The sequence below is a fragment of the Mobula hypostoma genome, chromosome 3 (genome assembly GCF_963921235.1).
Source record: "Mobula hypostoma chromosome 3, sMobHyp1.1, whole genome shotgun sequence".
NCBI lineage: Eukaryota > Metazoa > Chordata > Chondrichthyes > Myliobatiformes > Myliobatidae > Mobula > Mobula hypostoma.
This window is the reverse complement of record NC_086099.1, coordinates 130,753,067-130,825,155: the sequence shown is the minus strand read 5'-3', so window position 1 is coordinate 130,825,155 and position 72,089 is coordinate 130,753,067. Positions and strand designations below refer to the sequence as shown.

At 42.7% G+C, this 72,089-nt stretch overlaps 1 long non-coding RNA gene across 2 annotated transcripts; it reads left to right on the top strand.

Moving 5' to 3' along the window:
- The first annotated feature begins 51,933 nt into the window (after positions 1-51,933).
- LOC134343549 (uncharacterized) lies at positions 51,934-55,608 on the top strand. Of its 2 annotated transcripts, none has more exons than XR_010017259.1 (4): positions 51,934-52,106; positions 53,143-53,209; positions 54,376-54,432; positions 55,207-55,608. It is a non-coding gene; the product is annotated as an uncharacterized LOC134343549 (long non-coding RNA). The 2 variants fall into 2 exon arrangements; XR_010017258.1 differs by having other exon boundaries at positions 55,204-55,608.
- Positions 55,609-72,089: the final 16,481 nt, after the last annotated feature.

Genomic DNA, 72,089 nt, shown 5'->3' with positions numbered 1-72,089 from the left:
GGTTTGGGCTTTTTTCTTAAAGATGTGCTGTGTTCCTCCCGGCTACCGCTGGACCCCTGCGTTCTTCGCGGCAATGTATCGCTCAGCGGCCTGGAGGGTGAGGGCCACTGCACCGCCCAAACTCCGACAAGTCTAACACACCATCGTGTGCTTGGCGCTGTCCCAATTCTGGTAAGTGATGCTACACTGTACATACATTATTTCTATTTTATATAGGCTGTGTATTTTTACGTGTTATTTGGTATGATTTGGCAGCTTCATAGCTTAAAGGTTACTGGAGGGAGTGTTCTTGCCAACAGCGCTTGCGTGAGATTTTCGCTTCGGCAAACAGTTCAGTAATGATTGTGGAAAAGTATTTCTACTTTATATAGGCTGTGAATTTATCATATCATTCCTCCTTTTACTATATGTTACTGTAATTTTAGGTTTTATGTGTTATTTGGCATGATTTGGTAGGTTATTTTTGGGTTTCCGAACGCTCACAAAATTTTCCCATATAAATAAATAGTGGTTGCTTCTTCGCTTTATGACATTTCGGCTTACGAACCGTTTCATAGGAACGCTCTACCTTCGGATGGCAAGGGAAACCTGTATACTGTTTCCTCTTCGCTTGTTTTCTGTGTGTCCTGCACATGCTCAGTAGGAGGAGATTCGCCCAAATATCCTTTTTAATGTGGACAGAGGTATTTTTAAAAACGCCTAGTGTGGACGCATGTCATTTTTACGCGGAACCGGCGTTTTCAAAATTATCCAGTCTAGTGTGGACGTAGCCTAAGAGATATGGCTTGTGAAATGGTAACCGTGATACATTTGCAGATGCATCAGCTGAACATTAAGACAATGAGCTTGTGTCAATTGTCCTGCATCAATTCAGGCAACCATGTCCTTAAGTAACTTGCACCATTGTAAACAAGTTCAAGGAAACTTGCGGACCAATAATTTTAAAAAATCTATCAATCCTCAAAATTGACGGACCCCAGATGGCAGACTCAAACCATGAGTGCTGATCCCCTTTAAGAAAACAGAAGTACAGAAGGCATGCTGGGCTACAGGTACATTTGAAATGCAGAGGACTTAGACCCCCATTCCTGTCTATCCTGCTGGGAAATGTACAATTTTTAGAAGATAAAATTGAAGACCTCAGAGCAAGGTTGCAGAACCAGAGCGATATCAGGGACTACTGTGTACTTTGCTTCACGGAAACATGGTTAATCCCCGCCAGAGGGCTTCACCGTTCACCATAAACACAGGTCAGTCAATTTTTTTAAAGGCAGAGGAGGGAGTGTATGCTTCATGATTAACTCATCGTGGTGCATGGAAGTGTCAGTCCTGCTCACCCAACCTGGAACATCCAGCGGTGTACATTCCACCTCAGGACAATATCAGGCAGGCTCTGGAGGAGCTGAGCAATGACGTAACAGTGGACCCGGATGCCTTCCCTATCATTGCAAGGGATTTCAACCAGGCCAGCTTTAAGAAATCTCTGAACAACTACCACCAACATATCAGCTGACAAACCAGAGGACCCAACATACTTGGCCACTCTTATACCACCATGAAGAACACTTACTGTGCCATCCCACACCTGCCCTTTGGAAAGTGTCTGATCGCGTGCCTGTACTAGTGTATAGGCAGAGATTAAAGGCAGCAGCACTAGTGGTGAGGACCAAGAAGGTATGGTCAGGGGAGGTGGAGGGGTGCTCACAGGACTGTTTTGAGTTGGTGGACTGGACAATACTGCCTTCATTGATAGGGATGTTGATTACAAATGTAAGGAAGTCATGCTGCAGCTGTATAAAACTTTAATCAGACCACACTTGAAGTATTGTGTGCAGCTTTGGCCACTCTATTACAAGAACAATGTGGAGATTGTGGGAAAGTTCAGATACGTTTAAGGCCTAGTGTTTAGTGACTGGCACGTCCTGGGATCGATGTTGCGGATTGAGGCCCAGGGTTAAGCCAGAAATCCAAAAGTCAAGGCCTGTTGACTGGAGCCAAGTTTGCAAATTTCTGCGAATCCAGTAGAGTGTTGGCAGCCAAGTGTCTGCAGAGCCAAGTCAAATCTGGAGGGTGGAGGATGGAGACGAGATGTCTGTCCTGTGGTTGAAGCACAGTACATGTGCGAGCATGCGTGGGAGGGAGGAGCTCGTTTAGCTGTTGTGTTGGTGCTCGCTGCGTTCTGTGTTGTTCTGCTGAACATTGTGGGCATGTTATGTCGATGCCAGAATGCGGGGCCACACTTGCAGACGAAATTGGTTTTCATTACAGTTGCACCATAAGTAATAAATAGTAATAGAACCATAAATAGTTAAATAGTAATATGTAAATTATACCAGTATATTATGAAATTAGTCCAGGACCAGCCCATTGGCCTATTAGTAATATGACCAGGATTGCACCATCCATTGTTAACCAGAACAGTAAGCCCCCAACTCCTTTACGCTTACCGCTCTCAGTGCACTTCCAGTCAGCCCGAACGGTCTGGAAGCCATCGATGGAAAAGTTTTGATCGGGTATGTCCTCGTGCAGCCCCAGTAAAACACATAACACTGCACTCCCGAAATGTTCTCTGACACCTGGCTAGCGCCGTCAACTCATCCATTTTATTACCCACCGAACTCCTCTTCTCCATAAGTCTCTGTTGTCTCGACCCGGTCCTCTTTCCTCGCCTTTGTGATCCCCCTTTGCATCCTCTGTGTGTTTTCTTCCAGAATTCAGCAGGGGTGTCCGCCGCTCTGCTTGCTAAACCGGCTGGTATAAGCGCAATCAGCTGGTCCCTGGAATAAACAATGCGACCATACTGCTGCCCCGCTAATGAGACGTGTCAGAATGTAACTATTTCCAGCGCTAAAAACCCAAATAAAACTCTCTCTACCAGCATGTTAGAGAGGGTGCAGCTTCAACGTATTACTGTGAAAAAAAAACAACAAATTACGTAAGTTAAAAAAGTAAGAAGAAAAAAGTAAGAATACTAGTCGGAACGGCTGTAAAAGGCTGCATGCACGACCAGCGCATGCACACTCTGAGAACACTCAGTCCTCTTTTATTGTCATTTAGAAATGCATACATGCATTAAGAAATGATACAATGTTTCTCTGGAGTGACATCACAGAAAACAGGACAGACCAAAGACTGACACTGACAGAACCACATAATTATAACATATAGTTACAGCAGTGCAAAGCAATACCATAATTTGATGAAAAACAGACCATGGGCACAGTAAAAAAAAGTCTCAAAGTCCCGAGTCGATCGACTCCCGAGTCCCCAATAGCAGGCGGCAAAAGGGAGAAACTCCCTGCCATAAACCTCCAGGTGCTGTCAACTTGCCAATACCTTGGAAGTGGCCGACCCCAGCCGATCCTAGCCGACCCTGAGTCTATCCGTCCGAAAACTCCGAGCTTCCGACCAGCCTCTCCGATACAGCCTCCCGAGCGCCTTCGACCTCTTCCCAGCCACTGAAACACACAAAGTCAAGGATTTCGGGGCCTTCAGCTCTGGAGATTCCGGTTACCACACAGTAGTAGCAGCAGCAAAGCAGAAGTTTTCCAGATGTTCCGCTGTGCTGTCACATCCGTCTCCATCAAATCAGGATTGTGCACGGTCCCCTACTTGACAGATAACAGATATTCATCACTGAAGTGGCCGCATGCGTTGTCATCGCACCGCCATCTTCTCCCCCCTCCCGGGGATATCCATTATTATCTCATAATTTTCTCATGATTTATTTTCTAATGATATTCTTGAATAGTCAGGGTATCAAAGGTGACTGAGAAAAGGCAGAAGAATGTGTTTGTGAGGGTAATAAATCAGTTATGCTGGAATGGTGGCGCAGACTCGATAGACCAAATGGGCTAATTCTGCTCCTATGTCTTGTAGTCTTTTGGTCTGAATAAAGTTCCTTTTAAGATGAACATGGTTAAATTTGACAAAATTACATTCTACAAAATTATGGCGGAATACTGTCCTGGAAAGTTTAAAAGATGGTTAGTAGTACAAATAGAAATCCATGTTGTTTCTTGGTCACTAATATTTTGTTCTCTTTCGTGCTTTGCTTGTTGACTTGATATCAATGGCTAACATGCAATTGGATGCTTCTCAAACTCACTATTTCATTGACCATCAAAACTTTGCAATCAGCAACGTGACACACACATACACACACACGTGTGCATATAATATTGAGTCCTTTTTACCGTCTGTGCTCACAACATTTTTATTACCTGTCACAATTATGGCACTAATTTCCAGAAATAATTTTCATTATGATAAACTTAATAGCTTCTGAACTGAGCAGAAGACTAAATAACGACGTGACAATGTGACAATTCTTGGCTTTATGCCAATGCCAGAATTGCAGAGTTCCAGTACACAGCCAGAGTACTGATGTTCTGTATGCGACCAGTTCTCTCAGTTCATATTGGGCATGTGCCCCAGGTGAAGAAATAAGAAAAACAGTGCCAGCCAAGCCCCAGCAGGATTGTTTTTAATTAACTTGCTGCTTTATAAGGAAAGTTGATTTTACTAATAGTTTTGCAGACTATGACCACAACAGAGCTCACATGAGGGCCCAAATACAGTATATCACTGTGTGTATATATATATATTTGGAAGATATATATATATCTTCCGAAGTCATTGTAATGATAGAACATGAATAATATGAATGTGTATACACACACACACACACACACACACACACACACACATACATATATATATATTATATATATATATACATTCATAACATTCATATTCTATCATTATGTAGACTTTGGAAGAGATCTATGATTAAGTCTGAAGAAGCAGCTTAGGTGACAAGAAGTCTTTTACACTATGTGTTTATTTTGTAATTATAGTAATTTTATATCTTTGCATTGCACTGCTGCTACAAAACAACAAATTTCATGCCATATAAGACAGTGATAATGAACCTGATTTTGTTTCTGATTCTGAATCTAAATAGGTCATTTGGCACCCCCTGATTCTTCCACCATTCATTGAAATCACAGTTGATCTTTATGTCAGTGCCACTTCACAACAATAATCACATATCATTCTGTTCACTTTATAGCCAAAAATCATTTGACTTCTGATTGATACATCTGACCTTAGTTCAAATATCCAGGTCACAATTCACAAGAAGGGAAACAAAGACAAGTATAAAAATACAAGGGAAGACAAATAAGGGAAATAAGAGAATATATGAAATTAGACTATAAATAACATCAGAGGGAATCCAGAAACACGCTACAAGTAAAATAGTAATTGAATTGTCGATAGGGCACAACGGAAAATGAACTGAGAATTTTTTGAACATGTCCAGAATACTAGTTTCAGCACGTTGCATATCTTAGCAATGAATAAGAGTATGCAGCTTCTATTACAATTAATATAAAAGGGACAGAGAAACTGACTAGGAGGAAATTAGATAACAAAGAGGTATGAAGACTCTTGGCATTTAGCATATCGAAGGCATCCCGGGTTTCAGGGCAATAATGTTAGAAGTTGAAGAGACATTGGATATAGTCTTCCTAACCTCCTTGAATATGAAAACAGTGTCACAAAGTCAGATCTACTATTCTGTTCAAAACAAAAGGGGAGAGGTAAACCTAGGAACCACAGTCCAGTAACCCCAACATCATAATCAATAGCTTTATATCCATGTTTAGAATCTGGTCATTACCAGCAAGACAATAATGCTGCAAGATTTGGGAAGTCAGATAACCTCACAGCCTCCCTGATGTCTACATCCGTGGGAAGTGCACCCAGCTGCAGCTCCTGACAGACCAGGTCAAGGAACTGGAGTTGGATCTGAAGGTAATCAGGATCATGCAGCAAACCGGGAGCTTTGTAGGTAGAACTTCTACGAATTGGTCACATCAAAATAAAGATAAATGGCTCACCATCAGGTGAGGCAAGGGAAGTAAGCAGATAGTGCAGGGTTCTCCTTTGGCCATTCCTCTCAGTAACAGGGATGCCTCTTTGAATACTGTTGCGGAGGATGTAGTCAAGTTCGCCACATTGACGACTACATTGGTACTGCTTCTTGCACCCAAACTGAGCTCGTCAATTTCATCGACTTTACTTCTAACTTCCACCCAGCCCTCAAATTCACTTGGTCCATCTTGGACACTTCTCTCCCCTTTCTTGATCTCTCGGTCTCCATCTCTGGAGACAGATTGTCCACTGACATCTTCTATTCGCCCACTGACTCTCATAACTACCTCGACTATACCTCTTCCCACCCTGCCACATGCAAAAATGCCATTCCCTATTCCCAGTTCCTCTGTCTTCCAAGATGAGGTTTTCCATTCCAGGACATCTCAAATGTCCTCTTTCTTTAAGGATTGTGGTTTCCCTTCTGCTGTCATCATTGATGCCCTCACCTGCATCTCCTCCATTTCCCGCACCACGGCCCTCACCCCATCCTCCCGTCACCACCGTAGGGTCAGAGTTCCCCTTGTCCTTACCTACCACCCCACCAGCCTCCGGATCCAGCACATTATCCTCCGCAACTTTCGTCACCTTCAACAGGACCCCACCACTAAGCACATCTTTCCCTCTCTACCCCTCTCCGCTTTCCGCAGGGATCGTTCCCTCTGCGACTCCCTGGTCCACAAGTCCCTCCCCACGGCTCTCCCACCTAGTACTTATCCCTGTAAGCGTAAGTGCTACACCTATCCCTACACCTCCTCTCTTGCCACCATTCAGCTGTTCCAGGTTAATTAGGGAGTGACAAACTTGAGGTCTTGCCAGAGATGTTTGATCAGGTTAAGCTCAAGACTCTGAATGGGCCACTCAAGGATATAAATGTTCTTCATTTGAAGCCGCTCTGTGGTTGTTCAGGCAGTGTGCTTTGGGTCTTTGTCCTGCTGAAAGACAAACTTCATCCCAATTTATGCTTTCTGGCTGAGGCTAGCAGATTTTTATCCAGGCTCTCTCTGTATTTAGCAGCATTCATCTTCCCATCATTCCTGACCAGATTTCCAGTCCCTGCTGCTGAAAAGCACCCCATAGCATGATGTTACCTCCACCACACTTTACAGGAGGGGTGATGTTACCTGATGATGCACAATATTAGATTTATGCCACATATACAGCTTAGTGCTGAGGCCATAAAGTTCTACTTTAGTCTCATCTGACAACAAGGCATTCTTCCACATCTTTACAGTATCTTCTAAGTAATAGTTTGCAAAGATATGCAAGGATCTTTATGGGCAAGGATATGCTTTTTAAGCTGGCTGTCTTTGCCACTGTTCCATAAATATTCTTTTTGTCAAGGCCTTCGGGATTATGTAGCCATAAACATAATCTCCATTTGCTGCCACTGACTGCTGCAGATCATGCGAATCTGCACCTCTCTCACAAGTGTCATTCTGCTCTGGCAGCTAAGTTTAAGGGGGTGGCCTGACCTAGGCAGTGTGGCTATGGTTTCATTTTTTTCCACTTTTTCACAATGGACTGCACTGAGCTCCGAGGTATGTTCAGTAACTTTGAGATGGTCTTGTACCCTTCCCCAGATTTGTGGTTCTCTATTATCGTTTCCCTGACTTGCTTTGAATGCTCTTTTGTCTTCATTTTGGACCATAAGACCTTAAGATATACAAACAGAATTAGACCATTTGGCCCATCAAATCTGCTCCGCCATTTCATCATGGCTGCGTCACTGTCTAGTATGGGGGTAGGGGTGGTGGTTACTGCTTGGGGCCAAAAGAAGCTATAGAAAGTTGTAAAATCAGTCAGCTCCATCTTAGGTACAAGCCTCCGTAGTATCCAAGACATCTTCAAGGAGCAGTGTCTCAGAAAGCCAACATCATCATTAAGGACCCCAGCACCCAGGGCATTCCCTCTTCTCATTGTTACCAACAGGTAGCAGGTACAGAAGCCTGAAGGCACGCACTCAGCAATTTAGGAACAGCTTCTTCCCCTCTGACATATGATTCCTAAATGCACACAGAACCCATGAACACTACCTCACTTTTAAAAATATATATTATTTCTGATTTTTGCACCATTGATCTACTTAATATACATATATATACTTTCTGTAGTTCATTTATTTATTCATTTATTTATTTATTTTCTTTCCATATTATCATGTATTGCATTGAATTGCTGCTGTTAACAAATTTCACCACATATGTCAGTGATTATAAACCTGATTCTGATCATGATCCATTTTCCCTCTCAGCTCCAATATGCTGCCTTCTCCCTGTATCCCTTCATCCCCTGATTAATCAAGGATCTGTCAATCTCTGCCTTAAATATACCCAATGACATGGCCTCCACAGCCATTCGTGGCAATGAATTCACCACTCTCTGGCTAAAGAAATCCCTCCTCATCTCCATTCTAAATGGATACCCCTTTCTTCTGAGGCTGTGTCCTCTGGTCATAGACTCTCCCACCATAGGAAACATCCTCCCCACATCCACTCTATCTGGGCCTTTCAACATTTGATAGATTTCAATGAAATCCCCCTTCATGTCAAGTAAGTAAGTAAAGTAAGAAAAAAAAGGAGGACATGAGGAAATCTGCAGATGCTGCAGAATAAAAGGAGGACATGGTCACTTTGGCAGGGTTGTATTATTGACATCCTAACAGTCAGCAGGAACTTGAGGGGTAGAGGTAGATACCTCAAGAAATTGCATGTAATTGGGCATCACCTGGGTAGGGTGCAATTTTGTGCAGGCATCCAAGATTTTCTTCATGAAATATATAGAGGAACCTACTCGGGAAGGAGAAATCTTGGACCTCCTCTTCGAGGATGAGGCAGACCAAATAACGGAAATAGCGGTTGGGTCCAATGACCATGATTCTAACAACTTTAAAATAGTTACAGAAAGAGATAGAACAGGTCCACAGGTTAGAGTCCTAAAGTGAAGCATGGCCAACTTTAAAGGCATTAGGAAGGATCTAGTGACTGTCAACTGGGTGAGTCTACTTAAAGAAAACGGAGCAGTTGACGATTCGCTTGCCTTTTAAAAGGTCATATGAAGTTTCCTGTTAGTGTGAAGGGTAGACATACTAAGTTCAGGGAACCCAGGGTGAAGAGAGTTATTGAAGCTCTAGCAAGGAAAATAAGAGGAAGTGTACATCTTTCAACAGCTGGGTGTGAATGATTCCCTTGATGAATATAAATAGTTTAAGACGGGGCTTAAGAAGAAAATCAGGAGGGCAAGAGAAGGCTATGAAATGTATTTGTCAGGCTGGATTAATAATAATCTCAACAGATCCAGTTGTATTAACAATAAAAGCGCAACAGGGAGACTAATTCATCTTAAAGATGAACAGGGCCACCTATGTGTGCAGTCGCAGGAGGAAGGAGGTGTTTGCATCCTTGAAGTGCATTAAGGTCAACAAATTCCTAGCACCAGGCCAAGTGTACCCCCTAGACTTTATGCGAGGGCAGGCCCTTGTAGAAATATATGCTTTGTTGTTAGCGACTGGTGAAGTTCCAGAAGACACAAGGGTGGAAAACCTTGTTCCATTGTTCAAGAAAGGTAGCAAGGACAGGCTAGGGAATGAAAGGCTGGTGAACCTAACTTCACTGTAGGGACGTTACTGCAGAGGATTTTGAGGGACAGGATCTGCCATCTGCCATGAATAACCAAAACCTGCTTAGGGATTTATTTACTTATTTATTGAGATACAGTGCAGAATAGGACCTCCCAGCCCTTCAGGCTGCATGGTCCAGCCACCCCCGCTTTAACCATAGCCTAATCATGGGACAATTTACAACAACTAATTAACATACCGACTGGTATGTCTTTAAACTATGGGAAGACGCCAGAGTACCTTGCAAAAACCCACACAGTCAAGGGAGAATACAAACTCCTTACAGCCAGCGGCAGGAATTGAACCTGGATCATTGGCATTACACTACCATGCGGTCCTTTGTTGAGTTTTATCAGGAAATTGGTGTGGAAGGTCATGTCTGATGCATCTTTTGTATTTTTTCAAAGAGGTGTCTAAGGCCATACATGAAGGTAGGACATTGACTTTGCTTATATGGACTTTAGTAAGTCCTTTGAGAAGGTCTCATATAACAGGCTGATCTGGAAGGTTAGGTCACAGGAGATTCAGGAGCAATTAGCGAGATTGATTCAGAATTGCTCAGTGTTAGGAAGGATACGGTGAGGGTTGAAGGTTGTCAGGCTGCTATTTATTGGTGATAAAGCAGCATTCAGCACGATGGAATTGAATTAAATTGACTTTATTTCTTGCAGCCTTCACATACATGAGGAGTAAAAATCTTTATATCTCCATCTACATGTGTGTAACCCTCGCTTAGTCCAGCTGTATGATCGAAGGGTGATATCCCCTGCCCAGCCAAACCTTAGAACTCTCGTTTGGGTGATTGCTGTGTGATGTGTCCCCTGTTTCAAATCAGTACCCCATAATGACAAGCCATACACAGGATATGGTTAAATAATTAAGATTTTATAACTCTACTGGAACTATGGGGTTAGTAGAGAACCAAAATCTAAAATAAAAAGGCGCCACTATATCTTTGTTCAGTCTCTGCACAAATAATTCATTGGATCTCACGCAATATCCACTTTCCACCATTTGATCTCCTCCGAACTCCGCCAGGACCCGAGCCCCCACTCGGGGTCCACCCCGCTAGCCAGCTCACAGCATCTCTCCATGTGCGTCTTCTCTCTTCATCCCCATGGCACGTTCTGCCCAAATCCCACGCAAACAACAGCTTTCAGATACACAAGAAAGAATAGCATCTGTCCCAATTGGTTAGCAAATGAATACAAGTCCCACTATCAATAATTATAACCCAAACATGCTGCTTACCTCAGCAGTTAACATTACAGAGAAGCCATTTTATTAGCCTTAGCAAGTAACATGAAAGAAGAACCCCTTACATGTGCAATGTGCAATTTATAGTAATTTGTAATAAATAGTATGTACAACAGTCAATATAGCATAGAAATACAATTGTATCAGTGTGAATTAATCAGTCTGATGGCCTGGTGGAAGAAACTGGCTTGGACCCTGTTAGTCCTGCCTTTAATTGTGTGGTACCATTTCCCAGATGGTAGCATCTGGAACAGTTTGTGGTTGAGGTGACTCAGGTCCCCAATGATCCTTCAGGCCCTTTTCCGTACTCTCAGGTCCATAGTCTCAGTACTAATCAGCAAGATTCAAAACCTTCCTCTGAAATTGGATCCTCACCTTCCTTATCAGAAGACCACAGTCAGTGTGGATCAATAACAACATCTCTTACTTGTTGTCAACCAAAAGATGTACTCCTCAAGGATGTGTGCTTAGCCCATTGTCCTTCTGTCTCTGCAGCATTGACTGTCACTAGGCACAGTGCAAACACTATCTATAAATTTACTTGTGATACCCCTGTATTGGCAGAATGTCAGATGGTGACGAGGAGACATACAAGAGTGAGATAGGTCAGTTGGTTCAGTGGTGTTACAACCACGGCATCTTATTCAAGGTAGTCAAGACCAAGGAATTGATTGTGGAATTCAGGAAGGGGAAGTTGGGAGAACATTGACTAGTCCTCGTTGAGGTGTCAGTGGTAGAAAGAGTGAGCAGCTTCAAGTTCTCGGGCTTCAACATTTCTTGGGCCCAATACATTGATGCAATCAAGAAGGCATGCTAGTGGCTCTCATTTCAGGAAATTTGGTGTGTCATCAAAAACTCTTCCAAATTTCTACAGCTATTCAGTGGAGAGCATTTGGTCTGGCTGTACCCCTGCCTGCATGGATGCTCAAATGTGCAGAATTGAGAGGATATGGAGGATTGTAGACACAGCCGGCTTCATTGAGGGCACAACAGTCCCTGCCATTGAGGACATCATCAAGAAGCGGCACCTCAAGAAGGTGGTATCCTTCATTAAGGACCCTCACTATCTGGGAAATGCACTCTACTCTTTGTGTTACTACTCCGCAAGGAGGGAAAAGAGCCTGAACACCCACACTCAACGTTTAAGGAACAGCTTCCTCCCCTCTGTCCTCAGATTTCTGAACAATCCTGGAACAGAATTCCCCTCATTATTCCATATTATTCCCCTTTTCTAATACTTACTTGTTTTTGTAACTTAATAGTAATTCTATGTCTTACGTTGACCTGCTTCCACAAAATAACAAACATCACCACATGCAACCATACTAATAAAACTGGGTCTGATTTGGATTCTCCAGCTAGAGGCCTGTGACTAATGGAGTGCCCAAGGGTTAGTATTCAGCCCTCTGTTATTCATTACTTATGCAAATAATTTGGATATGAATGTACATATCATGATTAGTAAATTGGCTGATTATACTGAATTAGGTCTTGTTGATAAGGAAGCAGATTACAATGATTTGCAAAGAAATCTTGATTAGTTAAGGTGATGGGCAGAAGAATGGAAAATGAAATTCAGCTTAAATAAGTGTGAGATGTTGCAATTGGACAGTAAACCAGAGAAGGGCTTATTCCATGTATGTCAAGACACTGACAAGTGCAGTGGAACAGAGGGATCTGGGAGTACAAGAGCACAGTTCATTGAATGTGGTTGCGCAAGTAGGCAGCGTTGTGAAGAAAGCCACGGGCCTCACTGACTGCAGGAGTAGTAACAGATGATTGGAGGGTGGAAAATGTTATTCCTTTGTTCAAGAAAGGGAGTAGGGATAACCCTGGAAATTATAGCCCAGTGAGTCTTACGTCAGTGGCGGGTAAATTATTGGAGAAGATTCTTCGGGACAGGATTTACAAGCATTTGGGGATGCATCGCCTGGTTAGGAATAGTCAGCATGGCTTTGTGATGGGTAGGTCATGCTTCATGTGCCTGACTGAATTCTTTGAAGATGTGACAAAGCACAGTGCTGAAGGCAGAGCAGTGGGTGTGGTGTATATGAATTTTAGTAAGGCATTTGATAAGGTTCCCTGTGGTAGGCTCATTCAAACTGTCAGGAGGCATGGGATCCAAAGAAACTCGGCTGTGTTGGATTCAGAATTGACTTGTCTATAGGAAGGCAGAGAGTTATTGTTGATGGAACGTATTCTACCTGGAGCTCGGTGACCAGTAGTGTTCTACAGGGATCTGTTTTGGGAGCCAAGCTCTTGTTGAGTTTTATAAATGATTTGGATGAGAAAGGGGAAGGGTGGTTTAGTAAGTTTGCAGATGACCCAAAGGCTGGTGGAGTTGTGGATTGTATAGAAGTATGACATAGTTTACAGTGGAATATTGATAGCATGTGTGAGGAGGTTCACTTTGGAAGGTAGAAATTGGAAGTAGAGTAAGGGGTTAATGGCAGGATTCTTACCAGTGTGGAGGAACAGAGGGACCTTGGGGACCTTGGGGTCCATGCATATAGATCCCTCTACTTGCCATGCAAGTTGAGAAGTTGTTAAAAATGTGTATGCTGTGTTGATTCCATTCGTCAGAAGCGATTGAGTTCAGGAGCCACAAGGTAATGTTGCAGCTCCATTAAAAACCTGAATCTTGCCTTCAGTTCTGGTCACCTCAGTATAAGAAAGGATGTGGAAGCTTTAGAGAGGGTGCAGAGGAGATTTACCAGAATTTTACGCAAATTAGAGAACATGTCTTAAGAGGATAAGCCGAGTGAGAAAAAGGCTTTTCCCTTCAGAGCAAAGGGAGATAGGAGGTGACTTCATAGAGGTGGATAGCCAGAGACAAGGGGCATAATTTTAAGGTAATTGGAGGTGAGCATAAGGAGGATGTGATTATGCGGGCTGAGGGAAAATCATTCCTCTTGTGCTTCTTAATGTCATCACTTGAGATTCAATGTTATGCATTCCTGCGACTTTGATCTGGCCCATGCCTTCGTCAACCAGGTCCAACTTACTGGATCTTCCTCCTCCTTACACAAGTTACCACATTTGTGGTGGTGGGGCCAGGGTTAATCGGGGTTAATTGAGGTGTGTGGGCCCTTGGATGTTAGGATTAGGGTTAAGGGTAGGGTTGGGGGATGTATATGTGGGGCTGGGGAAGATTGGGCTGTGGGGTTTAGTGTCAGGAAGTATGTGGAGTTGTGGTGGATAGGGTGGCGGAGCCACTTTAATCTGACCCATGCCTTTCATAGTTCAACATCACTAGGCTTAGTTAACTAGTTGTGCACTGGGACATATCATCAGTAATGTAATCTGCGGTCTTCGGGTGTTTCGGGTCTTTAATCACTAGACAATTCGCCTGGGCATCCCAGCCAGGGTTGATCAGGCCCGGCTTGTGTTTATCCCATGGACCAAGATAATGAGAGGCATGCAATTCTGAGGGTTAAGGTATTTTAGACCTCAGTATTTGGTTTTATTTTGACCATTTGGGGAGTAGAATATTTTGAGGCCTAGTTATAAGGCTTCATCTCAAAATAAGATTCAACAGCCCTGCTTTAAATTTACACTGGTCTTTATTTAGAGCAAAGGAGGATGAGGGGTGACTTGATAAAAGAGGATAGCCAGAGACAAGTAGCATAATTTTAAGGTGATTGGAGGAGAGCATAGGGGGATGTTAGAGTTAAGTCCTTTACACGGGGTGTGGTGGATGAAAGGTGGTAGTAGAGGCAGATACATTAGATGCATTTAAGAAACTTATAGACAGACACATCAACGATAGAAGAATGGAGGCTCAAGTAAGAGGGAAGGGTTAGATTGATCTTAGAGTAGGTCAGTACAACATCATGAGAGGAAAGGCTTGTACTGTGCTGTACTGTTCTATGTCCTATGTTTTATTCTGGCGTTCATAATTTAGGCCATTGAGTTTATCAATAGAGATATTATGCTGCAATTAAGTAAGCCATTGATGAAGTCACACTTGCGGAATTGTGTACAGTTTTGGTCACCCTGTTATGGAAAAGATTGTCAAGCTGGATAGGGTTTTAAAGATTTTTATGAAGATGCTGCCTGGACCAAAGGGCCTGAGATATAAGGAGATGTTGGCCACAGTGGTTCTTTAATCCTTGAAGCACTGGAAAAATAAAGGGTGATCTCATAGAAGTTTACAAAATCATGAGTGGTCTGCAGAAGGTGAACAGACATAGCCTTTACCCCAGGACTGTGGAGTCCAAAACTAGAGGACACAGATACAAGATAAGAGGGGAGGAATTTAAAAGAAAGTTGTGAGGGAACTTCTTTACGCAGAGTGTAGTGAGGGCCTGGAATGAGCTGCCAAAGGAAGTGGTTGAAGTGGACATAATTAAAACAACTAAGAGGCATTTGGATTGGTACAGGGAGGTGAGAAGCTCTTTAGATAATGGGCTGAACACAAGCAACTTGGGAGGATGCTGTGGTCAGCATGGTTAATTAGGCCGAAGGGCTTGTTTTGGTGTTGTATTACTCTTTGACTCCGTAAGTAATAATTATAGCAAGTGGCATTCTTCTTCTCCTTTTCTTGGCTCTTCTCTCTGGATCTATCTTGATACTTGCTCCTCTCCTTGTCGTGGGTTCTTTTTTCTTCTAGGATATGTATCTTGCTATTGGGAAGGTGCATTTAGTTCGCTGGTGTTTTCTCTTGTTAATCCTTCTATTGCTCCCTTTATAATCTCATCTTTCCTCTTGGTTTTCTTAACCAAAACATCATCTGATGAATCCTCTGTTTTTGTATCTCCTCTGATGCCTTTCTTTTTGGCCTTCCATTCATCCAGCTGAGTTTTGAACTTTGCATCTACTTTCAAATATGAAGGCAGAATATAGTATCAATACTAGCACCAGTCCATGGGATGCTCAAAGCAGTTGCGCAGGTTGACTCTGTGGTTAAGAAGGCATATGGTGTATTGGCCTTCATCAATCATGGAATTGAACTTAGGAGCCGAGAGGTAATGTTGCAGCTATATAGGACCCAGGTCAGACCCCACCTGGAGTACAGTGCTCAGTTCTGGTCACCTCACTACAGGAAGGATGTGGAAACCATAGAAAGGGTGCAGAGGAGATTTGCAAGGATGTTGCCTGGATTGGGGAGCATGCCTTATGAGAATAGGTTGAGTAAACTCGGCCATTTCTCCTTGGAGCAACAGAGGATGAGAGGTGAATTGATAGAGGTGTATAAGATAATGAGAGGCATTGATCATGTGGATAGTCAGAGGCTTTTTCCCAGAGCTGAAATGGCTGCCACAAGAGGGCACAGGTTTAAGGTGCTTGGGAGTAGGTACAGAGGAGATGTCAGGGGTAAGTTTTTTACGCAGAAAATGATGAGTGTGTGAAATGGGCTTCCGGCAACAGTGGTGGAGGCGGATACAATAGGGTCTTTTAAGAAACTTTTGGATAGGTACATGGAGCTTAGAAAAATAGAGAGCTATGGATAACCCTAGTAATTTCTAAGGTAGGGACATGTTCGGCACAACTTTGTTGGCCGAAGGGCCTGTATTGTGCTGTAAGTTTTCTATGTTTACAAGCAGCTTTTTGTCTCCCATTTGAAGATCATGCAACAACCTTAATGCACACAGAGCAGATTCTGCTTCTTTATTATCACAAAAGCCAAATACTTGTAATTTTCCTGAAACTCCTTGAACTGTCTTCCAGCTTAAAACCAAGGCACATTTTGCAAGAAACTGCCTCATCAACATGTTGGAAGTTTTTGCAGACATGTTACCTACAAAAACTGTTGTAGTCAGACCACTGCTTTTGTCATGTTTATGATTCCTGTAAGCAACATGGTCCTTCCATGCTCCCATATGCTTTCCAACCAGTGGCACAGTGGCTGGCACCAACACCTGTTTACCCTCTGTTGGGCAATAGTTCATGGTGACACCAGTACCTTTCTTAATTCACTTTCAGTTGACTCTATTACAGGGGATGTGGTATGCAAATTACAGGTCACTCCCCAATCAAGTTGTAATTATCTCAGCCACTTATGGCTCCACAATTCTGGCCCTCCTGCTTTTACCACATACAAGCTCACTCTGGCTTGTCAGCTGTTGTATTTAACTTTTACGAATATCATTCCCACAGGAATGATCTTTTCTCCAGTATAATTTCTTAGTGGATATCTGCAGGCTTCAGTTTAGCATCTTTGGAATGCCATTTAAACTCATTTCATGGAAGGACTGAAACAGCTGAACCAGTGCCCAATTTCATTTAAATTAATTTACTTCTGGCTGGTGTAAGCAGGATTGTTGTCTATTGTTAGTTTTCACATTGTAAATCTCAAGGCTACTAACTCCTGTGCCACTTCATCATTATCAGATTTTTCATCAACAACATGCAAATTAGTGCTTTTCTTGAAATTGCAACTTGGTTTCTTATTTATCTTCTCACTTTTTATCAGTTATTTCATTTTTCTCTAAATACTGTTTAATTAGCACAGCATATATGAGGCAGTTATCCATTGTGCAATCAAACGCAGATACCTTTCCAATATACCCAGCCGTTTCCGCTGTTTTTTTATTTCTGATTATTATAACCCAGTACTCACTGTTTATGAATCTGTGAATTAATTCAGTTTTCTTCATTTAAAAAGAACTCAACTATTTCTCTCTCTTCCTTCCAAAAAGATGTGCTGTGCTGCTTGGTTTTTTTTAACTCAAACATCTCATTGCACTTCAACAGGTAGGCAGGTGTCTGAGGTTCATTTTAAACTTCCTCATTGCTACTGCTTTTTTTGCAACTCCAAAAAAATGAAAAGAAAACTAAATAGTTATATATTATAATTTAAAGGAAAACAAAGGAGCTGGGAATGTAAGCCTAACTTAATTTTTACTTTATGTGAAGAATGCGCATACATATATATACAAATTGATTAAATTAATTACAAATATAAAACACAAAATAATTGATTGCATAAGTATTCACCCCCTTTAATAAGACACATCAAAACATCACTGGTGCAGCCAATTGGTTTCAGAGGTCACATAATTATTTAAATGGAGATATGTTTTTGGAGACCTGTGTGCAGTCAAGGTGTTTCAATTGATTATAGTGAAAATAGTAAAGGTCCGACTGCTGGTGAGTCAGTATCCTGGCAAAAACTACACCATGAAGACAAAAGAACACTACAAGCAACTCTGCAAAAAGGTTATTGCCAAGCACAAGTCAAGAGATGGATACAGAAAAAAATCCAATTACTTAAATATCCCTTGGAGTACAGTGAAGTTAATCATTAAGAAATGATGATAATATGGCACAACTGTAAATCTGCCTAGAGCAGGCAGTTCCCAAAAAATGAGTGACGTGCAAGAAAGGGACTAGTGAGGGAGACCAGCAAGAGATCTTTGACGACTCTGGAGGAGTTACAAGCTTCAGTGGCTGAGATTGGAGAGACTATGCATACACCTGTTGCCTGGGTTCTCCACTAGTCACAGTTTTATGCGAGAGTGACAAAGAGAAAGCCATGTTGAAAAAAACTCACATGAAATCTTGGCTAGAGTTTGCCAGAAGGCATGTGGGAGACTCTGAAGTCAGCTGGAAGAAGGTTCTATGCCCTTCAGACTAAAGCGAGCTTTTTGGCCATCAGACTAAATGTATATTTGGAGTGCAACAAACACTGCACATCATCAAAAACACACCATCCCTACCGTAGAGCATGGTGGTGGCTGCAACATGCTGTGGGGATGCTTCACTGCAGCAGGCCCTGGAAGGCTTGTGAAGGTACAGTGTAAAATGAATGCAGGGAAATCCAGGAAGGAAACCTAATGCAGTCCGCAAGTGAATTGCGACTTGGCCGAAGATTTGTTTCCCAGCAAGACTATGACCCCAAACATAAAGCCAAAGCTACACAGGAATGTCTTAAAAACAACAAAGCTAATGTCCTGGAGTGGCCAAGTCAGAGTCCAGACCTCAATCCAATTGAAACTTTGTGGCTGGACTTGAAAAACGTTGTTCACTCATGATTCCCATGCAATCTGACAGACTTGAGAGTTTTGTAAAGAAGAATGGAGAAAAGTTGCAGTATCCAGATGTGTAAAGTTGATCTATCTACGCAGACTCAAGGCTGTAATTGCTACTGAAGGTGCATTTACTAAAAACTGACTTGAAGGGGGTGAATACTTATGCAATTAATTATTATGTGTTTTATATTTGTATTAATTTAGATGACTTTGTAGAGATCTGTTTTCACTGTGACATGAAAGAGTCCTTTCTGTTCATTAGTGTCAGAAAAGCTAAATTAAATCTATTGTGATTCAATGTTGTAAAACAATAAAATGTGAAAACTTCCAAGGGGGGGAGAGTGAATACTTTTTATGGGCACTATGTGCGTGTATATATATATATATATATATATATATATATATATGACTCGGATTTACAAGATATATGGTTGTGATATTAAATCTGATTCTGTTATATAACTACATAACATGGTGGTGGCATGATGATGTGTGCCATTTACATGCTGTACTTTTACATCAATGAAGTGTTTAAACAAAGAATGCTTAATCAAACAATATATTTATAATATTGAAAACACAACAACCTCTGATAAGGGAAAATTTCTTGCTGTCTACCCTGTCTATATTCTTCAGAATAATATGTCTTTCTTTCAATAAACACTGCTCAAGTGTCGAAGTTTTGCGAGACGAGCCAAATGAGCCCAGACAGGTTTCTGAGCTTCAGAACTTCAAATCTCCAGTAGCAAAAAGCATGGCAAGATGAGTGTTTATTGAAGTAGTTTGTTAAACAGTGCATAGTATTCACTCAAACAACTGATAGCTGTTAGGAAGGCCACCAGCTAGCAAAGTGCTGTGCAGCATCATTAATGTTTGCTAGCTGGTATTTTAAGTGGCTACCGCCTGGTTAACGAGTTTTTGGTGAATGTTCACAGCCCTCACTTCAACTTTTTCTCCATCTGTCAACTTACAATAAACCTGGACTAAACTTGGCATTAGTTCTCATTTAAAATGAGAGCAAACATATATGTAGTAAGTCTTCATACCATGAAATGATCAAAAAATAGAACAAGCAAAACAACAGAGCAAACTTATGGTAAAATCTTCTCAAAACTACAAAGGGTTGATGACTGAAAGCGTAGCATAAGGAATATGAATTATTCAACAACACATTGGTGTTATATTTTTCTGCCTGTTTCGTTCCATTAGCATGGTCGTATGTTAATAGACTGTGGAGTGATGGGTCATAAGTAGCTTTTCAGGTTCAATGGCCTCGTTGTAACTTTTATGAGATTTGATATATGCTGCCTTGTATCAGCTTGCACAACTTCTTTATAAGTAATCTGCACAAACACTGAGATGAACATAGTGCAAATTATATTTTAAAATTAATGAATATGTAAAGCAATAGCACACAATGAGTACAACTTGCCAAAATATGGGTGAATATGGATGATAAACAGGAGGAGTATAACTTATTTAATATAAATTACTTAATAGTTAGATTATACTGATATTTAGTATAAATTGGTATCAAGATCATCACAACATTGAAACTCAATTGCCCTGTCTGTTGTACTGTTCTGTTCTAAAATAGTATATTACACTCTTGAGTTCCTCACATCAAAAAGTTATTTGATTTGTCATAAACAAAAATCATATAACTACATTTCCTGACAATCCATTGCTATCACAGCCTTTGCCATGTCACAGTATTCCATTTCAAAAATTCATATTTACAGTATATTTTATCTCCTATTCATTGCCAAAAAAGGTCATCTTAACACCTGCCAAGCACCCATAACCAGAGACCTCTTAAAATGATGGTTGTGAGTGTTGATCCACTTTTAATACAGATTAATGATTTGTTCATCCTTAGCGTTGAAGAAGGAAATGTTGGATCATTTTAAACACCAATTGTCTCAAAACCATTTATTTTAATTTGAACAGATATATATTACTTTAAAATTTTACAGCAGCTCTTTTTACAATAAAGTGCAAAGAAAGAATCAAGCGTGATAGTGGCCAACAGGTGTGCAGTTACCATTAATCATCCTTTTCTTCCCTTCTAAGTATCTGGTGCATCACAACAGACAGGATGAAAGCTTAAGCAATCATCATGGCAATAACCAAATTTAAAGTTTTTCCACTGTTTGTGGGCTCTTTCAAAAATCAGAAAAGAACTAACAATCATTGTTTGCATAGCTAAGAATGGTAGTGTGCATTTCACTGAAACAATGAAGTTAGCAGAATTTAAAGTTGTTTATTAGATGCACAGAAGAAATATATTTACGCGTGTATATACTTACAACATGCTTATATACTTGATACACTTGAAACAGGTGAATTTGCTCCTTTAAACTTTAGACAGATAGACATTTAAGGATATGATTGGGATGCCTGTTTATGCTACTTCATACCATGGAATTGAAATGCATATACTAGTTTCATATTGCCCACGAGAAAGAGTAAATTTAGTGACGTTTTGGACATGCACCTATTTGAACTATGTAAAACATGTAGTACAATGAAGAGATTACAGTTATTTCAATAAGAACGTCTAAGTAGTCCAGAGTGAGTGACAAAATTTTGATGCTTGAAAATGCCTGTCCTGACCAATCAAAAGAAAGGGATATAACTTTTAAATTATCCACTTAGCCTCTAATGTTTCCTATAAATGGCGTTTTCATCTTTTTTTCTTGTCTGAAGTACAGCAAAACAACAAGGCAATGATTGACGTATATCTCCTGAGGGGTGAGTCAAAACCTGTACTGGTGTCATCTTAACTGAACATGCTCTTCTTTTCTTCCCCCAAGTCCAAAGATCAAAAGGGCAACAAGCCACTTTTAGTTTAAGCCATATTTAACAAGCAGTATCAGCTTAAGGAAGGTTTTCTTCAGTTTCTTATCATGGAATTTCATTGGCTAGGTGTGTTGAGCTGCAGTTCCTTAAGTGAAGTAAGGGCAATTCTGGTCAATTTTATGATACAGCACAACGGTCCAATCTCACAGATGGCTCTGTGTTTATTATTCCATATTTTATGTTGTAATTATTGCATTTTCTTGGACCTACAACAGAGGTAATTGCAATTTAACATGTGGATTTATGGACTCATAAAGTATGATCAGATCTCTGACAGAATATGTCCACTTATTATTAAATCACATTCACTATGCCATTATTACTTCATTCACAGTGTACCAAACTATCTTGTAATTACCGTTTAAAATATTGTTTAATAAATTATGCACAGTCCCTATTTTAAAAATAGGTCCATATTACTTGAACGTTAATGGTGCAATGATCTTTAATTTTCAGTCTCAAAGTAGAGAATTGCTTAGAGCACCATAGAAACAGAACACCAGCATGCAAATAACCAACTACAACCTATGTAAGTGGCTCTGTTTGTAAATGTGTTGTTCATTGTGGAGCTGAGCCAAATCAGTCCCCCATGCTTTGTGTTGAGATACTGATCTCAGCAGGAGCTATAATTCCTTTGGAGGTAAAAATCAGTCTAGATTTCTCATCCATTGAATTTGGCTAGAAGGGGTTTGTATATTGATAGGTCTGTCAAAGAAAGTCTTGAGCAAAATATTACAGAGGTGGAAGGACTGGAATGTACAAAAAGATTAAGATCTGCACAGTCCCCAAGGAGACATTGGATTGCACAGAGAGAGAGAAAGAAAGAGAGAGAGAGAGAGAGAGTTTAAAAGAAGCGAGCAGAGGCAGTCGGCATATTTTGAACGCCACAGTTCCTGAAGAGATTGCCCACGCTCGAGCCTTATAAACTCTCCGTCCCTCTCCGCAGTCCAATGTCACCTTGGGAACTGTGGCATGCAAAAATGTGCAGATGTGATTGTCTGCAGATCTTAATCTTTTTGTATATTCCAGTCCTGGGACTGGATTGAATAGAGGGAGAGAGAGTTTAAAAGAAGTGAGCAGGGGCAGCCGGCACATATTGCGTGCCACAATTCACAAGGAGTCGTTGACTTGCGTAAATAGCGAGAGAGATTAAGAAAAGCAAGTGGGAGTAGTTGGCACATTTTGTACACCATAGTACCCAAGGAGACATTAGAATGCATTGTGGGAGAGAGATTTTAAAATAAGCGAGCAGTGGGGGAGTGGCCATTGTGTGAGTGGGCCAGTGTTAGAGGGGGAAGTTGAGTTTTTGGTGAGGAGGGGCATAGGCTGTAGGTAGATTTTTATTTCAATTTTTATTCTTTCTTTCCTTCTTATAGAAACATAGAAACATAGAAAATAGGTACAGGAGTAGGCCATTCGGCCCTTCGAGCCTGCACCACCATTTATTATGATCATGGCTGATCATCCAACTCAGAACCCCGCCCCAGCCTTCCCTCCATACCCCCTGACCCCCGTAGCCACAAGGGCCATATCTAACTCCCTCTTAAATATAGCCAATGAACTGGCCTCAACAGTTTCCTGTGGCAGAGAATTCCACAGATTCACCACTCTCTGTGTGAAGAAGTTTTTCCTAATCTCGGTCCTAAAAGGCTCCCCCTCTATCCTCAAACTGTGACCCCTCGGTCTGGACTTCCCCAACATCGGGTACAATCTTCCTGCATCTAGCCTGTCCAATCCCTTTAGGATCTTATACGTTTCAATCAGCTCTCCCCTCAATCTTCTAAATTCCAACGAGTACAAGCCCAGTTCATCCAGTCTTTCTTCATATGAAAGTCCTGCCATCCCAGGAATCAATCTGGTGAACCTTCTTTGTACTCCCTCTATGGCAAAGATGTCTTTCCTCAGATTAGGGGACCAAAACTGCACACAATACTCCAGGTGTGGTCTCACCAAGGCCCTGTACAACTGCAGTAGTACCTCCCTGCTCCTGTACTTGAATCCTCTTGCTATAAATGCCAGCATACCATTCGCCTTTTTCACCACCTGCTGTACCTGCATGCCCACTTTCAATGACTGGTGTATAATGACACCCAGGTCTCGTTGCACCTCCCCTTTTCCTAATCGGCCACCATTCAGATAATAATCTGTTTTCCTATTTTTGCCACCAAAGTGGATAACTTCACATTTATCCACATTAAATTGCATCTGCCATGAATTTGCCCACTCACCCAACCTATCCAAGTCACCCTGCATCCTCTTAGCATCCTCCTCACAGCTAACACTGCCACCCAGCTTCGTGTCATCCGCAAACTTGGAGATGCTGCATTTAAATCCCTCATCCAAGTCATTAATATATATTGTAAACAACTGGGGTCCCAGCACTGAGCCTTGCGGTACCCCACTAGTCACCGCCTGCCATTCTGAAAAGGTCCCGTTTATTCCCACTCTTTGCTTCCTGTCTGCTAACCAATTCTCCACCCACACCAATACCTTACCCCCAATACCGTGTGCTTTAAGTTTCCACACTAATCTCCTGTGTGGGACCTTGTCAAAAGCCTTTTGAAAATCCAAATATACCACATCCACTGGTTCTCCCCTATCCACTCTACTAGTTACATCCTCAAAAAATTCTATGAGATTCGTCAGACATGATTTTCCTTTCACAAATCCATGCTGACTTTGTCCGATCATTTCACTGCTTTCCAAATGTGCTGTTATCACATCTTTGATAACTGACTCCAGCAGTTTCCCCACCACCGATGTCAGGCTAACCGGTCTATAATTCCCCGGTTTCTCTCTCCCTCCTTTTTTTAAAAAGTGGAGTTACATTAGCCACCCTCCAATCCTCAGGAACTAGTCCAGAATCTAACGAGTTTTGAAAAATTATCACTAATACATCCACTGTTTCTTGGGCTACTTCCTTAAGCACTCTAGCACATTATTGCACATTTAGAGCAGTAGGGATGCCAGGCAGGATAATGGAATGCTCTTCTTGCAGGATGTGAAAAGGCAGGGAGACCTCCAGTGTCCCTGATGACTACACCTACAAGAAGTGCACCCGACTGCAGCATCTAACAGACCATGGTAAGGAGTTGGAGCTGGAACTGAATGAAATTCAGATCATTCAGGAGGCTGAGGGGTTGATCAACAGGGCATACCGGGAGGTAGTTACACTCAAGATGCAGGACACAGGTAACTGGGTGAGCATCAGGAAGAAGAAAGGGGATTGGCAGCCAGTGCAGAGTAATGCTGTGGCCATTCCCCTCAACAATAGGTATACTACTTTGAATACTGTTGGTGGAGATGACCTAGCACAGCCGTCACGTCTCTGGCACTGAATCTGACTCTGCAACTCAAAAGAGAAGGGGGCGAGAAGACGTGAGCTGTAGAGATAGGATTCATTGGTTAGGGAAACAGAAAGGAGGTTCTGTAGATCAGAATGAGGTTCCAGGATGGTATGTTGCCTCCCAGGTGCCAGGGTCAGGGACATCCCCAATCGAGACCACAGCATTCTTAAGTGGGAGAGTGAGCAACCAGAGGTCATGGTACATATTGGTACAAACTGACATAGGCAGGAGGGGTGATGAGGTTCTCCTGCAAAGTGAGTTCAGGGAGGTAGGAGCTAAGTTAAAGGACAGGACCCTCCAGCCTTGTGATCTCTGGATTGCTACCTGTGCCATGTGCTGGTGAAGCCAGAAATAGGAAGATCATACAGTTTTACATTGGGCTTTGGATATAGCATAAGAAGGAGGGCTTCAGATTTTTGGATTGTTGGGCACTCTTCTAGGGAAGGTGGGACCTATACAGAAGGGACAGTTTGCACCTGAAATGGAGGCGGGCTAACATCCCAACAGGAGGTTGCTAGTGCTGTATGGGAACGGGATATAACTAGAGTTGCAGGGGAATGAGAACCAGAGCACCAGAGCAGATAGTGGAGAGGTTGGGGAGAAAGATGCTGTTAAGAAAGATATGACCACATTATTGGGATTACATAGCACAATACCCAACAATCTGCTAATTTACATATTACTATTTAACTATTTATGGTTCTATTACTATTTATTACTTATGGTGCAACTGTAACGAAAACCAATTTCCCCCGGGATCAATAAAGTATGACTATGACTATGACTATGATTTAGAGGAGCAATTTGTAGAGAAATAACAAGCTGTTGTAAGAAACATAAGGGTGTGACAGTAAGTGATTTTGATTGGGACTCAAGTTTCCTTAATCAGTACATTGAAATCCCAATGAGAGAAAGAGGAATACTAGATCTCCTATTGAAGAATGAGACAAGAAACATGACAGGAGTTTGTGTAGGGGAACACTTTGCATCTAATGATCATAATGCCATTAGTTTCAAGGTAATTATGGAAAAGAATAGGTCTGGCCATTGGGTTGAGATTCTAAACTGGACAATTTTGTTGTATCAGAAAGGACCTGGAAAATGTGGATTAGGAGAGGATGTTTTCTGGCAAAGGTGTATATGGTAAGTTGGAAGCATTCAAAAATGAAATTTTGAGAGTATAGAGTTTGTATGTTTCTGTCAGAATAAAAGGTAAAGGTAACAAGTTTAGCAAACCTTGGTTTTCAAGAGATATTGAGGCCCTAGTTAAGAAATAGGAGGTGCATAGCAGGCATTGTCAGGTAGGAACAAATGAGGTACTTGAGGAGTATAAAAAATGCAAGAGAACACTTAAGAAAGAAATAAGGAAGCTAAAAGAAAGCATGAGGTTGCTCCAGCAGAAAAGGCGAAGGAGAATCCTAATGGCTTCGACAGATATATTAAGAGCGAAAGGAGAACAAGGGACAAAATTGGTCCTCTGGAAGATCAGCATGGTCATCTATGTGTGGAGCTGAAAGAGATGGAAAAGATATTAAATGGATTTTTGGCATCTATATTTACTCAGGAGACGGACACAGAATCTGTAGAAGTGAGGCAAAGCAACAGCAAGGTCATGGACACTATACAGATTACAGAAGAGGAGTGTTTGCTGCCTTGAGGTAAATTAGGATGATAAATCCCCGGGGACTGACAACATCTTCCGTCAGACCCTGTAGTAGGCTAGTGTAGAAATTGTGGGACATTAACAGAGATAATTAAAACATCCTTTGCTACAGGTGAGGTGCTGGAGGATTGGAGGATAGCTGTTGTCGTTCCAGTGATTAAGAAAGACTGTAAGAATAAGCCAGGAAATTATAGGCTATTGAGCATGACATCTGTAGTGGGAAAGTTATTGGAAGATATTCTTAGAGACAAGATATACAAGAATACGTGTAGACAGGAACTGATTAGGGATAGTCAACATGGTTTTGTGATTGGTAGGTCGTGTCTAACCAATCTTATAGAGTTTTTCAAGGAGGTGAATGGGAAAGTTGATGAAGGCAAGGCACTGGATAGTGTATACGTGGATTTTAGTAAGGCCTTTGACAAGTTCCTGCATGGGAGTTTGGTCAAGAAGCTTCTATCACTTGGTATTCAAGAGGAGGTAGTAAATTAGATTAGGCATTGGCTTCGCAGGAGAAGACAGGGAGTGGTAGTAACTGGTTGGCTCTCTGACTGGAGGCCTGTGACTAGCGGCTTTCTGCAGGGATTGGTGTTGGGTCCATTGTTGTTTATCAACTGTATCAATAATCTGGATGGCAATGATAAGCTTTTCAGAAAATCTTTGGATGATGCATAGATTTGGGGTGCAGTAGACAGTGAGAAAGACTATCAAAGTTTGCATTGGTACCTGGACCAGATGGAAAATTAGCTGAAAAATGGCAGATGGAATTTAATGCAGATGAATGTGTGTTATTGGATTTTGGGAGGACTAACCACAGTAGGTCTTACATGGTGCAAGGTGGGGCACTGAGGAGTGCAATAGAAAAGAAGCATCTGTGAATATAGATCCATAATTCCTTGAAATTGACGGCACAGTTAGGTCATACATAATTTCTTTAGCACATTAGCCTTCATAATTCAATGTATTGAGTACAGGAATTGGGATGCTCTGTTTCAGTAGGTTTCAATAGGTACATTTATTGTCGGAGGTATGTACACAATATACATCCTGAGATTATTTTCTTCACAAGCATCCACAAAAACAGAGGAATGCCCCAAAGAATGAATAAGAGTTAAACATTAGAACCCCAAAGCACGCCCAAACTCCCCCCACACACAAGCAGCAGGAAAGCAACTATCCTCCCTGCCCCACCAGCAAAAAAACATCGGCGACCCCCACCAAGCACTCAAGCATGAAGCAAAGCATCAATAAAGACACAGACTTGCAGTATCCCAAAGACTACTCGTTCACCCAGTACTTCGACATACCCCAGGCTCTCCCTCTCTCCCTAATAAGGGAAAAAGCGGTGTCCCCATTTCACAGTGAGAGGGGAGAAACAACTCACTGAATTATGATGTTAAAATTCTGTTGAGATGCTGTTTCCCAGCTCTGCTCCCAGAGAGCTCAGTTCTCTGGACACACAGCCCATGGCAACTAACCCGCTGCTCTCGATGTTCTGTATTCTCCCACGATGCCTCAGTCAGGGGTATCGGCCTTGAGTCAGCCTGTCTCCAGAACCACGAAAATCCAGCACCCTGAAGGCGTGCTAGTCTTTCAGGCCGCGTCCTTGAGATATCAAGAAGCAGCCGGTCGTCAGACCCTGAGAGCGGTCCCATTCCCGCAAAGAACTGAAGTCAGAGTGTTACTTCAGGTCAGGGTCTTCAAAAGAACCTTGAATAGGTAAAAAAAGAGATATGAAAGATAGAAATAGAGCTGTTTCTAAAGATGTAAGCAAAGGAGTCGCTGTTTAGCGCCATCATTGAAATTATATAAGACGTTTGTGAGGCCTAATTTGGAGTATTTTGCCCAGTTTTTATCACGTACCTGCAGGAAAGATGTAAATAAGTGAGACTGCAGAGAAAATTTACAAGCATGTTGATGGGACATGAGGAGCTGAGTTATAGGGAAAGGCTGAGTAGATTCGGACTTTATTCCCCAGAGCATAGAAGTTCATGTAAGGCATCATCACCATCATCATTATCAGTCATGTCGTATGCATGGTGATCATGGCCTTCCATTTGCCTTAAACCTGCCTGTGGGGAAGACTCCCTTCATGCTGTTGTTCTTACTCTTTTCTCTGTCCATGTCCATGATTGTCCTTGCCAAAGTTTTCTACCGAAGTGATTTGCCATTGCTTTCTTCTGGGCGGTGCCTTTACAATGTGCATGACCCCAGCCATTATCAATACTCTTCAGAGACTGTCTGCCTGGCATCAGTGGTCACATAACCAGGACTTGTGATCTGCACCAGCTGCTCATACGACCCTCCACCACCTGCTCCCATGGTCACGTGACCCTGATCGGGGGGCTAAGCAGGTGCTGCACCTTGCCCAAGGGTGACCCGCAGGCTAGAGAGGGAAGGAGCACCTTACACCTCCTTTGGTAGGGACATCTCTCCACATCAACACCCAATGAGATATATAGATAAGGTAAATGCAAGCAGGCTTTTTTCCACAACATGGGGTCATGTGTGAAAGTTGAAATGTTTAAGGGGGACATGAGGGGCAGCTTCTTCACTCAGATGGTGGTGAGAGTGTGAAATGAATTGCCAGTGCAAGTTGTACATACAGGATCGATTTCAACATTTCAGGGAAATTTGGGTATGCATGGATGAGAAGGGTATGGAAGTCTATGGTCCGGGAGCACTTTGATGGGACTAGGCTGATTAAAGGTTCGCCCCAGACTAGATGGACCAAACAGTCTGTGTCTGCACAGTAGTGTTCTATGACTCCGCAACTCTATTACAAGCAAGGACTGTGTGGGAGTTTCAGTAAGAATATAACAGGTAACTGTAGTGCTGAAAGAGTGACGGTACATTTGGAGGTTTAAAGGAGGGAGCCTAGTGGTAGAAGCTGATGGTGGATCAAAGATATTAACCAAGTCATAAATAATAGAAAATACTCAAAATACTTAGCAGGTCAGGCAGCATTTTGCTTAGTTTTTTTTTTAATAATTAATTTATTATTGTTATCTGGAATGTAAATATTGCTAGCCTGCCCAATACTTCTTGATCATCTTAGTTACCCTGAACAAGGGGAGCCAGCCTTCTTCAAAGTTCAGAGTAAATAAATTATTGAAGTAAAAATATATCCAACTACAGAAGCTTTGTGACTGGTATCAAACATAATCATGCTATCCTTTGGCCTTAACAGTCACATACTTAGAGATACGGACTGCAACGTTTCAATGGTAAACCCGACTGTCTTCTTCAGGCACAAGTTAGTCAAATGACAAGTCCCCAGAGACACCTCATATACGGTCTTGAATGAGCAGGGCATGGGTGGGGCTTAATGTACATATATCATCATATACAACCCTGAGATTTATTTTCTTGTGGGCACACTCAATAAATCCAATAAGCATAATACAATCAATGAAAGACTGCACCAACAGGGCAGACAACAAATGTGCAAAAGACAACAAGCAGCATATACAAAAATAAAGAAAAAAAAGTAATATTAATAAAATACATAATAGACCAACAACCTCAAGATAATAAATGTAGAAAATGTCAAGGAAAAAACAGAAATCAAGTGGCAAACATCATTCACCAAAATTTTGTTTTAAATTCAAACTCATAAAGGACACCACACTTTAGTATAAACACAAGCCTGGTCCAGTTTTAGAGTCAGAGTAACACAAATTATATAACGACCAATCAGTTATTACAGATAGGACAATCCATAATAACCATTCGGATATAACAATACAGGATAAACAAGCAAGAACAGCTTATGTAATATATATAGCCATTCCAAACACACATAACTTACAGAATCAATAAATGAAGGACATCAGAAATATGCTGAATTAAAAAAAGGAAATTGAAAGACTATGGAACATGAACAGGTTCAGAGGTTCAATGTTCAGAGGTTCAAGGTTCAAAGGTTCAAATGCCAAATTTAATGACAGAGAAATACAATATACATCCTGAAATGCTTTTTCTTCATAAACATCCACAAAACAGAGAAGTGCCCTGAAGAATGAATGACAGTTAAACATGAGAACCCCAAAGTCCCCCCCCCAGTTCCCCCCCGACACATAAGCGGCAGCAAGCATCAATTCCTCCTCTCCCCACCAGCAAAAAAAAAGCATCACTGAGCCCAAGCGTATGCTAAGCAATAGCAAAGACACAAACCAAAGTTACCACAAAGGCTTCACATTTCATCCAACATTCGACAAACCATAGGTTCTCTCTCTCCCTGGCAAAGGAGATGGAGGTATCCCCCATTTTCACAGCGGGCAGGAGACACAACAACAATCCTCTGGTTTACGATGTTAAAAGTCCATTTTGTCTCTTTTTTCGAGCTCTGTGTCCGAAGATCACAAAGACCACGGGTCTTTGGGCCCACAGCGAAAGATTTTCCAGCCTCCCCGACGATATATGAGTCTCCTGCTGTGACGCAGACCCTCGATCCACCCGTCTCCAGAGCCCTGCGAGCTTAGGCTTCCGAACACAATCGAGACTCTAAGGCCAAACCCTTGACATGTCGAAGAACAGCCAGTCGTGGAACCCCAAGAACGGGTCCTATTCCCGCAAAGAACTTAAGCCTACGTGTAACTCCAAGTCAAAAGAACCCTGAAAGGGAAAAATAAAGATATTAAAGGTGGAAATAGAGCTGTTTCCAAAGTTGCAGACAAAGAAGTCGCCATTAGGCGCCATTATCCCACCTAAGCGCTGCTTCTGTAACAGGGTATTCATTATCCCAATAGTAATATCTACAACTGTCATCCCAAAATCATTACGCAATAGCATTAAACCATTAGGACTCCACAGCAAATCTACATAAATCTTTAGAAAAGCCACAATATTAAACACCACGAGAATAATCCGAAAGTTCCTAGCAATTGACAAATGGGCCTGCTTGGCTTTGCTGAACCTCAGGTTTTACCAGCTTGGGCAGACAGAAAAATAAATAACAATAACAAATGCCAAGAAGAACCAGACATAATACAACATATTACATGGCGCTGCAGCAGTTTAACTTAATCTGATTACTTACACAGACACAATCAAGTGGCAGAATCATTCACCAAAACCTTGCCTTAAAATGCTAACTCATAAAAGAAACCATGCCTTACTATAAATACAAACCTGATCCAGTTTTAGATTCAGAGTCCCACAAATTATATAATGACCAATCAGTTATTACAGATAGAACAATCCATAATAACCACCTGTATATAATAATACAGGATAAATAATCAAGAACAACTTATTTAATATATATAGTCATTCCAAACACACATAACTTCCAGAAATCAAAATGTGAAGACACCAGAAATATGCTGAGTTAAAAGAGGAAATTGAAAGACTATGGAACATTGAAAGGGTATACATTGTCCGAAAAGTAACATCTACCATTGGCATCATCCCAAAGCCCTTACACAATAGCATTAAACAATTAGACCTACACAGCAATATTTATGTAAATCTCCAGAAAACCACAATACTAAACACCACTAGAATAGTCCTAAAGATCCCAGCAATTGAGATATGAGTGTGCTCGTATTTCAGTTATTACCAGCTTGACCTGAGAAAAAACAAAAGTACAACAATAATAATTTTAAATAAATAAATAAGCAATAAGTATCGCGAGCCTGAGATGAAGAACCCTTGAAAGTGAGTCCATAGGTTGAGGGAACAGACCAGTGATGGGCAAATGAAGTTCAGTGAAATTATTCCACCTGGTTCAGGAGCCTGATGGTTAAGGGGTAATAATTGTTCCTCAACCTGGTGGTATGAGTCCTGAGGCTCCTGTGCTTTATTCCTGATGGCAGCAGTGCAAAGAGAGCATGACCTGGCTGGTGGAGGTCTCTGATGATGGATGCTGCTTTCCTGCAACAACACTTCATGTAGATGCACTCAATAGTGGGGACGGCTTTGCCCATGATGGACTGGGCCATATCCACTACATTTTGTTGCATTTTTCCATTCAAGGGCATTTCCATACCAGGCTGTGATGCAACCAGTCAATATACTCTCCACCACACATCTATGGTAGTTTGTCTAAGTTTCAGAGGTCATGCCAAATCTTCACAAACTTTGAAGGAACTAACATCGCTGAGCTTTCTTCACTTACATGCTGGGACCAGAACAAGTCCTCTGAAGTGTTACCGGTAAGAATCTTAAAGTTGCTGACCCTCTCCACTTCTGATCCCTAGATGAGGACTGACTCACGGACCAATGGTTTCCTCCTCCTGAAATCAATAATCAGCTCCTTGTTCTTGCTGACATTGAGTACAAGGTGGTTGTTGTTGTTGTAGCACCACTCACCCAGGTTTTCAATCTCCTTCCTACATGAGGATATGTCTCCACCTTTGATTCGGCCTACAACAGTGGTGCCGCCAGCAACCATGAATATGGCATTGGAGCTATTCTTAGCCGCACGAAGTGTGAATCGAGTAGAGCAAGGGGCTAAGCACAGAGCCTTGTGGTGCACCTGTGCTGATGGAGATTGTAGAGGAGATGTTGTTGCCAATCGAAACTGAGTGGTGTCTGTAAGTGAGGAAATCATGGATCCAATTGTTCAAGGAGGTATTGAGGCCAAGGTCTTGAAGCTTCTTGATTCTTAATCCAAGCCAAGTTTAATAATCTGCAATCTAAGTGGGGATTCCAACAGCCTCCTTCTGCACTCAGAATGATAGAAAATTAGAGGTTTGTGACATTGTAGGAAAACAATCATCCCATTTTACCCATGCTGGGGTGAAAATAAAAGTTACCTATACTAACTTGACTTCTCAGCTCTAATTCCACAATTGGACAATTGTTCATCCCTGCAGGTTCAAGATTCCACCACTCTTTCAGAGAACACCTCCTGAAACCATCTCTCACCCTTCCAACAATAATCTTATCTCCATGTTTCCTAGTTGTTGATTTTATATGAAGAGAAATGGATTCATTTTGTTTATCATCTCTAGTTCTTTCATAATATTTTTCACTTTGACTTCCTATTTTCTAAAGAAACCAAACCAAGACTACCCAGCCTCTATTCACAGCTATTATTTGTCATCCTTATGAATCTCCCTGTCATGCCTTTTCATTCTCCATGGGCTGCACACAATACTCCATCTGTGGCCCACCTTTTGCTTTACAGTTTTAACCGTTGATCATGACACTAAGAGCCTAGAAAAAGTATTGGATACAGCCCTGTCCATCATGGGTAAAGTCCACCACATTACTGAGCACATCTACAAGCAGTAGTGTCGCAGGAAAGCAGCGTCTGTCATCAAGGGCCTCCACCATCTAGGCTATGCATTTTACTCACTGCTGCCATCAGGAAGGGTGTACAGGAGCCTCAGGATCCACACCACCAGGTTCAGGAACTGTTATCATCCCTCAACCATCAGCCTTTTGAATCAGAGAGGATAATTTCACTCAGCTTCACTCACCCCAACAATGAACCCACAACCTATGGACTCACTTTCAAAGACTCTTCATCTCATGTCCTCAATATTTATTGTTTATTTCTTATTATTCTTTTTTTTTCTTTTTGCAGAGTTTGTTGTCTTTTGAACACTGGTCTGTCTTGTTGTGTGCAGTTTTTCATTGATTCTGTGGTGTTTCTTCGTATTTACTGCAAATGCCCACAAGAAAATTAATCTTAAATTTGCATATGATGACATATATCTACTTTGATTGTAAGCTGACTACCGTGGCCTGGTATCCCTATGTGGAATCATTCCTGTCCTTCTGGTTTGTCCAAAATGAAACTTTGAACATATTGGCTGCAGCCAACACTGACTGAGAAAGTCAAGACTATGACATCTAGGCAGTGTTTTCAGGCGCAAATTTTGATCTTCTGGCACTTGAATTTTAATTACAGATTTACATCCAGTGCTCAGACCCCAATTCATTTATTCCAGGTATTTACAGCTTACTTCAAACAGGTATTTGATGTCTCCAGGTCTAGTTCACTCGTTAATGCACTCTCAGTAGAGGTCAGCGTCATAGAAACTGGAGCTTGAGACCTGAATATAGCCTGAAGCTCTTCCTTTACTATTTTACTTGTGCCCCCCAAAATATTAAACAATAATAAATTTCTCCCTGAAAACTCAGAAAAGTTCTCTGTAAGGATAGTGCCATAAGACTCTGGTAACAACTGAGAACAACATGGGCTGACACATGGGGAGAAAGAGAACTGACAATGCTTTGCAAAAACTGCTTTTGTACCAGGGTAGGCCCAAGTTGCACAATTCCAAATTAATGGAAATTCATCTAAGGCAGAGAGTGAAAAAACATCAAGGGGAATTTGATAAGAATAGACCAACATTTTAGCAGTGGAGGGGGGTGTAGGGGAGAGGGGAGAGATAAATAGATTAGTCAAAGGCTCCCCGTTCTTAAGGATCCTATCTGAAATGTTATTTGCATTTCCACACCAACCAATTTTATGCTGCACTGCTTTAGTTTGGAGTTCTGGTGACTTGCACCCTATGACCTATTTCTTATAGTTTACTGTATAAAACCTGCTTAGTTACTCTGGCAGCTTGATAAACTGGATTGAAATGGAGACCCAATTAAATTTTATTGAGAAAATGCCAGGCAACAGCAACTCAAAGTAAAATAGCAATGCCATGAACAAAAGCTAAAGTGCTGAAGATGGATGAAACCTTAAAGAAACTTAAAAAAGCCTGGAGTTAGCGGGTAAAAAAAATGAAGAGGCTAAAGAAAAACTCAAGGAAGATGTTACAGATTTTAAGAAGCAGAGTAAAAAAATGGGAAAGCGAGGGTGGGAAAGGAGTAGAGGTGGAGGGCGAAGTGGTGAGCAGGATCAGTGGGAGGGGAAATGTTTAGGAAATGCACAAAATGTAAAATTGTCGTCAGGTGTTGACTGACTGACCAGCTGCATTATTCCAGCATTTATCAGTTTCAACTTTCCAGTATTCACACGTTTCTTTGTAGTTATAGCTCTTTGTAGTTGAACCCATGGTTCAGTCCATTCTTGGCTGGCTCACTAATTGGAAAGGCACACAATAATGCAGCATTTGGCCACATAGAGGGAGGGAGAAACAGTAATTTTGACCACCGTATTGCAGGTTGCCAGCCAACCAACAAGGAAAATTCTCTTGTTCTGTTGATCTGTTCCCCCCAAGAATACAGAATTAAGGTAAACAACCATTTAAAAAAAACAAAGCATTGAAATTACTAGAAGTTTAACCCTTTGACTGTGAATGGCATTAGCCAACAACAGGTCCTTTAATTTTTTTGCCAACTAGATGGAGATTTACAACGTAACATGACCTATTCCCCTCCCCCACACTTTATGTTTGTGTAATGCAGGATCTAGCAATCGACCTAGGGCAAAATGCAGCTCTACTGTAATTGGAAATCTTTTATATGTGGGAAACAGCGGAGACGTGCTCACAGGTAAGCATTCTTTCACCCTTGCATGATCTTGTTCTACTTTGGTCAAAGAGTTTCATTGTCAGCAGGGGTTTGGGAGTGGAGGGAATCCTATTTTCCTTGACTTTAATTATGTAGTGTTTTAAAATGCATATTCCTGCAGGTGTGACCAAAGTCTTTGTTGTGATTCTTTTGCCATTTCACCTGCATTTATCAATAAAAATCTATTTGTATGCATGACGCTAATGTGCTAGGGGAGAAAAACCGACAACCTGCTTAATAAACTCCTTGCACCTGTATGAAGCAGTTAAATTGCTCTCTCTGCCATTATTCTCAGAGATCAAAGACTCATATTGTGAGGAACTAGGGAAAATGAAGAAAATGCTACACCCATTTGTCCTTCAGGTATAAATGTAGACACCTTGTACAAGCAATATTCTTATTCAGGTAAAACATGCAGATGTCTCTTAACGTGAACTAGCTGACGAAGAAATTTATTTTGCCGCAATAGCTGATGCCTGTTTTAGTATTACTTTGACGGCCATTCATTTTTTAAGCTTAAGTACAAGTTTTATCCTGTCCATAGGTCAGTTTTGTTGCAAAGGCCAATTAGTGGTGCTACCTTAGCCTGCAGCTAAAGCCGACTAATAGTGGGGCAAGCCCCATCGAGAGGTGATGAATAGCCTGTAGAGCCATAATTTGAAGAGGAAGCCTTTGAAGCATTCACCTTACATTGGACCTCATTGTCACTGCTGGCTGTTTGATCTTAAAATAATTCACTTAATGATCTCACCATGGGAGCTATTGGTACTACAAGATTAGGCTGCGAGGCCTAATGGACATGGGAAAAGTTATAGAACATCTGACGAAAGAAAGGTATGTGCATAACAAAGCTATGCCTGTGCTTTCTTTTGCATTGCAAGGAGGGAAATATTTTAACAGCATATGAAGAAAATACCATGAAATGTAGAGCACATAGGAAATAAAATGTCATTTCCTGAGACTGCTGGAGAGTGTTTTAAAGGTTGTTATTTTGAAAAAAAAGATCTCAGTCTTTCTCTTGAAGGATCTAATAGACCCATGTCTTTTCTGCACATTACAATGACATTGACACAAATTGGGGTGCTATTTTATTACCCGGTGATAAAGCTATATCGAGCAATACCAGAGGTCACTCGATTCTGATAATCATCTCTCCACTTTGCTCGCTTGTTTGTTGCTTTTGATTCTCCTTTCTAAACCTGCTTTATGCTATGCCTTTCTCACAGTGACTTCCTTAGATAAGAAAAGCTTTTAAAGAGTTACATTACAGTGGATACCTCCAGACAGTGCATGCAGGCTTTTGAACCTTTTCAGTAAGCTTTAATACTACTTGTAATGCACATAGGCATTCAGTTGGATATTTTACATTTTCAAAAGCTTAGTTTAATTTTGCTTCAAAAGGCATATGTATCCTCTGAATACACCACACACACATTTAGAGGCTTCCTTATGTTTATAAAGCTAAAGTTTTCAATCATTGATTAATAGATGCTTTAAGTATTCTCAATACTTTATGAATTAAAAAGTTCATCAATCACAAAGACAGGCGACTTGTTTCCAGTTTCTTGCTGCTCTTGGTGCACAGACTCTGGATATGATTCAGCTGGGACTGACAAAAACCTTTGCCCCTCCATCCTTTTGCCTTTCAATCCAATGATCTCTCATGACTTAAGTGCTGAGAGAAATGCTGATATCTCTCCAGATTTGCCTCAAGGTCTTTTATAGAAGGAACCAGGATAATACAAATACAAATGTTAGGATGTTGTTTACTGACTACAGCTCAGCATTTAACAGTCATTCCTACAGTCCTGATTGAAAAGCTGGGCCTCTGTACCTCCGTCTGCAACTGGATCCTCAACTTCCTAATCGGTAGACCACAATCCGGGTGGATCAGAAACAACACCTCCACCTCGCTGACTATCAATACTGATGCACTTCAGGGGTGTGTGCTTAGCCCCCTGCTCTACTGTCTCTACACGAAGGACTGTGTGGCTAGGCACAGCTTAAATGCCATCATAAATTTTCTGACGTTACAACCATTGTTGGCAGAATTTCACATGGTGATGAGAGGGTGTACAGGAGTGAGATTTATCAGCTTGTTGACTGGTGCTGTAACAACAACCTTGCACTCATAGTCAGTAAGACCAAAGAACTAATTGTGGACTTCAGAAAGGGTAAGATGAGGGAACCACACCAGTCCTCATTGAGGGATCAGAAGTGGAAAGAGAGAGCAATTTCAAGTTCCAGGGGTGTTGATATCACTGAGGATCTAATCTGGACCCAACATATCGAAGCAGCTACGAAGAAGGCAAAATATCAGCAATATTTCATTAGAGATTTGAAAAGATTTGGTATGCTTCCCAAAACACTTGAAAATTTCTATAGATGTTCTGTAGAGAGCATTCTAACTGGCTGCATCACTGTCTGGTATGGGGTGAGGGTGCTACTGCACAGGACTGAAGTAAGCTGCAGAGAATTGTAAACTTAGATAGCTCCATCATGAGCATTACCCTCTCTAGTATTCAGAACACCTTCAAGGAGGGATGCCTCAAAAAGGCGGTGTCCATCATTAAGGACCCTCATTACCCAGTACCTGCCCTGTTCTCATTGCTACCATCAAGAAGGATGCATAGAAGCCTGAAGGCACACACTCAGTAATTCAGGAAGTGCTTCTTCCCCTCTTCCATCCGATTTCTGACTGGACATTGAACCCATGAACACTACCTGACTACTTCTTCTATTTCTATTTTTGCACCACTTATTTAATTCAACTATTATATATATGTATGTATATATACTTACTGTAATTCACAGTTGTTTTTCTCTATTATTATGTATTGTATTATGCTGTTGCCACAAAGTCAAAAAATTTCACAACATATGCTGGTGATATTAAACCTGATTCTGATTCTGATTCCAGTATATTTGACACGTTCAGGATGCTGCAATTTTAATTTTAATGTAGATATTCCAGCGTGCTGGATATTCACTGTCCTGGTCGGGAGATCTCATGGTTGCTAACCTTGCTTTCTAAACAACAGCAGCAGCCACTTGAAAAATCAAAACAGCTGCAAGTAAATTTCTAATGAATAGTTTGTTTAGTTTCTGGTCGTAAATAGAAGTCAGTCTTCAGTTCTTAAAATGTAGATGACAAGCAGTAATCACTTTGAAGTTAAAACAAATTATTTTCTATAGAATAGCTTTGCAAACAAGCTCTGCTTTTTGCAGACACTTTATGTAGAGGTGAATGCTAGTCACTGCACCTGCTTTATTACCATTCAAGATGATGTATAAGACAATGCATTGTTTAATTTGTGTTTTTCAAAATGACAAACTGTCTCTTAAGTTGCTTAGTTCTAGGAAGCTTGCAGAATAGATGGGTAATATCATTTAGCATTTCAATAACTGATGTGTTTGTAGTTGGAAGGGTTTATGTACTCAAGGAAGTTAGCTTTACAGCAGTAATTGTGAACTGTGGGCATTAATGGTAGTTAGCTGATTTCTATGACTCCATAAATGCTTTTAGACCATTTGTGTAAGGATATCTGAGGAAATATTATATGCATCTGAAATCACTCAAGTGGGAGAAAAGGGTAAAAATGTAAAGAGCAGTCAGGCTTATTAGGAATGGGTTAAGCAACATCAAGATGAAACATGGAAGAAACAAGAGGTAAACTAGAATCTATTCCTCAGGTTTCCGTTTCTGTGACTGACAACTCATGCATACGCAACTCATTGGTATGTCTTTTTAGTTTATAGTAATTGTACCTGCGTTTTAGAAATCCTTTGAATTTAAGAAATTCTTTGCACTTTGTGCTTTGTGTTTTAGAAATGATTTGTGATTTGGAAGGAGGGACCCACTGCTCGAATAGTGGGTATTGGTAGGTAAACTACCAATACAATCAAGTCTTTGAGAATTGGATAGTCACAGTATAAACTCTCTTTAGTGAGGGTACCCATGGCTATTTATATCTGATAGGACTTAAGGTCTTCGTCTGAGTTCAAAACTTCGCAATCAGCAAACCAATCCCATCCCACCAGTCAGTTTTTGTTTGGTTCACTGAAGAACAGGGGGAACAATGACAGCAAGATGCTTGTCTGAATGACAGTTCAGCATGATGTCAGATTGGCTTTTGTGATTGTCAATTACAGGGGTGCCTGCTGCTTTGTGCATTGCTGTATGTTTGGACTTGGGGTATTGGAGAGGTGTTTTTAGGAGACTGAGGAACTGGCGGAAGGTTATTCCCTCTATACAAATGGGCCAGGAATCGGAACAATAAGTTGCAATGCTGTTTATCACTCGTTTTACTTTCAGGAATTCAAAGGCATAGGATTCCAGCAGCTTTCTTTTACATGCCCATGGTTGTAGCAGGCATCACCTGATGAGATATCATACTGTAACAGATCATGCTGGTAGTTCAGGGTTGCCCTGTGATTGAATCACAATGACAGCTAAATTTAAAAGTTCTAAATAGGGCACTGGTAGAGCATCAAACATTGGGTAACCAGTATTGGAGGGAAATATTCCAAAGACTGAGCAACTGGCACCCAGTTATTGGTTCTACACAAATACAAATCTCTGTTTTTCTCACCTATGGATAACTTCACATCAGTTATACAGCAATTGCTTTGAATTAGCCCAACCATTCAATCTAATTTGCATCGAAGCTTCATTCTATCCTCTTCAGATTTTCATAATAATTTGCTTATCATTATCTAATTCATATAACTGTATGAATAGCTGAGCCCAAGCACTGATCGGTGCTCTTCACCACTAGGTGTCAACCGCCACCCAAAAAAAACTGCTTTTTCCATAAGTTCAAACTTCAAAATAAAATTTATTTTCAGAGTACGTACATATCGCCACAAGCAACACTGAAATTCCTTTTTCTGCAGGTGTACTCAGCAAATCTATACAACAGTAACTGTAAACAGGATCAATAAAAAACAAACTGTGCAAATGCAGATATAAATAAATAGCAATAAATAATGAGAGCATGAAATAACAAGGTAAAGAGTCCTTAGAGTGAGAACAGTGCGAATATGGCAACACCAGAAATAGAATGAGTGTAGTTAGCCCTTTTCATTCAAGAGCCTGCTGATTGAGGAAACATAGAAACACAGAAAACCTACAGCACAATACAGGCCCTTCGGCCCACATACCTGTGCCGAACATGTCCCTCCCTTAGAACATGAGAGAAGTGCCTTGTGAAAAAGAAGAATATTTGGAAGGGCACAAGAGTAAGGAAGGAAACAGGATCTATGGCATTCCCTGAAAGGAAGTGAAGAGGGAGGATGCTATGGAAGGAGGCAAGTATATCTGTAAAAGGATGAGAAATTGAACGGTGCAGGAGTTTAGGGAAAGAGTTAATTTTGGTGTAGAAATGGTCAGTTGCAAAAACAACACAATTTGCATTTCCTTTTATAAATTGAAAGCCTACTAATTAAACAATTTTAAAAATGTATATATTTAAGCAGACTTCTTAATTCCTCAGGTTTTGAATTTCTGAATTTTCTTGGATAATACGACCCAGGATATCCTATATGACCTGACTAGTGTCTTTAACATTCATATTCCCCTTTGAGATATCCATATGCTTTAATACCAAACAAAATTGTGCTCACTCATTACATAATGGTACAAGCTCTTGTTTTTTTGTTTAATTTCACATGTTCAGGCTTTTTTTGATTTGTTAGCTGCTTAGGGGCTTCTCAAACTTGAGTCACATTCAGAATACATCAGCTTTTCTGCTGCCATGGTGTAGATTTTGTTAACCTTCTCAGACAGCAACTATACTACGGAGATTTTAATGGGTAATTTGCAACTACAGGATAATGCCTTAGCTATTTTGGTCGAATACCATAAACTTCATGGTAGATTACACTGGGAGGGAAGGATTCTAAGGATTCTGGTTAGGCCAGTTTGGTCAACTTTGCCCATTCATCTAACATTAAAGTAGAGATATTATTTTCTGAGGCAAAAGTGATTGGATCTGGACATAAACACCACCTCTGACAACCTTATTACCACTGAGTCAAAACAAATGTGATATTAAACACAAACAACCAGAGGGATATTTCTGGCAATGATAAACTCCATATATTGCCATTCCTTTTTAAAAATAATGATATAGTGTGCATATTCCCTCCATTGCCAGGCATTTATTTCCAGTAAAATTCTTTAGGACAAGACTTCCAGGCCATTTGAATGGTCTGGTTAAAATATAAACAAGCCAAAAGATAGTTTTAGAGAACAATAGAAACTGGGAAAACCTGAGAATTTGTTTAGGCTTCCATTCTTCTATCACAACATAGCACATCACACGTTGCACACGCACACGTACTGTCAGGTAAAGGAAGGGTATTGGACAGGGGAAGTCATGTACCATGGAACTGAGGTACTGACAGCTGCTCTTTCATTGCTACCACATTAAAATAAAACACAGCCAACTGTCATCTGCAATAAACGAAGTCAACAGCAGCCCAATTTGTTATGGGGCTTGTAACATTTTGGGGGTAAATTTAGAATTTAAGCTCCCAGGATAAATTCTGCACAGAAAGAGGTCCTTCAGCCCACCATGTACAGTCTGCCCTTGCACCTCTCTACACTGATCCCATTTACCCACATCGATTTGTGCTTCACACTGCCACGTTAACATTGTCATTGAGAGGTAATTGTCACCTTTCACTTCTGAATTAGTAAAGTCATGAAGTTACTTCACCATCATGTCCCCTCTGCAGTATCCACTTGGATTTCTGTGAAAATACAGTTTACACTTATTCCAAACGACTTGTACAAAATTTAAAGAACTTCCCCTCTGGTTTGTATTAGCTTTTGCCTTGTGTAATTTATATTTATTATCAATGACAAAATTATCTGATTAATTTCTCCATAAGACCATAAGACATAGGAGCAGAATTAGACCATTGAATGTGCTCCGCCATTTTATCATGTCTGGTCCAATTCCCTTTCAATCCCATTCTCCTGTTTTCTCCCCAAAACCTATCACACCCTGACTAATAGGATATCAGATTCCGAATTATACTGTAATGAATGTAAGGGGGTTTCGATTTTTATGTTACTGCGGAGGCTAATTAAAATGGCGTCTTTGTTATGTTAATCTGGGGAATGCGGCTTTGTTGTGTTAAGCGCTGAGAAAGTTTGCACTAGCAGCTTATTGTGGTTTAGAGGGTGATAAGAAATAAGTTATTAACCAATTGGGATAGTTGTTATGGTTTTGGTGTATTTGAAGATACCGTATGCGCGGGGTTTTGGGGCAGAAGGCGGGAGAACGAGACAGAGGATGGACGAGGTGCTGTGAGTCCACTAACAGGGTCGGATCCCGAGCGGGACGTTCAGTGAGGAGACGGAGATGGACTCGTGTGGAGCGTCTGGTCGACCACCGTTGTTGGTCCCAGGCGGCCGGTTGGGGTGGTCCAAGGGGTCGTAGGGTGAAGAAGAAGGTCCTTGAGCTCCAACGGGTTTTGTACACGAAGAGATTAAACTTTGATAAGTGTGGCACCTTTTATTTTCCTTTTATATTTTATTCTCTTTTAATTATATAGTTCCAGTAATATCTATAAACTGTAAATCATTTAATTGCATCTGGTGTATTGTCTGTTATTTGGGCGGGGTGGGGTACCTCACGCAGCATCCACACAAATGAATTATCCAGTTTGGTGGGGCCGAGGCGGTTTCCCTAGACGACAGCGAGCCGAGTGACCCTGAGGGTGGCCAGGGGGGCTACATGAAGAACAGCAGAATTTAAATCTAGGTTGGATATTTATTTCAAAAAAAAAGCATGAAAATGATAGGATTTGTTTCTATGTGCACTATATGAGCTCATGTACATACATCGTACAATGGAAGCTAAAGCTCTTATTGCATGGTGACTTTCGTCCTCAAGTTATTTAACTCAGTATAAAGTCAATTGGAAGATAATTATAAGCTACCACCAATTTACAGAATTATATATTTACAATGGCAGCATATCCCAAAAGCCAGAAATGTCCCATACCTAATGATTAGTTTCACTAGCCACAAAGGTGGAAGTTAAATTGCATACAGATTTTACTTCCTGGAGGCTGGTTCTCATGTTAGTTAATCCATAATTACTGTATGCTATCCATAATTCTATTACCTCAGATTGACCCCTAACAGCATTATTGGAGGGAAAAACAAAGCTGACACTGCAGATCAATGATTCTTCTTCAGAACTAGAAAAGTGGAAGATTACGAACATGAGAGAATCTGCAGATGCTGGAAATCCAAAGCAACACACACAAAATGCTGGAGGAGCTCAGCAGGTCAGGCAGCATCGGTGGAAACGGATCCTGAAGAAGTGTCTTGGCCTGAAGTGTCGACTGCTTACACTTTTCCAAGTGAAAAATTAAATGTCTTTTATGTTGCAGGAGAAGTGTGGAGAAAACAAAGGGAAAAGCACCAAAAGCAATTTTCACTGGACAACCATGTTCTGTTCTCCATCCTATCACAAATATCCTATTTGTTTTCTTGACAAAAACTTGCTCTCTTTCCCCATAGGTGCTGCCTAACCTGCTGAGTTCCTCAAGCATTTTGTGGGTGTTGCTTCAGATTTCCACTATCTACAGACTTTCCCGTGTTTGTTAGAACATGCTTATTGTCTCACATTGACATGAAAGGTTAAATCTGCTCCTCACTTCTTTGATGGCACCCGACCAGCTGAGTATTCCCAGCAAAATCAGAATCAGAATCAGATTTATTATCGATTACAGAAGTCGTGAAATATGTTGTTTTGTGGCAGCTGTTTAGTGCAAGATGTAACATTACTACAGGTTATAAAAATAAATAAATAGTACAAAGGTCAAATAATGAGGTCACATTTGTGGCTTCGTGAACCATTCATAAATCTGATGGCAGAGTCATAGAGCACTACAACATAGAAACAAGCCCCTTGGCCCATCTAGCCTGCGCTGAACTGTTATTCTGCTTAGTTCCATTGTCCCCAGCCCTCCTATCCAGGTACTAATCCAAGTTTCTCTTAAGTAATGCAATCAAACCCACAACTACAATTTCTGCTGGCAGCTCATTGCACACTCTCACCATCCCCTGAGTGAAGAAGTTTCCACTCAAGTTTCCCTTAAACATTTCACCTTTCCCCTTTAACTAATGACATCTAGTTTTAGTCCCATCCAACCTCAGTGGAAAAAGCCTGTTTGCATTTACCCTACTGATACCTGTCATTATTTTGTATACGTCCATCAAATCTCCCCTCTTTCTCCTACATTCCAGGGAATAAAGACCATAAAACCATAACACCATACTGATGCATCATTCCAATCATTGTTCTGTATGGCTGTCTGTACTCATTACTAGTTAATTGCTGCGATCTTCACTGCATAAATCTCACTTTGCCCCAAAACTTACAAGAAAGCATTTGGTGGAAAGGCTACCCACTCCCATGCCTGTGCTGTTCTGGCTGTTCCAAGCACAAAGCACAATGACTTCCAGCCGTGCTTGGAGCTAGTAGTCATTTCTGCTTTCTGTGGTGTAACCATGACATAAATTAGCATTGGGCAGTTTTAACAATGGACTATAGAAAGTATTTGTGTTTAAACCATGATGGCAAGGAAAAAAATCATTGTTAGTGGTACATAGACAGAAGCATGAGGAATGCATATGAAAATGACACATTACCAAACCGATGCAGGTCATATCAAACACCATTTTAGTGCAATTTTATAGTATCAGCTATTACCACAGTTTGTGCTCATGTAGAAGACAGATAGATATTGGTATTGGTGCCAAAGTACAGTGAAAAGTTTGTCTTGCATACACAGTACATTGAGGCAAAACAAGGTAAAACAAGAACAATGCAGAATAAAGGTAAAAGCTACAGAGAAAGTGTGGTGCAGGTAAACAATAAAGTGCAAGATTGTAACAAGTTAGATTGTGAGATCAAAAGTCCATCTAATCATACAAAGAGTGTCCGATAGCAGTGAGACAGAAATTGTCCTTGAGGTTGCTGGTATGTGCTTTCAGGCTTTTGTATATCTGTCCGATGGGAAAGATGGGGGGAGGGAGGTGGGGAGAGAGAAAATGTTTGGGTGGCATTGTTGATTTTGCTGGCCACATTAATGAGGCAGCAAGATGCATCTGCTTAATAACGGATAAAGCTTCAGGTCATATACCAAATTAATGGTCATCCCCACTACAACTCTTTCTCTTCAGGAGCATCCACTGTTTCATTAAAGCTCAACCTAAGTTCAAGAGCAGCACTTCATCTTTCAACTATGCTATTGACGCCTCTTAGACTCAACATCGAGTTGTACAACTTCATATAAAGTGCCGAACTTTCTGAGAGCAGCAAGGTACTTTCAGTCAATACTGATGTACAGAAAAAAAATTCAAACCGATCCCACAAAATAGAACCTTGCAAAAACATGCACTCAGATCCAAAATGCAAGGTCCAGTGTAGTGGCAAATATTGTTTGATGCAAGAAACAAGTTGTTGATATAACTCAGATCATGTTGTAGCTGCAGAGAGAAATGTACAGCTAACAATTATCAACAGGAATTCTGCAGATGCTGGAAATTCAAGCAACACACATCAAAGTTGCTGGTGAACGCAGCAGGCCAGGCAGCATCTATAGGAAGAGGCGCAGTCGACGTTTCAGGCCGAGACCCTTCGTCAGGACTAACTGAAGGAAGAGTGAGTAAGGGATTTGAAAGTTGGAGGGGGAGGGGGAGATGCAAAATGATAGGAGAAGACAGGAGGGGGAGGGATAGAGCCAAGAGCTGGACAGGTGATAGGCAAAAGGGGATACGAGAGGATCATGGGACAGGAGGTCCGGGAAGAAAGACAAGGGGGGGGGACCCAGAGGATGGGCAAGAGGTATATTCAGAGGGACAGAGGGAGAAAAAGGAGAGTGAGAGAAAGAATGTGTGCATAAAAATAAGTAACAGATGGGGTACGAGGGGGAGGTGGGGCCTTAGCGGAAGTTAGAGAAGTCGATGTTCATGCCATCAGGTTGGAGGCTACCCAGACGGAATATAAGGTGTTGTTCCTCCAACCTGAGTGTGGCTTCATCTTTACAGTAGAGGAGGCCGTGGATAGACATGTCAGAATGGGAATGGGGTGTGGAATTAAAATGTGTGGCCACTGGGAGATCCTGGCTTCTCTGGCGGACAGAGCGTAGATGTTCAGCAAAGCCGTCTCCCAGTCTGCATCGGGTCTTGCCAATATATAAAAGGCCACATCGGGAGCACCGGACGCAGTATATCACCCCAGTCGACTCACAGGTGAAGTGTTGCCTCACCTGGAAGGACTGTTTGGGGCCCTGAATGGTGGTAAGGGAGGAAGTGTAAGGGCACGTGTAGCACTTGTTCCGCTTACACGGATAAGTGCCAGGAGGGAGATCAGTGGGGAGGGATGGGGGGGACGAATGGACAAGGGAGTTGCGTAGGGAGCGATCCCTGCGGAATGCAGAGAGAGGGGGGGAGGGAATGATGTGCTTAGTGGTGGGATCCCGTTGGAGGTGGCGGAAGTTACGGAGAATAATATGTTGGACCCGGAGGCTGGTGGGGTAGTAGGTGAGGACCAGGGGAACCCTATTCCGAGTGGGGTGGCAGGAGGATGGAGTGAGAGCAGATGTACGTGAAAAGGGGGAGATGCATTTAAGAGCAGAGTTGATAGTGGAGGAAGGGAAGCCCCTTTCTTTAAAAATCTGTCCCCCACTTTTCCTTCGCTATCTGTCCCCCACTTTTCCTTCGCTGAACAATCTATGTTCCGTGCCTATTCTGGTATCTGTCCCCCACTTTTCCTTCGCTACATCGACGACTGCATTGGCGCTGCTTCCTGCACGCATGCAGAACTCGTTGACTTTATTAACTTTGCCTCCAACTTTCACCCTGCCCTCAAGTTTACCTGGTCCATTTCCGACACCTCCCTCCCCTTTCTAGATCTTTCTGTCTCCTACCTCTGGAGACAGCTTATCCACTGATGACTACTATAAGCCTACTGACTCTCACAGCTATCTGGACTATTCCTCTTTTCACCCTGTCTCTTGCAAAAATGCCATCCCCTTCTCGCAATTCCTCCGTCTCCGCCGCATCTGCTCTCAGGATGAGGCTTTTCATTCTAGGACGAGGGAGATGTCTTCCTTTTTTAAAGAAAGGGGCTTCCCTTCCTCCACCATCAATTCTGCTCTTCAACGCATCTCCCCCATTTCACACACATCTGCTCTCACTCCATCCTCCCACCACCCCACTAGGAATACGGTTCCCCTGGTCCTCACCTACCACCCCACCAGCCTTCGGGTCCAACATATTATTCTCCGTAACTTCTGCCACCTCCAACGGGATCCCACCACTAAGCACATCTTTCCCTCCCCCCCTCTCTCTGCATTCCGCAGGGATCGCTCCCTACGCAACTCCCTTGTCCATTCGTCCCCCCCATCCCTCCCCACCGATCTCCCTCCTGGCACTTATCCGTGTAAGCGGAACAAGTGCTACACATGCCCTTACACTTCCTCCCTTACCACCATTCAGGGCCCCAAACAGTCCTTCCAGGTGAGGCAACACTTCACCTGTGAGTCAACTGGGGTGATATACTGCATCCAGTGCTCCCGATGTGGCCTTTTATATATTGGCGAGACCCTACCCAGACTGGGAGACCGCTTTGCTGAACATCTACGCTCTGTCCGCCAGAGAAAGCAGGATCTCCCAGTGGCCACACATTTTAATTCCACATCCCATTCCCATTCTGATATGTCTATCCACGGCCTCCTCTACTGTAAAGATGAAGCCACACTCAGGTTGGAGGAGCAACACCTTATATTCCCTCTGGGTAGCCTCCAACCTGATGGCATGAACATCGACTTCTCTAACTTCGCTAATGCCCCACCTCCCCCTCGTACCCCATCTGTTACTTATTTTTATGCACACACTCTCACTCTCCTTTTTCTCCCTCTGTCCCTCTGAATATACCTCTTGCCCATCCTCTGGGTCCCCCCCCCCATCCTTCTTCCCAGACCTCCTGTCCCATGATCCTCTCATATCCCCTTCTGCCTATCACCTGTCCAGCTCTCGGCTCCATCCCTCCCCCTCCTGTCTTCTCCTATCACTTTGGATCTCCCCCTCCCCCTCCAACTTTCAAATCCCTTACTCACTCTTCCTTCAGTTAGTCCTGACGAAGGGTCTCGGCCTGAAACGTCGACTGCACCTCTTCCTACAGATGCTGCCTGGCCTGCTGCGATCACCAGCTAACAATTATCGCTATTTATTTATTTTTTTATTTGTGTTTGCACAGTTTGTTGTCTTCTGCACTTGACCTTTCTTTAATCCTGTCACAGTTACTATTCTATAGATTTGCTGAGTATGCCCCCAGGAAAATGAACCTCAGTGTTGTATGTGGTGACATATATGAACTTTGATAATAAAATTTACTTTACTTTAGTCCAGGCCCTTCATATGGTCTGAAAGAGCGAAGTGGAGATAGTTAATATAAAGAAGTAAGGGGAAGATGGTAAAAGAGCTGGCAAGTGGGAGGTACATCCTGGTGAGGAGGGGTTGAATAGCAGATGGAATTGGGTTGGGGAGGGAAAGGTGCAGACTTCACGTTCAGTTTATTGTCATTGAACCGTACAAGTGTATCCCACCAAATGAAACAATGTTCCTCCCAACCAAGGTGCCCAACCCAGGACATAGAGTTCACACAGATAACACATAAAGTGATATTACCACAAATAAATTATCAAATAATAAGATGCATATACGATATAGATAAAAAGTAAGCAGTATAACATTATTGGTGTTTCATATGTGATGAGAGCTAGCTGGTGGCAGAGAGATCAGTGGTCTTATGGCCTGGGGGAAGAAGCTGTTTCCCCTTCTCACAGTTCTTGTAATGCTATGGAACTGCCTGCCTGATAGTAGGGGTCCGAAGAGATTATTGGAGGGATGAGAGGGCTGATTGACAATGCTAAGGACGCTGCATAAACAGTGCTCCTGATAAGTGTCTCTGACGGGTCAAAGAGAGACCCCGATGATCCTCTCAGCAGTCCTCACAATCCTTTGTTGGGGCTTGTGGTCAGATGCCTTGCAATTCCCATAGCAGACGGTGATGGAGCTGGTCAGAACACTCCCAATGGTGCTCCTGTAAAAATTGGTTTAATTGAGTGCGTGGGAGGGGGAAGTCTGACTTGCATCAATCTCCTCAGGATGGGAAGGCTCTGCTGTGCTTTCTTGACCAAAGAGCTGGCATTGAGGGACCAGGTGAGATCATCATCCATTATGTGCATCTCCAGTAACTTTCTGCTCCTAACGCTCTCCGTGGAGGAAGCATGTACGTGCTAAGAGAAGTGGTCAGCCTGCACCTTCCTAAAGTACACAATCATCTCTTTAGTCTTGTCCATGAGGAGACTCAAGTTGTTGTGCTTGCACCTTTCTACCAGCTGCTCTGCCTCCTCTCTGCAGGCAATTTCAACATCGTCGTTGATGAGGTCAGACACTGCTGTGTCATCAGCGAAGGTGATGACTCAATTTGAACTGGATCTGGCAGTGTAGTCATGCATCAGCTGGAAGGTGATAGGTAGAGGCAACAGAGAAATGCAGGTGGTGGAATCTGGTGAGAGAGCTATGTGAAGACTAGAACCAGCTGAGGGCAGATGAGAACAGTTGGGGGAGGGAAGGAGGAGGGCACGGGTGATGGAGTACGTGAACAGGGGGAAGGAACTGGGAGATAGAGGGATGGGGAGTGGGGGTTCAGCAGTTGGAAAGGAGAGAGTGTATGGAAGGACCTGGGTAGATCAGGAGAGTGTCAGGCACAGAGAAAGAGCAGATGAACTGAAATTGGTGAATTCAATATTCATGCCATGAGTTTGCAGTCCTATTTCCCAGTCACTCTGTGTGGCTCAGTCTTATCAGTCATAGCATACCCTATCTACAGTACACCCCTCTTCATTTTATAAACCTCTATCACCAACTTCCTCTTCAATCATTTTCCCATTTCAGCAATAACAACACAATCCCAGTGTTCCGATCCATGCCTTACTGGTTACATAATATCAACAAATAAATGCAGTTTGGCTCATCAGACCTTCCTTGCTCTCTGTCCTGCCTTCTGAACTTGCTTGCTTTAACCTTTTTATTTGCCTCAAGTTCCTTATCTGTTACATATCTGCTTTGGATTCCCCTCCCCCCCCCCCCCGACAAGTTTGAATCTTCGTGAGGTTGCTGGAGCAAATCTTCCTGCCAGGATATCAGTTCCTCTGTAGTTCAGATACAAGTCATGTCTCTTGTACAGGTCATCTCTTCCCTGGTCCAGGAAATGGAATTGATCTCACCCGCACCAGCTTTAGGGCCAGTTTCCATGCTGTATAGCTCCCTGACTTCTTACTCTTCAGCTACGTACCATCTGCTGTGTCTGACACAGAGATTGCAACCCTGGAGATCCTGTTTTTCAAATTTCTGCATAACTTCCTGTACTCAGTTTGGAAGACTGCATTACTTTTTCTATCTGTGTTACTGTTGCCAGTGTGTACAACAATGAGAATGTTTTACCATGCTCAGTAAAATCCTTGACCCTGCAAAAACCATCTGGAGTCTCATTAGTAGCCACAGCTGTTATCTGGATACATTATCTTCAGTGATAAAATTTCTAGTACCTGTAGATTGTTTGTAACTTCCTTAACTCTCCTTGCGACCATTGGCTTCAATTTTATTCCCGACTTTTTGCAATTCCACGTGAAACATGCTGTAGGGTTTCACTTCTGTGTAACATGCTGTAAGGTTTCATTGATAATGTAATGGTTTCTCTGTGGCAGCAATGTTTGGGTTATGACTAGAGATAACAGGGTTAGGAATGTTGTTGTTCTTTCTTGTGAGCTGAAAGAGATTTGTGCGGTCTTTTGGCCAGGGAGAGATGAGGAGAGAAGACGTGAATGGAGAGAGTTGGTAGACTGCCAGAAGGGGTGGACTTGGAGCAAGGACGCGAAGGGCAGCGACGATCGGAGGAGGTCGATGGTGGACGATCGACTTATCAGTGAGTTCCACCATTGCGCAGCAGACTGTTTAATAAGATTGGGCCCTTTTTTTTTGTTTCTTTACTAACCATTTAGTCAAAGTAAGAATCATAAAGCTTAATCGTTTAATCGCATATTGTGTACTGTTTGTTATTGCGGGGTACTGATTTGTTACAGGGGACACATCATGCAGCATCCACCCAAACGAGATTTCTTAAGTTTGGCCGGGCCGGGGGCTATCACCCCCTGTATTAAGCCACTAGCCGAAGTGAGGGTTACACACAGTATTTCTAAAGGCTCCCATTAAGCCTGAAAGACCATTTGATCCAGGAATCAGAGATCCATTAGTATTAATGAATCCGGCATTCATAAAATGGGTACATTTCTAAATATTAAGGAAATTTAGGGTTATGGGGCAATGCAGAAAAATTCTATAATGTTTATTAAGCACGACTTCCCATGCACAAAACCATCCTGACGCTTTCTAATCAGGCTCTCTCTATCCAAATTCTGGTAGGTCCGGTCCCTCAGAATTCTCTCTAGTATCTTCCTTCTTCTGAGTTAGGCAGACCAAACTGCAGTCCCCTATCTTCCTTAGGCAACGATACAACATTAGTCTTTGGAAACTTCACTGGTTTCTAACAATAAAGCAAATATCTCGTCAAAACCTTCACAATTTCTTCCCAAATCTCCCATAAAGTTCAATAATTTACTCAGTTAGCCCTGGGGATTTATCCACCTTATTCACTGTAGGCCTCCAAATCCTCCTCCCTGGTGATATGAATTTCTTCCAAAGTATCTTCACTAGTTTCCATTATCCCTTGAGCAACCATGATTTTCTCCTTAGTAAACACAGAGGGAAATAATTGTTAAAAAGCACACCCACCTCCTGCAGCTCAAGACAAAGGAGCCCTGCTGATGTCTAAGGGGCCTACTCGCTCCCTACCCCCGTTTTGCTCTTTACATGTGATTCTACTGAGTGAGGGAGCAGATTCTAAGGGTGAGAATGCTCACATCTGCTCTATTTTCTAAAGTTCTTATGTTCTTTTAAACCAGAACAAGTTACAGTGGCTTCTGGAGAGAACAGAGGGAGAAAGAGCTTATGGAAAAGGAGAAACCAGAGGTACAAAGTTCGCAAATACTGTCAGTTTCCAAGTGATTTTGCAAATGGTTATTGTACAAAACAATAGAACAATATACAGTGGCATCATTAAGAAACAACAGACTGAACAGTTGCAAAATACTGATTCTGAAACATCTATTTCACATTTGTATGAAGTAGAAAATTTCTGGGTTCGAACAGCTCTTCCTCATAATGAGCACATAATTTGTCTGTAATCACAGCCGTTTAAATATTTTGATTTTACTGTATCACAGAACTATGATTTTCATTGGAGTAATAGGATAATAGATAATGAGGAATGAGATATAAATTGTTACTTCATGATTGAATTACACAAATCTCTTTTTAGTAATGTAAAAATTGGCATCTTGCATATTATTTATCGTACTTATTTTATTTGCTTCTGAATGGAAGACAATGAACAAGATTTGTTTCTGAATTTCATATGGGAATTTAAGAAGTGTTATCTCTTCTTTTTTTCTCTGCAGTGTTTACATATTCACTATCAAACTGCTCAAATTTATTTAATCCCATGGAGGAAAACGTTGATTCAGCAGCTGTATCTGCACTTATCACATACGTACACGCAGTGGGCAGCCAACAGCTCATGGGCGTCATTCTAATCAGATAGGATCACCCACAAGGCCGCTTGACACAGTTGCCCAGTTTCATTTTAGTTCCAGAGGATCTCTGCCATGATGGCACAGATTAGCAGAAATACATCTGGAGATACAGACGGATGGGCTGATAACCCCTTGTCACAAAACGCCACACCACGCCTCTTTATTACTCAGCAGTAAATCTAAGGAGGAGCTTGGAGTTAAGAGTTAGGAAGACAGATAACAAAAAGATGAGAATACCTGCAATCTCATGAACATACATGCAAAAATACTAGTGTGGCCATCTATTGCTGGATACCGACACAAGCGCCAAGATCAGGAACCATGCTGGAAGTATATCTGACTGAGTTGTCGAAGGTCAATAAAAACAGACTTCAACAAGAATCAGTGCCAGTCAGGGAATCAGGGAAGAAACCCCCTTTGTAAATCTATTGTATTAAATAGTCTTTTTTTAATCTGCTAGAATTGGCATTTCATCAGTGAACGCTAAGCATCTTCCAGTCGTATAGATTTAAAGTCACATACCTTTTCTATTTTCATGGCAAGGTGGAGGGTGCAGGGGAATGAAGAGAGCAGAAGGACGAATTATAACAGGAGCTGAAGGTACTGTATTTAATTATTTCTGTATTACAAAGATTGGGCATTTCTTTGTATAAATGATGCATAAAAAAGAGACACTTGCACCTTCACCTTACTAAGGAAATTGTAAGCAATTTAGACACAGCAGAACTCCAGTTCCTCTTTGCTCAGATCCTGGGAATTTAGATGAGATAAGAGTTCAGGCATTTGTATCATTCAGTTTTTAGTTCATTGGTCACTGCTCTCCCTGGGCAACAGTTCTCAGATTTATGGCAATGACCATTTAACCTTGTAAGTAATAAGTTGACAGAAAAACCTCCAGGTTTAAACAAAGAAATAGAAAACAATACCAAAGCTTCTCTTAGCAAAATGTTCACCAAGTCGGGGTTTTATATTCCAGTAAAAGTATTGCAGCTGCTGTGGTTGAAGGCCGATGACAACAACATGAAATGAAAATGGAGTCTTTCTGTTACTGCCCAATAAAAATAAGTGCAAATGATTCTTTACAACTTGAAAATGACATACTCCTATATTTTTACATCAACAAGAAGGGCATTACTTCATTTGGTTAAAAATATTAACCAGTGGATAGAATCTGGAAAAATAAATAAAGAAATTCAATTAATATTAAGCTAATAAAACAAGCAACTTTTACGTAAAAATTAAAATGCTGCAAATTCTTTCTAGGTCCTCCACCATCTGTCAACAAAAACATCAGTTCAGTCACAAGTTAAAATAACAAATAATATGTCTCAGAGGTATTCTATTTTCTAATGCTCGTTATCTTTATTAAAGCAGATACAAGCAGAGAATGAGGCAATGAATACACTTGGTTACAACATCGTCGCAGATTTTCCATCCAATCCCTTCTCTTCTCCTTCTGCTCACCATCCATGAGAACTTGATAAAGTGGCAGAAATCTACTCAATCTGCACAGATGAATTCTGAGAAAACACCATTCCTAGGCAATAGAACATCCTGTATAACATTTTAAAAGTTGCCTGTTTAAGGTCGGTGATCAGCAGAAGGTACAATTATTAGAAGCACCATTTCTTAAGTGACACTTCAAGCTGAATGTTCCAAACAATCAGGCCACTTTGTGGAGGAAAAATTAGGTTGAAATTAATTTATTTAATCTTTGTGTACACTAGCTCTGCATGATTCTTAAACATAAATATGATTTAAAATTAAAATTGTGAATTCATACCCATAAAGAATTTGTTGTCTCTGGATTTCTTTTTTCAATCAATTAATGTTATTTCCTGTGAACTGTCAGCATAAAAAAATGAAATGACTTTTTTTTCAAGAGGACACTTTGAAAGCCTTAACGGAGTTGAAAAGGGTAAGCATAGCTTTAAGTGGTCGTGGTCAGTGCCATTCAACTAGACAGTAACTGACTATCTGTCAAATGTGGCAGAACCCTTCTCGACAGCCATGACCTCTGCCATAATGAAGGAAAAGTGTACAGTAAAGTGTCCATTATCAGGCAGTTGGGAGCAGTAAATTGGTGCAGTTTTCTAGCAATCTCCCAGCAAGTTGAGATGGAAGATGTGTGAGGGATTTGTAAGAGCTTTTTTTAAGCCCATGATCATTTCTGTCAGACGATGCAGATCGCAGGCAGAGTGACTATTCAATAGGATTTATGCTTTCAATTAAATCAAAGTTAAAGTGATGTAATGACTATCATTCTTATCAATGGTAACCACTCTGCAGCCCACCAGGAATAGATCGACTGAGTAATGGAGCACACCTGATGAACTCCAGGTCAAGAGTAAAAGCCATAAATAGTGTGAGATTTAAAACTTTTAAATGGAGAATACACTAGGCTTTTCAGTCAAGGTAGATAGGGTGAATTTCCTCAAAAGCTTTCTGACTGATTGACTGACTAAATAGAAACTGCAAATCATTTCCTGAATACAAAAGTGTATTAAATGAAATGATCAGTAAAACTGTGATGGCAGAAAGACTGGGGGATGGGGGTTGTGGGTGGTGGTGCAGAATAATTCAAGTAATTTCATAGCTATTGACTTAAATGAATATTGGGAAGAACTTAATTACTGGCTGAGATATCTTGCCACAATAACACAACAGCAACTTTGACCCTTCAAGAGTAATTCATTGCATTTTTGCAAGGTTTCAATGAGGTACACACCCGTTAGTGTTGTTCTCCCATAAATATTGTGCTCCTTTGAAATCTACTACAATCCATATATCCAGCTCTATGTTGGGAATCAGAGCAGTTCTCACTGGTAAGACCAGAACTGCAGCAAACTGCGTGTTTAATGGGAGGACTTACGACTACCTTCTGCTGTTTTTGTTCCTGCCACCATTTTAACCATACACTTCATTAAGCATCTGTTGCACTGGGCAGAATTTGGCAGTCTCATCATTGCATGCAAATCACGGCTGCATCAGGTAATTTTAAACCCCCACCCCTGTGAATAGGGGAGCATTTGGGGATAAACTGTGAAAAATCAAGAAGCATAGCCCAGCTTCCTACCTAATTCTGGTTTAACCATGGTGGGGCTAGATTTAGCTGAGTAGCCCCATCTTGAGAGGCAAGTGCATAAATTCAATAATTAAATAATAGCGATCATTCATCAAATTCATCAAATATTTGCATTTACCATCTAAGCACCTTAGAAACATTTAATTCAGGTACCAGCAGTTAGGTGTGCAGAGCTGTAGCCTGGGAAGATTGACCTCAAGGCCTTTGTGAATGAGTGTGTACCTTCAAGAGTGCACCAAAGCTTGAAGGCACAGTCTGGGGTATTCAAATCCATGATCCAGAATTCTACAGGAAATCCAAGTACGACCTACAGAAGGCCATAGTGAGAGGAAAAAGGGAATTTCTTGTGAAGTTAGAGACACAATCAGAAAGACAACAGGTATGGCAGGATTTGAACATTATTGCTTCCTATAAGGCAAACCCCAACAGCATAAATGGAAATACAGTATGTTTCACTACCTGTGAGCTCATGCATGCATGCTTTGAAAGGGCAAATAACAGTACAACTGTATGGAACCCCTTGGCATCTGGTGACCCTGTGATCTCTGCCTCAGAGGCTGATGTCAGAAGGTGAAGACTCACAAGGTGCCAGGCCCTGATGGTGTACCTGGCTGGATACTGAGAACTTGTGCCAAGTAGTTGGCTGGAGTGTTCTAGAGAATCTCCAGCCTCTCACTGTTCCATTCAGAGTTTCTCACCTGCCAAAAGGACATCAATCATACCAATGACCAAGAAAAGCAGGTGAGCTCAATGACTATTAGCTGGCCGAACTCACACCTACCACGATGAAGTGCTTTGAGAGGCTGGTCATGGTTAGAATGAACTCTTGCCTGAGTGAGGACCTGGACCCACACAATTCACAACAGTTCTGCATTTCACTCAGCTTTGGAGCACCTGGACAACAGCAAAAAATCAGTTGCGGGTGCTGTTTATCATCATCATCTCCTCAGTACTAATCATCAAACTTCAAAACCAGGGCCTCTGTAACTGAATCTTTAACTTTCTCACCGGGAGACCACAGTCAGTGCAGATCAGTAACAACATCTTGTCCTTGCTGACAGTCAATGCAGGTGTACCTCAAATATGTGCACGTATCTCATCACTCTGCTCTCTCTACACTCCTAATTGTACAACTAGGCACAGCTCAAATCTTGCCAATGAGACTTCGGGAAGGGGAAGTTGGCAAACACACGCCTGTCCTCATTAAGGCGTCAATATTGGAAAGTGTGAGCAGCTTCAAGTCCCTGGGTGTCAACGTCTCCAAGGATCTGTACTGGGTCCAACCTATTAACGCAGTTGTGAAGGAAGCTTGCCTACTTCATCGGGACTTTAAGGAGATTTATTACGTCATCAAAGACTCTTGTAAAGTTCCACAGATGTACCATGCAGTAATTCTGACTGATTGCATCACAGTCTGATATTGAACCTCCAATGCACAGATTCTAAGAGGATGCAGAGGGTTATATGCAAGTTTCCTCACAGGTGCAATCCTCCTCACTAAAGACATCTTCAAGATGCAGCAGCCATCATTAAGGACCTTCTCATCTGAGACATACCCTCTATCAGGGAAGAGTTCAAATTCAAGTTCAATTGTCATTCAATCACACACAATTTTTGTGCCACAGACCCAAGGAGATTGTGGAGGGAGAAAGAGCTAGAAAGAAGTGAACAGGAGCAATTGGCACTGTTTGCATGCCACAGTTCCTGAGTTTGTGCATAATGAGGCACTTGGCAAGAACCAGTAAAAACTAGTTAGGTTTAAACTGAGCGGCCATTGTGGGACTGGCCATTATGTGAGTGGGCCAGTGTTAGAATGGAGAGTTAAGGCCATGGCAAGGAGAGGAGTAGGCCATAAGTAGATTTTTATTTTGTTATTTATTCTTCTTTCCTTCTTATTGCACATTCAGAGCAGTGGGGATGCCAAGCAGAATAGTGGAATGCTCCTCTTGCAGGATGTGGGAAGGCAAGGAGACCTCCAGTGTCCCTGACAACTACACGTGCAAGAAGTGCATCCAGTTGCAGCTGGAACTGGATTAACTCCGGGAGACTAAGGGGTTGATAGGTAGGACATAGCAGAGACAGTTACACCCAAAGTGCAGGACAAATATAACTGGGCAACCATCAGGAGGGGGAAAGGGGATAGGCAGCCAGTGCAGAGTACTCCTTCAGCCATTCCCCTCAACAACAGGTTTACCACTTTGTTAGGTGGAGGTGGGTGGGATGACCCAATGAAGGAAAGCTACAGTGTTCAAGTCTCCAGCACTGAGTCTGGCTCTGTAGCTCAGAAGGGAAGGGGGGAGAAGAAGTGAGCTATACTGGTAGTGGATTCATTGGTTCGGGGAACAGAAAGGAGGTTCTGTTCTGGATGAGAACAAGATTCCCGAATGGTATGTTGCCTCCTGGGGTCAGGGATAACTCGAATTAAGTCCACAGCATTCTTTAGTGGGAGGGTGAGCAGCCAGAGGTCATGGACCACGTTGCTACCAATGACATAGGTAGGATAGGTGATGAGGTCCTGAAAAGTGAGTTCAGGGAGCTCGGTGGTAAGTTAAAGGACAGGACCTCCAGGGTTGTGGTGTCAGGATTGCTACCCATGCCAGATACCAGTGAGGCCAGAAATAGGAAGATCATACAGTTTAATATGTGACTAAGGAGCTGATGGCATATGAGGAAGGACATCATAATTTTGAATCATTGTTTTTTTTTGTTCCAGTGAAGCTGGGTCCTGTACAGAAGGGAGAATTTCCATCAGTACTGGAGGGGAACTAAAGTCCTAGTGGGGAGGTTTGCTAGTACTGCACAGGGGAGTTTAAACTACAGTTGCAGGGGCATGGGAACCATAGCGCCAGAACAGTTAGTGGATTAGTTGTGGAGAAAGATGTTGTTAAGCCTACATACAAAGTCAGAAATCAATACGGTGGGGACTAACTTTATGAGCTGTGTATATTTCAATGCAAGGAGTGTTGTAGGAAAGGCGGACGAGCTCAGGGCATGCATCAACACGTGGAATTATAATATTGCAGCCATTTGTGAGACCTGGTTGCAGGAGGGACTGGCAGCTCAAATTCCTGGATTCCATTGTTTCAAACATGATGGAGTGAGAGGGATTAAGTGGGAACAGGTGGCACAACTAGTCAGGGAAATCGTCACGGCAGTTCTCTCTCAGGATGGACTGGAGAGCTCATCTAGTGAGGCTTTCTGGATAGAACTGATGAATAAATGGGATACAACTACGTTAATGGGGCTATATTTCAGATCACCAAACAGTCCACGGGATTTAGAGCAGCAAATTTGTAGAGAGATTGCAGACTGTTGCAAGAAACAAAGTTGTGATGGTAGGAGATTTTAACTTTCCACATATTAACTGGGTCAACCATACTGTAAAAAGGGCTGGATGTGAAAAATTTTGTCAAATTTTCAGGGAAGTTTCTTTAATCAGTACATAGAAGTCCCAACTAGAGGCAGTGCAATACCAGATCCCCTACTGGGGAATGAGACAGGGCAGGTGACGAAAGTTTGTGTCTGGGAACACTTTGCATCCAGTGATCAAAAAGCCATTAGTTTCAAGGTAATAATGGAAAAGGTTATGTCTGGTCCGCGGATTGAAGCTCCAAATTGAATAAAAGCCAATTTTGATGGTATTTGAAATGATCTGGCAGGTGTGGATCAGGCAAAGGCACAGTTGGTAAGTGGGAGGCCTTCCAAAGTGAAATTTTGCGAGTGCCGAGTTTATATGTGCCTGTCAGAATAAAAGACAAGGACAACAAGTTTAGGGGGCCTTGGTTCTGAGAGCTACTGAAGCCCTAGTTTAAAAAAAAGGAAGAGGTGAATAGCAGGTACAGGCAGGGAAAAACAAATGAGGTCCCTGAGGAGGATGAGAAAAACAAGAGAACACTTAAGAGGGAAATCAGGAGGGCTAAAAGAAGACAAGACTTTGCTCTAGTAGACAAGGCGAAGTCAAGTCCTTTGAGCTTCCACGATATATTAAGGGCAAAAGGATAGTAAGGGACAAAATTGGTCCTCTGGAAGAACAGGGTGGTAATCTATATGTGGAGCCAAAAGAGGTGAGGGAGATCTTAAATGGATTTTTTGCATCCTCATTCACTCGGGAGAGGGACGCAGAGTCTATCGACGTGAGGCAAAGCAACAGCGAGGTCATGGACCCTATTCAGGTTACAGAGGAGGAGTTGTTTGCTGTCTTGAGGAATATTAGGGTAGATAAATCTCTAGGGCCTGACAAAGTGTGCTCTTGAACACCATGGGAGGCTAGTGCAGAAATTGCTGAGGCCTAGCAGAGATATTTAAAACATCCCTAGCCACAGTGAAATGCCAGATGACTGGAAGATAGCTAATATTGTTCCATTGTTTAAGAAAAGGCTCTAAGTATAAGCCAGGAAAGCTTGACTACAGGAGTCAGAAAGTTATTGGAAGATATTCTGAGAGGCTGGATATACAAGTATTTGGACAGACAGACTGATTAAGGATAGTCAGCATGGCTTCGTGCGTGGCAAGTCATGTCACTGATTTATAAGTGTTTTTTGAGCAAGTTACCAGGGAAGTTGAAAGCAAGGCAGTTCATGTTGTCTGCATAGACTTTAGCAAGACCTTTGACAAGGTCCTGCATGGGAGGTTGGTCAAGAAGGGGCAGTTGCTTGGTATTCTAGATGAGGTAGTAAATTGGAATAGTCAATGGCTTTGCGGAAGAAACTAGAGAGTGGTAGCAGATGATTGCCTCTCGACTAAAGCTTTTGACTGTTGGTGTATAAGCGCTGGGCCCGTTGTTGTCACTGATCTAAATAAATGACCTGAATAATAAGGTTAACTGGATCAGCAAATTTTCCCATGACTCAAAGATAAGGGGTGTAATGGTCAGTCAGGAAGACTATCAAAGCTTGCAATAGGATCTGGACCAGCAGGAAAAATGGGCCTAAAAAAACAGCGAATGGAATTCAATGCAGACGAGTGTGTAGTGTAGCACTTTGGAAGGATCATCCAGGGTAGGTCTTACATGGTAAGTGGCAGGGCACTGAAGAATGTAGTAAAACAGGGATCTGGGAATAGAGATCCACAATTCCTTCAATGTGGCATCAGTTAGATAGGGTCGTAAAGAAAGCTTTTGGCACATTGGCCTTCATAAATCAATGCACTGAGTACAGGAGCTGGGATGTTATATTGAAATTGTATAAGACATTGGTGAGGCCTAATTTGGAGTAGTATGTCAAGGTCTGGTCACATAACTACAGGAAAGATGTAAATAAGATTGAAAAAGTTAAGATGGCGCCAGTAACTGGCGACTCTACACGTGCTCTCCTGAGCAAACTGCCCTCTACACTATCCTATACCCGAGAAACCCTTCTAAACCTCCAATCTGCTACATCTACCAAGATCAACAACACCCTGGCGAAGCTACTGACCCAGCTGGAGAGCACCTCGCCAGAATTGCTTCTTAAACTCCGGACCACACCTGGACCCGACCAGCGAGGCCTGGTCCGAGGCCCACCACGTTCCCAGAGACCCACGGCCTGCTACCGTGCCAGAGAGCTTGGAGACATGGCCCATTCCGACCAGCACCTCTCCGGAGCAGACAACAACACAGAAGTGATGGTGGAGACCTCAAGGTGCCCCAGACGCTTCCCCAGAGTGACCACCGTAAAGCCCTGCTGGTGGCCATCCACAGCTGCTGGAAATGAGGCCTCCGCCGCCGACCTCGGAAATCGAGCCCAAGACTTGGCTGGAGCGGAGGCCTCCGCAACCGTGACTCGGCTTACGGACTTGTTTCAGCCAGGAGCCCGGCCCACCAGGATTAAATGTCGGCTTCGGGCTCCGACCCAATTGACAGCCCGGGCCCCCGGCAGCTGCAAGTGGCAGCGGAGCCTCCCCCGTCACTTGGCCCGACCCGGAGAGCCTGACGACGCGACCCGCCGATCGATCCCTGCGGGGCGCATCCACCAACTTCAAAGAGCTGACAACAACACACTGCATCGACGGAAACCTGGAAAGATGCACAATTTACTGAGGAAGAGTGGGAAAAGAGCTGGGCTGCTGGTCAGATTGAAGCTGAGGGACTTCAGGGCCCCTGTGCCCACAATCCTACTAGCTAATGTGCAAGCCATAGAGAACAAGCTGGATCATCTTAAAGGGAGACTCAACTACTGCAGGGAGATGCAGAACTACTGTGTACTCTGTTTCACCGAGACCTGGCTCTCCCCTGCCATCCCCGACTGTGCCATCCCATCAGAGGGATTTTTGATCCATCGGACGCACCGCACAGCATCTTCGGGCAAGACAAGGGGAGATGGTGTCTGCCTACTGATCAACACTGCGTGGTGCTCGGACACAGTTGCACTGACAAGCTCCTGCAGCCCGGACCTGGAACAACTGTCGGTGAAGTGTCGTCCCTACTATCTGCCACGGAAATTCACCTCGGTCATACTGACAGCGGTCTACATTGCCCCCCAGGTGGACGTGGACTGTGCTCTGAATATACTGTCTGCCAACATCAGTGAACTTGAGACCAGGTATCCGGAGGCTTTGCTCATTACAGCCGGGGACTTTAACCAGGCTAACCTCAGAAAGGCGCTGCCAAAGTTATACCAACATGTCTCCTGCCCCACTCGAGGCCCGAATATTCTTGACCTCTGCTACACAGCAGTCAAGGATGTCTACCGTTCTGTCCCACGACCTCACTTCGGAAAATCGGACCATCAGGCTGTACTCCTCCTCCCGGCTTACAAACAGAAACTGAAGCGGGAGGTCACGGTGTCAAAAGTAGTGTCGCGTTGGATGGAGGAAACGGATGAGGTCCTCCGTGACTTCTTTGAATCGGTGGGCTGGTTAGTATTCAAGGACTCGGCAGCCAACCTCAATGAGTATGCCTCAGCTGTCACTGACTTTATTTGGAAATGCACGGAGGACTGTGTGTCTCGCAAGACGATCCAGGTATTTCCTAACCGGAAACCTTGCATGAATTGAGGTCAAGTCCCTTTTAAAGGCTAGAGCTGCGGCTTTTAGGTCCAGGGATACCAGTCGCTACATGAAATCCCGGCGTGAACTCCAGAAAGCCATTAAGGGTGCCAAGAGGCAATATCGAGCCAAGTTGGAAGCCCAGGCTAACCAAAGGGATGCCAGCAGACTAAGGCAGGATCTAAATGAGATCACTGGGTGCAAAGAAAAGGTTGGGAATATCAATAACTGTGTTGCTTCTCTTCCTGATGAACTTAACGTATTCTACGCAAGATTCGAACAGAAGAGGAGCATCCCACGCCCTCCGGATGAACCAGACCTGGTGGCATCAAGATTCATCGTCACCGAAGAGTACGTTAGAAGGGCCTTCCTGAAGATAAATCTAAGGAAGGCGACGGGCCCAGATGGCGTCCCAGGACAGGTTATCCAGGCCTGTGCAAGCGAGCTAGCTGGAGTGTTTGCTGACATCTTCAACTGCTCCTTGCTTCAGTCTAAGATTCCCTGGTGTTTTAAGAAGGCAACGATAATCCCAGTGCCGAAGAAGAGCAAGGTGGCATGCCTGAATGACTATCGACCTGTGGCTCTGACATCAATTGCTATGAAGTGCTTTGAGAGATTGGTTATGACACACATCAACCACAGCCTACTGGTCAACCTCGACGCTTTGCAATTCACCTACCGGAGCAACAGGTCAACGGCAGATGCCATCTCTCTGGCCCTACGTTCCTCCTTGGAACACCTGGAGAATAAAGATGCATACGTAAGGCTTCTTTTCATTGACTACAGCTCTGCCTTTAATACAATCATTCCAAAGAAACTGATTCCTAAGCTCCGGAACCTGGGCCTTAGCACTCAGATCTGCAGCTGGATCTTCAGCTTACTCACAGACAGGACCCAGGCTGTAAAAATAGGGGACAAACTCTCCTCTACAATCACTCTGAGCACCGGTGCCCCACAAGGCTGTGTACTCAGCCCCCTGCTGTACTCACTGTACACCCATGATTGTGTAGCCAAGTTTCCATCAAACTCAATATATAAGTTTGCTGATGACACCACAATTGTAGGCCGTATCTCGGGTAATGATAAGTTTGAGTACAGAGAGGAAATTAAGAACCTGGTGGCATGGTGCGAAGACAATAACCTATCCCTCAACGTCAGCAAGACGAAGGAATTGATTGTTGACTTCAGAACTAGCGGACCGCACGACCCAACTTACATCGGTGGTGCGCAAGTGGAACAGGTCAAAAGCTTTAAGTTCCTCGGGGTCAATATCACAAATGACCTGACTTGGTCTAACCAAACAGAGTCCACTGCCAAGAAGGCCCACCAGCGCCTTTACTTCCTGAGAAAACTAAAGAAATTTGGCCTGTCCCCTAAAACCCTCACTAATTTTTATAGATGCAAAGTAGAAAGCATTCTTCTAGGGTGCATCACAACCTGGTATGGAAGTTGTCCTGTCCAAGACTGAAAGAAGCTGCAGAAGATCATGAACACGGCGCAGCACATCACATAAACCAATCTTCCATCCTTGGACTCACTTTACACCGCACGCTGTCGGAGCAGTGCTGCCAGGATAATCAAGGACACGGCCCACCCAGCCAACACACTTTTCATCCCTCTTCCCTCTGGGAGAAGGCTCAGGAGCTTGAAGACTCGTATGGCCAGATTTGGGAACAGCTTCTTTCCAACTGAGATAAGACTGCTGAACAGATCCTGACCCGCATCTGGGCCGTACCCGCCAAATATCCGGACCTGCCTCTCGTATTTTTTTGCACTACCTTACTTTCCATTTTTCTATTTTCTATTCATGATTTATAATTTAAATTTTTAATATTTACTATCGGTTTGTAATCCAGGGAGCGGGAAGCGCAGAATCAAATATCACTGTGTTGATTGTACGTTCTAGTATCAATTGTTTGGCGACAATAAAGTATAAAGTATAAGTATAAAGTATAAAGAGTGCAGAGAAAATTTACAAAGATATTGTTGGGACTTGAAGACCTGAGTTTATAGGGAAAGGTTGAATAGGTTAGGACTTTATATCCTGGAATTTAGCAGGTTGAGAGGAGATTTGATAGTGGTATACAAAGTTATGAGGGGTATAGATAGGGTAAATGAAAGCAGATCTTTTTCCGCTAAGCAATACTCACAAAATGCTGAAGGAACTCAGTGGCCAAGCAGCATCTGTGGAAACGAGTAAACAGTCAATGTTTCGGACTGACACCCTTCATCGGGAGTCAACTGTTTACTCTTTTCCATAGATGCTGCTTGGCCAGTGAGTTCTTCCAGAATTTTGTGTATGATGCTTGCATTTCCAGCCTCTGCAGATTTTCTCATGTTTGTGATTACACTACGAAGTCACTTCCAGGGATACCTACCCTGAAGAATTTTAAATCTTCCCAATCCTGATGAAGGGTCTCAGCCCAAATTATCAACTGTTTACTCTTCTCCATAGATGCTGCCTAGCCTGCTGAGTTCCTCCAGTATTTTATGTGTATTGCTTGGGATTTCCAGCATCTGTGGATTCTGTCTCGTTTTTCCACTGAAGTTGGGTGAGACTACAACTAAAAGTCATGGGTCAAGGGTGAAAGGTGAAATGTTTAGGAGAGCATCGGGGGGGAACTCTTCACTCAGAGGGTGATGAGAGTGTTGAATGAGCTGCCAGCATAAGTGGTAGACATGGGGTTGATTTCAATATTTAAGAGAAATTTGGATAGGTACATGGATAGGAGGTGTATGTAGGGCTACGATTCAGGTGTGGTCAATGGGACAATGTAGATCAATGGTTCAGTACAGAATAGATGGGCCAAGGGGCCTGTTTCTGTGCTGTAGTAATCTATTTCTTTATGATTTCATTATGTGTGTACAGCTAAATGAAACACCATCCCCAGGGCTAAGGTGCAAAATACTCCACCTAGTGCATAACTCTCTGCATCTTGTAGGTAAGAGTCATGGAACTTGGGACCAACTTTTCCATGCTGAGCTGTAATGAGATAATTTTGCCTAGTGGTGAACCCAAGTGCAGAGTAAGGTCTAGAATACACTCAGACTTGACATAAACAAGACTACACAAATGAAATTCAAAGCCGAAATCACAAAGAGTAGGACTAGAAATGGAACTCGTACAATTGAGAACTGAGTGCTCAGCACGAGACCTTTAAGTACAGACTTTCCACGAAGGAATGTGGCAGGCAATAATTGGCAGTCTGAGTCTTAAAGGGATAGTGGCAGCTTTTCATACTCTAGGTAATTAGAGTGCTGAAACTTGGATGCCTGCCACTGTTCAGTCAGGGCCATGACAGACCCCCCCCCCACCCCCCCGCCACCCGACCATCAGCTCCTGATGGCCCAGGGCAATCTAAATGGTGCCTATGAGAGTTCCCTGTCAAGATAAGATCCAGGATGTCCTGTGAAGGAATCCAGCTTCTTTCTCCTGGGCCATATCCCTCTTAATCCATGAGGTACCACCATTTAACTCAAACAATGCAGGTGTCCAGAAGTCACCAGACTGTGTTGGTAGGTTGTGCCTCAACAATTCTGGGAGGCAGAGGAGGTTTGGGAACTGGAGCTAAGGGGCTGGCAATCAAGTGTTTGAGGTGAGATGCATGGAATGTGGGGTGAATCCACATGGAGCTTGGGAGTTGGAGATGATAGGTAACTGGATTGCCACCTCGCAGGACTTTGAAGGGACCGATGTAATAAGAGTCCAATTTTCTGGATTCAACCCACATAGGGAGATCTCTAGTTGAGAGCCAGACCCACTGACATAGAAGAAGTGCTGGTTGGTGCCTGTCTTTTCTGGTGGCTGGACTGGTCTTGTTGTTGTGAATTGGCCAACAACGTCTCTCTCATCTTAACCCATCTCTTACGATACTTCTGGACCAGATTGTCCACTGATAGAACCCCTACCCCTGCTTCTTGTTCTAGGAATAGCGGAGCACGGTACCCAAATTGGCATTCCAAAGGGAACATCCCGATAGATGAACGTTGATATATCCTGTGCACAAGCTCCACCCAGAGCAGGTTGTCACTCCAGGTGGGAGGGTTCCCCATGGCTAGTGTTCTCTCTAGGTCCTGGTTGACCCTCTCCATTCACCCACAAGTTTGCATATAGAACCTGGACGACAGATTGGCAGAGGCCCCAATGAGCTCACAAAAGGCCTACCAAAACCAAGAGGCAAACCGGGAACTGCGATTGCGGATGGTGTCCTGGGGGAAGTCATGTTGTATCATGAGCTTGACAGTCTCTCAAGCCTGTGGTAGTTTGGGAAGAGGCACGAAGTAGCAGACCTTGTAGAATTGGTCTACGGCCACCATGATTACTGTATTATCCCGAGATGCTGCAAGACCAGTGACAAAGTCCATAGAAATGTGGGACCAAGGGAGAGTAGAAATGGGAAGAGGCTGAAGCCGACCCTAAGGCTGGGCTTGGGGCTCTTTATTTCATGCTCAGACATCACATGCTAAGACATATTCCCAAACATCTCTAGTCATGCCTAGCCACTAGTAATGTTTCTTGACAAACTCCAGGGTATGAGCAACCGCTGGATGCTCAGCCAGGTTCGAAGTGTGTCCCCAGCTGAGCACCTCCAGATGAACAGGTTCAGGAACAAAGATACATCCGGCAGCACTATTACCATGTTGCTCTTGATCTCAGCGCACTGTCAATGCTATGTTCCAGCAGATGGACGTCATCACTCTTAAGATGGAAATTATAGTTGAAGGTTTCTCTTGCCCATTATGTGCTTCGAGCTATCAAGAGAGGTTGCCTTGTTTTTAATTTTTTCAATCTTGAGTGGTAAATTTTAAGGAAGTTGAACATATTAAAAAATAGGGACCAACATGCCAGCCTGGAATTCAACCGCCTTGCATCGTGGATGTTGGCTAGGTTCTTTGTGGTATATATTGTGGTGATCCATACCACAATCAGATGTTTGCACCCACCAAGTCATGCCTCCACTGCTCTAGTGCCAGTTTAACAGCCAACAATTCCCAATTCTCGATGCCATCATTTGCCTCGGTGGGAGAAAGACATCTTGAGTAGAAGGCACAGGGATGTAATTTGTGGTCCAAGGCAGGTCATTGGAACAAGTGGCCCTTACTCCCATGAAGGTGGGTTGCAGCCAATTCTGTATGGGTTGGGTCTCATCAGCTTTCATTTGCAGGATGCCCTTTGATATAACAAACCCAAAGAAGGAGACTGTGGATACAAGGATTTTGCTCTTCTCAAGCTTGACAAATAGTTGATTCTCCAGAAGCCATGGTAGAACCTGCTGGATGTGCTGGATTTGTTCTTGAGTGGAAGAGGAGAAAATGAGTATACTGCCTAGGTGGACAAAGTGTGGTAGCATATCCCAGAGCATGTCATTGAGGAGGGCTTGAAATACTGCTGGAGCATTTACCAACCCAAAAGGCATGACCCAGTATTCGTAGTGGCCCATGGGTGTGTTGAATGCCGTTTTTCCATTCGTCTCCCTCAAGAATACAGATCAGGTTTTAGGCACTAAGGAGGTCCATTTTGGTAAATACTCTATCTCTCCCTGGACAATCCTAAAGGCCGCGTTCATGAGAGGGAGAGGGTACTGGTTTTTAACAGTGCTCATATTTAGCCTCCTATAGTCTATGCAGGGTCTTCTTAGTGAGGAACAAAAATCGGCCTCAGCAAGTAATATGGATGGTTGAATAAACCCAGACGCCAGAGCTTCTTGGATGTAGCCCTCCATGGCTTTTCTCTCTGAGGCCAATAGAGAGCAGAGACGTCCCCAGTTGCAGATCGATGGCACTGTTGTAGTCCCAGTGAGGTGTCGAGTGGGGCCTTTTTCTTGCTGAAGGCCTCCAGCAGCTATGAATATTCTGCAGGTACTCCAGACAAATCACATCACTGGGGTTCAAGGTGGAAAGTTCAAAGGTAATTCCAGAGGCATTTTGGAGGTAGCCTCAGGCCTTTTTGGAAGCATTTCTTTTTGTGCTGGTTTGGCCAGCCCAGAATGATGCCAGTAGTCCACATGACTCTCTGGTTGTGGGATGACAACCAGGGATGACCCAGAATGAGTGGTATTTCTGTGAAGCAAATGGGATGGAGCTGGATTGATTCCACATGCTGTCCAAACTTGTGCTTGACGTTTGGTGATTGATCTGCCCCAGCAACAAAGGTCTCCCATCCAGGGTCACAGTAACAAGCCACGGGTTGAGACAAAAAAAGGGGATTTTCAATCTTCTGGCTAGTCCAAGGTTCAAAAAATTCCGTGCTACATTAGAGTCAACAAAGGCATCTAGGGAATGTTTTTGGTCTCTCCATGAAAGTGACACAGGAGCACATGTCCAGGAGTGAGGCTCACAAATGTCACAGCCCTCCCTTCACTGGGTGGTCCCAGGAGCAGCTTGGGACAAGAGCCTCACCACAGTAAATGCAGCACCTCTTCCTCCTTCTCTCTCTTTCCACTCAAGAACGCCTGGTCTGGCCTATTTGCATAGGCTCCTTGGAGGCTGGGATTGGCTGTAGTTGTAGTTGAAATTCCATGGAATAATCAGCAACAGACCCATTCCCCTGGCACAGACCCATGTTCTCCAGCGGGGTGATAGAACATCCTCCTCAAGGTCTCTGAAAAGAGTTCTGCACTGGCACAGATGGGTGAACCCTTCTCCCAGAGTGCAGTGGCCCAGGCAAGGGCTCTTCCAGTAAGGAGTGTGTTGATATAGCCTACCTTATTGCATTCCAACGGAAACTTGGATAGTTGTAACTCAAATGCCAAGGAGCCTTGTACAAGGAACCCTAGGTATACTTCAGGTTTGCTACCAAAACTGCTTGGGAGGTGGTAGGTGCAGAGATCCCTCATGAAGTCTCCAGCTTGAATGTGCACGTAACTGGCAGCCACTCCAGCCAGACTCGGATCCTGCCTGTCAGGAGAGAAACTACAGCTTCCCTGAATTTAATCTCAGCCAACTGCAGGCCTGTGACTGCTATTCGGTAAGCCTCTCAGTCAGTAGTTTTGTTGGCTGCCATGCCAGCATAGTCAACCCCTATGTGTACGGCCTCAGCAGCTGGCCATGAGAGGCAATCAACCATGGCATTATTTTTCCCCTTGATATGTTGTATATCCGTTGTGAACTCTGGTTGCCAGGCGACGTTGCTGCCATGCGGACCAAGGGTCTAATATATTGGCCATCATATGCACGAGAGGTTTGTGGTCAATGAACACTGTGAAATGGTGACCCTCCGAAAGAAATTGAAAATGGTGGACAGCAAGATGGAGACTGAGAATCTCACGGTCAAACACGCCATAGTTCCTTTCGGGGGCGGGGGGGAGATGGAGCTGTTGCCACACACCTCCGACCAACTGTAGGCACAGCAGCCACAGCATAGTCTGAAGTATCAGTGGGTGCATTGGGTGCATTGGGGAATGGGTGCACCAGCAGGGTCGTGTTGGAAAGAGCTTGTTCAGTATCATCAAATGCCCTGGTCATGTCCATTAACCAGTCAAGCACGTGATTAGGGGCATTGCCTTTAAGCGCATGATACAGGGGAGTATAAGTTTATCAGGAATGAAGCGGTGATAGAAATTCACCATGCATAAAAATTTCCTGTAGTTCTTTTAAATAGTGCAGAGTGGTGGGAAATCTATAATAGAGGCTACTTTTGATGGTAGGGGGTTTCACACCTTCTATGGAGATGTGATGGCCAAGAAAGTCAATGGTTGAAAACCCAAACTGGCACTTACCCGTATGTGGAGATGAGACACGTGTTCCGATTGGGATGCACTGGAGATTCATACGACATCCAGGTAAACAACAAAAAAAAATTGAAGTCTTTTAATACCAAGTCCATCAGCTGTTGGAAAGGCTGTGCTGCATTTGTCAGTCAAACAGCATACACGGAAACTCGAGGAGACCAAATGAGGTTATCACAGTCATTTTGGGAATGATCTCCTAGCACACAGGCACCTGATTGTAGCTGCTAAATTGAATGATTTTGGAAAAAATTAACTTTCCAGCTAAACGTGCAGAAAAGTCTTGGATGTGTGGAAGCAGGTAATGATTGGGGGTGGTGTCCTCATTAAGGCAAAAGTAATCGCCACATGGGCTGTAACCACCATCAGATTTAAGGACAATATAGAGGGGCAAAGCCCAGGGGTTATTCAACTGGCATACAATGCCAAGTCTTTCCATGTTGCAAACTCAGCCTTCATGGTTGTCAGCCTTTCTGGGTCCA